Here is a 72089-nt window from a genome sequence, read left to right on the forward strand (position 1 = left end):
TGTCCAAAGCATAGGAGAGTACTTCAGAGTCCCGGTGCCACCGCCCCATTCCAAGGCCCTCATGGACACAAAAAAACATTAGGACCAATCCTCAGGAGAGTCCATTTCATCTCAGCCACCCCGGTTGCTCCCGCAGAGCCATCAGATCTAAACTGTCTTGTTGCTAGGAGACAATTGGAATGTGAGGCGGGCTTCCCATGCATCCATCCTTGAACGGTGCTCTGGAGTCATTCCATATGGGATGTCCTGGAGCTGTCCAACAGGTCTCAATTGTCCCGCAGAAGGAATCCTTGAAGGGGGCATCCCAAAACTCCCAACGTGGGAAAACCTCAATGGCCTCGAGATTCCGCTCCTTTCATGAAGCGGCCGTCAATGCACGGAATGTCCAACCTGAGCCAACGTTTGATCCTCGCCCTGACTTCAGATGCATGAGTATTGGTTCAGATCTGCAGGGTGAACCTGCCGTGCCCTCGCCCTGAAACCCAAGTCTAGCTTGTCTTCTCAGAATTCCGTCCTCACACTCCTGGCCCCGAAGCCCTCAAGTTTGGCAATTCCGGACCCACAATGCAGCACTCTGCCTGCCCCGTAGAAAAAAATTATTGCATCATGAGCTGCACAGGCACCTTCAATGATGATAAACCTCCACAGCACACGACTTCACACAAATTATATAGTCTAACCTGGGCACTAATGCACTGTCGGACACAACCTGAGCCCGGACCTCCTGACCAACACCCGGAAAGAACAGAGCACACTGAGTACATAAGCCCTGCCATGGCCTTAGGTCATCATCTCTTCCCTACCTCAGTTTTCAGGCCTCAGAACCGAGACATTATTTTCAATCACTGCCCAGGGGTGAGTGTGATGCAGAAATCAGAACACCTCCTTACCCATGGTAAGAAACCTTGTGGTTGGCACGTCGTCCAACGTTCAGTGTAGGAGAAACCAGCATTCACCCTGAGGCCCCGCCCAATCTTGAGTGCGACAAGGGCATAAACACGCATTGTGACCCTCAGCATGAGTCCTGTCCTCTAGTAAGTCCTCTCAGTGACTGGACCATCAGATGTCATAATGGGCTTGATATGTCCCTAGGCCCCAATTTTTAACCAGATTTCTGAATGTCCAGTCACCCCCCCCAAGGGCTCTACTCAGGAATCCCTCATTAGGTGAGACACCTGAGGTTAAAAAGAAAACAACATCAATAAAAAAAAAAAAACGGACCTCTTCCATCCCACAGAGTGACCCCAAACGCTTTGGACTGGTCCAAACCACCAGGGAGTAAGACTCGTCCATTTCCAATGAAGTCACCCAGAAATTTCACGACCATGAGTGACACGATATCCAGAGACAAAAACTTGAGCAAGAGCCTCACACTCGTCCTTTTCTCAAATCCCGAAAAGTTCTCCTCATGGTCTGTAGATAAGTCCTGCCATACCTATGACCTGAAACATAAGCCATGTTTGTGTTTTCAGACAACTGTCCAAACAGCCCTGGCCTACACAACCTATAGGCTCAGGCCCCTGGAGCCAAACCTGAGGACTGTACTTGCCCTCTCCAAGGGAATTGTGTGTGCCCATTCCAATGGCCACATCCCTTCTAATACGATAAACCTCCAAAGTCCCTGATCCATCTCATTAGTGGTGGCTTCCCAGGTAAAACAGGGGCAATCTGAGCCCATCTGAGCACCTACCTGTACTCAGACCCATAGACAGATGTCCCCAGAGGTAAAAAGGAAAGAACAGGCCCCTAGGCACTAATCATATCCATTGCTTTGGTTTCCAGGCATCTCTCCTCAGAGGCCTGGATTTCAAAACCAGCATATGGCTGTTTCTTGACTCACCCATCAGAAAACATCTCATCTACACATGGGAAACTTGCACGTTGGAGCTGTGTCAAAGCATCTGTTTAGGAGAACATTTCAGGGCCCCAGTGCCACCGCTTCATTCCAAGGTCTCCATCGACACAAAAGCACATTAGGACCCATCCATAGGAGAGTCCATTTCAACTCAGCCTCCTCGGTTGCTCCCCCAGATCCAGCAGATCTAACCTGTCTTGTGTCTAGGAGACAATTGGAATGCGAGGTGGGCTACCCAGCCATGCATCCTTAGAACCCTGCTCAGAATCATTGGCCTGGAGCCAAACAGCAGGTATCAATTGTCCTGCAGAAGACACTTTGCAGTATGGAGCTTCTCACAAATCCCATCGTGGGAAAACCCCCATGGCCTCGTGATGCCCCCCTTTGTGAAGGGGCCATCAGGGACAGAAACACCAACTTGAGCGATCGTCTGATCCTCGCCCTGACTTCAGATGCACGAGATCTCGATTCAGGTCTGTAGATTGTGCCATCGCTGATACAAAATCCAGAGACAAAAACCTGAGCAAGCGCCTCAGACTCGCACTTTCTTCATATCCTGAAGATTTCTTCTCATGGTTTGTAGATCGGTCCTGCCATACCTACGTCCCCATCCTAAGCTGAGTTTGTGTTTTCAGACTTCTGTCCTCAAAGTCCTGGGCCACACACCCTCCAGGCTGGGGCCCCTGGAGCCACACATTAGGACTGTGCCTACCAATCCATGAGAATTCTGCGAATTCCATTGTCCAAAATCGTACAAATTAGGAGAAACCTCCAAAGTCCCTGAGGCCATCCCAATAGTGTAGGTCGCCCGGAACAAACAAGGGCTGTCTGACACCAGCTGATAATCTACCTCCACTCATACCATAAATGGATGTCCCCAGAGGAGAAGATTGAACCAGACAGGACCCTAGGCCATAATAGGATCCATTGCCTTGGTTTACAGGCATGTCTCCTCAAAAGCCTGATTCCAATACGAGCATAGGGGTTTTGCTGAGGCACTCAGCAGAACTCATCTCGTCTCCACATGGAATCCTGTGCATGGGAGCCATGTCCAAAGCATAGAAGAGTACTTCAGGGTCCCGGTGCCACCGCCCCATTCCAAGGCCCTCATGGACACAAAAACACATTAGGACCCATCCTCAGGAAAGTCCATTTCAACTCAGCCACCCCGGTTGCTCCCGCAGAGCCATCAGATCTAAACTCTCTTGTTGCTAGGAGACAATTGGAATGCGAAGCTGGCTTCCAGGCATCCATCCTCGAACGGTGCTCTGGAGTCATTCCATATGGGATGTCCTGGAGCTGTCCAACAGGTCTCAATTGTCTCGCAGAAGGAATCCTTGAAGGGGGCATCCCACAACTCCCAACGTGGGAAAACCTCAATGGCCTCGAGATTCCACTCCTTTCATGAAACGGCCATCATGCACAGAAACTCCAACCTGAGCCAACGTCTGATCCTCCCCCTGATTCAGATGCATGAGTATTGGTTCAGATCTGCAGGGGTACCTGCCGTGCCCTCGCCCTGAATCCCAAGTCTAGCTTGTCTTTTCAGACTTCCGTCCTCACACTCCTGGCCCCGAAGCCCTCATGTTTGGCAATTCCGGACCCACAATGCAGCACTCTGCCTGCCCTCTAGAAAAAAATTATTGCCTCATGAGCTGCCCAGGCACCTTCAATGAGGATAAACCTCCACAGCACTGGACTTTACCCTAAGTATATATTCTAACCTGGGCCTTAATGCACTGTCGGACACAACCTAAGCCCGGACCTCCCGACCAACACCCGGAAAGCAGACCGCACACTGAGCACATAAGACCCGCCATGGCCTTAGGTCATCATCTCTTCCCTACCTCAGTTTTCAGGCCTCAGAACCGAGACATTATCTCCAATAACTGTCCAGGGGTGAGTGTGATGCAGAAATCAGAACACCTCCTTACACACGGTAAGAAACCTTGTGGTTGGCACGTCGTCCAACGTTCAGTGTAGGAGAAACCAGCATTCACCCTGAGGCTCCGCCCATTCTTGAGTGGGACAAGGGCTTAAACACGCATTGTAAGCCTCAGCATGAGTCCTGTCCTCTAGTAAGTCCTCTCAGTGACTGGACCATTAGATGTCATAATGGGCTTGATATGTCCCTAGGCGCCAATTTTTAACCAGATTTCTGAATGTCCAGTCACCCCGCCCTCCAGGGCTCTATTCAGGAATCCCTCATTAGGTGAGACACCTGAGGTTAAAAAGAAAACAACATCAAAAAAAAAAAAAACGGGCTTCTTCCATCCCACAGAGTGACCCCAAACGCTTTGGACTGGTCCAAACCACCAGGGAGTAAGACTCGTCCATTTCCCATGAAGTCACCCAGAAATTTCACGACCATGAGTGACACGATATCCAGAGACAAAAACTTGAGCAAGAGCCTCACACTCGCCCTTTTCTCAAATCCCGAAAAGTTCTCCTCATGGTCTGTAGTTTAAGTCCTGCCATACCTATGACCTGAAACATAAGCCAAGTTTGTTGTTTCAGACAACTGTCCAAACAGCCCTGGCCTACAGAACCTACAGGCTCAGGCCACTGGAGCCAAACCTGAGGACTGTACTTGCCCTCTCCAAGGGAATTGTGTGTGCCCATTCCAATGGCCACATCCCTTCTAATAGGATAAATCTCCAAAGTCCCTGATCCATCTCAATAGTGGTGGCTTCCCAAGTAAAACAGGGGCAATCTGAGCCCATCTGAGCACCTACCTGTACTCAGACCAATAGACAGATGTCCCCAGAGGTAAAAAGGAAAGAACAGGCCCCTAGGCACTAATCATATCCATTGCTTTGGTTTCCAGGCATCTCTCCTCAGAGGCCTGGATTTCAAAACCAGCATATAGCTCTTTCTTGAGTCACCCATCAGAAAACATCTCATCTACCCTTGGGAAACTTGCACGTTGGAGCTGTGTCAAAGCCTCTGATTAGAAGAACCCTTCAGGGCCCCAGTGACCCTGCTGCATTCCAAGGTCTCCATCGACACAAAAGCACATTAGGACCCATCCAAAGGAGAGTCCATTTCAACTCAGCCTCCTCGGTTGCTCCCCCGATCCAGCAGATAACCTGTCTTGTTCCTAGGAGACAATAGGAATGCGAGGTGGGCTACCCAGCCATGCATCCTTAGAACCCTGCTCAGAATCATTGGCCTGGAGGGAAAAAAAAGGACTCAAATGTCCTCAGAAGACACTTTGCAGTTTGGAGCTTCTCACAACTCCCATCGTGGGAAAACCCCCATGGCCTCGTGATGCCGCCCCTTCGTGAAGGGGCCATCAGGGACAGAAACACAAACTTCAGCGATCGTCTGATCCTCGCCCTGACTTCAGATGCACGAGATCTCGATTCACGTCTGTAGATTGTGCCGTCGCTGATACAAAATCCAGAGACAAAAACCTGAGCAAGCGCCTCAGACTCGCACTTTCTTCATATCCTGAAGAGTTCTTCTCAAGGTTTGTAGCTCAGGCCTGCCATACCTACGTCCCCAAACCTAAGCTGAGTTTGTGTTTTCAGACTTCTGTCCTCAAAGTCCTGGGCCACACACCCTCCAGGCTTGGGCCCCTGGAGCCACACATTAGGACTGTACCTAACAATCCATGGGAATTCTGCCCATTCCATTGTCCAAAATCGTACAAATTAGGAGAAACCTCCAAAGTCCCTGAGGCCATCCCAATAGTGTAGGTCGCCCGGAACAAACAAGGGCTGTCTGACACCAGCTGATAATCGACCTCCACTCATACCATAAATGGATGTCCCCAGAGGAGAAGATTGAACCAGACAGGACCCTAGGCCATAATAGGATCCATTGCCTTGGTTTACAGGCATGTCTCCTCAAAAGCCTGATTCCAATACGAGCATAGGGGTTTTGCTGAGGCACCCAGCAGAACTCATCTCGTCTCCACAAGGAAACCTGTGCATGGGAGCCATGTCCAAAGCATAGGAGAGTACTTCAGAGTCCCGGTGCCACCGCCCCATTCCAAGGCCCTCATGGACACAAAAAAACATTAGGAACAATCCTCAGGAAAGTCCATTTCATCTCAGCCACCCCGGTTGCTCCCGCAGAGCCATCAGATCTAAACTGTCTTGTTGCTAGGAGACAATTGGAATGTGAGGCGGGCTTCCCATGCATCCATCCTTGAACGGTGCTCTGGAGTCATTCCATATGGGATGTCCTGGAGCTGTCCAACAGGTCTCAATTGTCCCGCAGAAGGAATCCTTGAAGGGGGCATCCCAAAACTCCCAACGTGGGAAAACCTCAATGGCCTCGAGATTCCGCTCCTTTAATGAAGCGGCCATCAATGCACGGAATGTCCAACCTGAGCCAACGTCTGATCCTCGCCCTGACTTCAGATGCATGAGTATTGGTTCAGATCTGCAGGGTGAACCTGCCGTGCCCTCGCCCTGAAACCCAAGTCTAGCTTGTCTTCTCAGAATTCCGTCCTCACACTCCTGGCCCAGAAGCCCTCAAGTTTGGCAATTCCGGACCCACAATGCAGCACTCTGCCTGCCCCCTAGAAAAAAATTATTGCATCATGAGCTGCACAGGCACCTTCAATGATGATAAACCTCCACAGCACACGACTTCACACAAATTATATAGTCTAACCTGGGCACTAATGCACTGTCGGACACAACCTGAGCCCGGACCTCCTGACCAACACCCGGAAAGAACAGAGCACACTGAGTACATAAGCCCTGCCATGGCCTTAGGTCATCATCTCTTCCCTACCTCAGTTTTCAGGCCTCAGAACCGAGACATTATTTTCAATCACTGCCCAGAGGTGAGTGTGATGCAGAAATCAGAACACCTCCTTACCCATGGTAAGAAACCTTGTGGTTGGCACGTCGTCCAACGTTCAGTGTAGGAGAAACCAGCATTCACCCTGAGGCCCCGCCCAATCTTGAGTGCGACAAGGGCATAAACACGCATTGTGACCCTCAGCATGAGTCCTGTCCTCTAGTAAGTCCTCTCAGTGACTGGACCATCAGATGTCATAATGGGCTTGATATGTCCCTAGGCCCCAATTTTTAACCAGATTTCTGAATGTCCAGTCACCCCCCCCAAAAGGCTCTACTCAGGAATCCCTCATTAGGTGAGACACCTGAGGTTAAAAAGAAAACAACATCAATAAAAAAAAAAAAAACGGACCTCTTCCATCCCACAGAGTGACCCCAAACGCTTTGGACTGGTCCAAACCACCAGGGAGTAAGACTCGTCCATTTCCAATGAAGTCACCCAGAAATTTCACGACCATGAGTGACACGATATCCAGAGACAAAAACTTGAGCAAGAGCCTCACACTCGTCCTTTTCTCAAATCCCGAAAAGTTCTCCTCATGGTCTGTAGATAAGTCCTGCCATACCTATGACCTGAAACATAAGCCATGTTTGTGTTTTCAGACAACTGTCCAAACAGCCCTGGCCTACACAACCTATAGGCTCAGGCCCCTGGAGCCAAACCTGAGGACTGTACTTGCCCTCTCCAAGGGAATTGTGTGTGCCCATTCCAATGGCCACATCCCTTCTAATACGATAAACCTCCAAAGTCCCTGATCCATCTCATTAGTGGTGGCTTCCCAGGTAAAACAGGGGCAATCTGAGCCCATCTGAGCACCTACCTGTACTCAGACCCATAGACAGATGTCCCCAGAGGTAAAAAGGAAAGAACAGGCCCCTAGGCACTAATCATATCCATTGCTTTGGTTTCCAGGCATCTCTCCTCAGAGGCCTGGATTTCAAAACCAGCATATGGCTGTTTCTTGACTCACCCATCAGAAAACATCTCATCTACACATGGGAAACTTGCACGTTGGAGCTGTGTCAAAGCATCTGTTTAGGAGAACATTTCAGGGCCCCAGTGCCACCGCTTCATTCCAAGGTCTCCATCGACACAAAAGCACATTAGGACCCATCCATAGGAGAGTCCATTTCAACTCAGCCTCCTCGGTTGCTCCCCCAGATCCAGCAGATCTAACCTGTCTTGTGTCTAGGAGACAATTGGAATGCGAGGTGGGCTACCCAGCCATGCATCCTTAGAACCCTGCTCAGAATCATTGGCCTGGAGCCAAACAGCAGGTATCAATTGTCCTGCAGAAGACACTGTGCAGTTTGGAGCTTCTCACAAATCCCATCGTGGGAAAACCCCCATGGCCTCGTGATGCCCCCCCTTTGTGAAGGGGCCATCAGGGACAGAAACACCAACTTGAGCGATCGTCTGATCCTCGCCCTGACTTCAGATGCACGAGATCTCGATTCAGGTCTGTAGATTGTGCCATCGCTGATACAAAATCCAGAGACAAAAACCTGAGCCAGCGCCTCAGACTCGCACTTTCTTCATATCCTGAAGATTTCTTCTCATGGTTTGTAGATCGGTCCTGACATACCTACGTCCCCATCCTAAGCTGAGTTTGTGTTTTCAGACTTCTGTCCTCAAAGTCCTGGGCCACACACCCTACAGGCTGCGGCCCCTGGAGCCACACATTAGGACTGTGCTTACCAATCCATGAGAATTCTGCCCATTCCATTGTCCAAAATCGTACAAATTAGGAGAAACCTCCAAAGTCCCTGAGGCCATCCCAATAGTGTAGGTCGCCCGGAACAAACAAGGGCTGTCTGACACCAGCTGATAATCTACCTCCACTCATACCATAAATGGATGTCCCCAGAGGAGAAGATTGAACCAGACAGGACCCTAGGCCATAATAGGATCCATTGCCTTGGTTTACAGGCATGTCTCCTCAAAAGCCTGATTCCAATACGAGCATAGGGGTTTTGCTGAGGCACTCAGCAGAACTCATCTCGTCTCCACATGGAATCCTGTGCATGGGAGCCATGTCCAAAGCATAGAAGAGTACTTCAGGGTCCCGGTGCCACCGCCCCATTCCAAGGCCCTCATGGACACAAAAACACATTAGGACCCATCCTCAGGAAAGTCCATTTCAACTCAGCCACCCCGGTTGCTCCCGCAGAGCCATCAGATCTAAACTCTCTTGTTGCTAGGAGACAATTGGAATGCGAAGCTGGCTTCCAGGCATCCATCCTCGAACGGTGCTCTGGAGTCATTCCATAAGGGATGTCCTGGAGCTCTCCAACAGGTCTCAATTGTCTCGCAGAAGAAATCCTTGAAGGGGGCATCCCAAAACTCCCAACGTAGGAAAACCTCAATGGCCTCGAAATTCCACTCCTTTCATGAAACGGCCATCATGCACAGAAACTCCAACCTGAGCCAACGTCTGATCCTCCCCCTGATTCAGATGCATGAGTATTGGTTCAGATCTGCAGGGGTACCTGCCGTGCCCTCGCCCTGAATCCCAAGTCTAGCTTGTCTTTTCAGACTTCCGTCCTCACACTCCTGGCCCCGAAGCCCTCATGTTTGGCAATTCCGGACCCACAATGCAGCACTCTGCCTGCCCTCTAGAAAAAAATTATTGCCTCATGAGCTGCCCAGGCACCTTCAATGAGGATAAACCTCCACAGCACTGGACTTTACCCTAAGTATATATTCTAACCTGGGCCTTAATGCACTGTCGGACACAACCTAAGCCCGGACCTCCCGACCAACACCTGGAAAGCAGACCGCACACTGAGCCCATAAGACCCGCCATGGCCTTAGGTCATCATCTCTTCCCTACCTCAGTTTTCAGGCCTCAGAACCGAGACATTATCTCCAATAACTGTCCAGGGGTGAGTGTGATGCAGAAATCAGAACACCTCCTTACACACGGTAAGAATCCTTGTGGTTGGCACGTCGTCCAACGTTCAGTGTAGGAGAAACCAGCATTCACCCTGAGGCCCCGCCCATTCTTGAGTGGGACAAGGGCTTAAACACGCATTGTAAGCCTCAGCATGAGTCCTGTCCTCTAGTAAGTCCTCTCAGTGACTGGACCATTAGATGTCATAATGGGCTTGATATGTCCCTAGGCGCCAATTTTTAACCAGATTTCTGAATGTCCAGTCACCCCCCCCCCAGGGCTCTACTCAGGAATCCGTCATTAGGTGAGACACCTGAGGTTAAAAAGAAAACAACATCAAAAAAAAAAAAAAACGGGCTTCTTCCATCCCACAGAGTGACCCCAAACGCTTTGGACTGGTCCAAACCACCAGGGAGTAAGACTCGTCCATTTCCCATGAAGTCACCCAGAAATTTCACGACCATGAGTGACACGATATCCAGAGACAAAAACTTGAGCAAGAGCCTCACACTCGCCCTTTTCTCAAATCCCGAAAAGTTCTCCTCATGGTCTGTAGTTTAAGTCCTGCCATACCTATGACCTGAAACATAAGCCAAGTTTGTTGTTTCAGACAACTGTCCAAACAGCCCTGGCCTATACAACCTACAGGCTCAGGCCCCTGGAGCCAAACCTGAGGACTGTACTTGCCCTCTCCAAGGGAATTGTGTGTGCCCATTCCAATGGCCACATCCCTTCTAATAGGATAAATCTCCAAAGTCCCTGATCCATCTCAATAGTGGTGGCTTCCCAAGTAAAACAGGGGCAATCTGAGCCCATCTGAGCACCTACCTGTACTCACACCAATAGACAGATGTCCCCAGAGGTAAAAAGGAAAGAACAGGCCCCTAGGCACTAATCATATCCATTGCTTTGGTTTCCAGGCATCTCTCCTCAGAGGCCTGGATTTCAAAACCAGCATATAGCTCTTTCTTGAGTCACCCATCAGAAAACATCTCATTTACCCTTGGGAACTTGCACGTTGGAGCTGTGTCAAAGCCTCTGTTTAGAAGAACCCTTCAGGGCCCCAGTGCCCCCGTTTCATTCCAAGGTCTCCATAGACACAAAAGCACATTAGGACCCATCCAAAGGAGAGTCCATTTCAACTCAGCCTCCTCGGTTGCTCCCCCGATCCAGCAGATAACCTGTCTTGTTCCTAGGAGACAATAGGAATGCGAGGTGGGCTACCCAGCCATGCATCCTTAGAACCCTGCTCAGAATCATTGGCCTGGAGGGAAAAAAAAGGACTCAAATGTCCTCAGAAGACACTTTGCAGTTTGGAGCTTCTCACAACTCCCATCGTGGGAAAACCCCCATGGCCTCGTGATGCCGCCCCTTCGTGAAGGGGCCATCAGGGACAGAAACACAAACTTCAGCGATCGTCTGATCCTCGCCCTGACTTCAGATGCACGAGATCTCGATTCACGTCTGTAGATTGTGCCGTCGCTGATACAAAATCCAGAGACAAAAACCTGAGCAAGCGCCTCAGACTCGCACTTTCTTCATATCCTGAAGAGTTCTTCTCAAGGTTTGTAGCTCAGGCCTGCCATACCTACGTCCCCAAACCTAAGCTGAGTTTGTGTTTTCAGACTTCTGTCCTCAAAGTCCTGGGCCACACACCCTCCAGGCTGGGGCCCCTGGAGCCACACATTAGGACTGTACCTAACAATCCATGGGAATTCTGCCCATTCCATTGTCCAAAATCGTACAAATTAGGAGAAACCTCCAAAGTCCCTGAGGCCATCCCAATAGTGTAGGTCGCCCGGAACAAACAAGGGCTGTCTGACACCAGCTGATAATCTACCTCCACTCATACCATAAATGGATGTCCCCAGAGGAGAAGATTGAACCAGACAGGACCCTAGGCCATAATAGGATCCATTGCCTTGGTTTACAGGCATGTCTCCTCAAAAGCCTGATTCCAATACGAGCATAGGGGTTTTGCTGAGGCACCCAGCAGAACTCATCTCGTCTCCACAAGGAAACCTGTGCATGGGAGCCATGTCCAAAGCATAGGAGAGTACTTCAGAGTCCCGGTGCCACCGCCCCATTCCAAGGCCCTCATGGACACAAAAAAACATTAGGACCAATCCTCAGGAGAGTCCATTTCATCTCATCCACCCCGGTTGCTCCCGCAGAGCCATCAGATCTAAACTGTCTTGTTGCTAGGAGACAATTGGAATGTGAGGCGGGCTTCCCATGCATCCATCCTTGAACGGTGCTCTGGGGTCATTCCATATGGGATGTCCTGGAGCTGTCCAACAGGTCTCAATTGTCCCGCAGAAGGAATCCTTGAAGGGGGCATCCCAAAACTCCCAACGTGGGAAAACCTCAATGGCCTCGAGATTCCGCTCCTTTCATGAAGCGGCCGTCAATGCACGGAATGTCCAACCTGAGCCAACGTCTGATCCTCGCCCTGACTTCAGATGCATGAGTATTGGTTCAGATCTGCAGGGTGAACCTGCCGTGCCCTCGCCCTGAAACCCAAGTCTAGCTTGTCTTCTCAGAATTCCGTCCTCACACTCCTGGCCCCGAAGCCCTCAAGTTTGGCAATTCCGGACCCACAATGCAGCACTCTGCCTGCCCCGTAGAAAAAAATTATTGCATCATGAGCTGCACAGGCACCTTCAATGATGATAAACCTCCACAGCACACGACTTCACACAAATTATATAGTCTAACCTGGGCACTAATGCACTGTCGGACACAACCTGAGCCCGGACCTCCTGACCAACACCCGGAAAGAACAGAGCACACTGAGTACATAAGCCCTGCCATGGCCTTAGGTCATCATCTCTTCCCTACCTCAGTTTTCAGGCCTCAGAACCGAGACATTATTTTCAATCACTGCCCAGGGGTGAGTGTGATGCAGAAATCAGAACACCTCCTTACCCATGGTAAGAAACCTTGTGGTTGGCACGTCGTCCAACGTTCAGTGTAGGAGAAACCAGCATTCACCCTGAGGCCCCGCCCAATCTTGAGTGCGACAAGGGCATAAACACGCATTGTGACCCTCAGCATGAGTCCTGTCCTCTAGTAAGTCCTCTCAGTGACTGGACCATCAGATGTCATAATGGGCTTGATATGTCCCTAGGCCCCAATTTTTAACCAGATTTCTGAATGTCCAGTCACCCCTCCCAAGGGCTCTACTCAGGAATCCCTCATTAGGTGAGACACCTGAGGTTAAAAAGAAAACAACATCAATAAAAAAAAAAAAACGGACCTCTTCCATCCCACAGAGTGACCCCAAACGCTTTGGACTGGTCCAAACCACCAGGGAGTAAGACTCGTCCATTTCCAATGAAGTCACCCAGAAATTTCACGACCATGAGTGACACGATATCCAGAGACAAAAACTTGAGCAAGAGCCTCACACTCGTCCTTTTCTCAAATCCCGAAAAGTTCTCCTCATGGTCTGTAGATAAGTCCTGCCATACCTATGACCTGAAACATAAGCCATGTTTGTGTTTTCAGACAACTGTCCAAACAGCCCTGGCCTACACAACCTATAGGCTCAGGCCCCTGGAGCCAAACCTGAGGACTGTACTTGCCCTCTCCAAGGGAATTGTGTGTGCCCATTCCAATGGCCACATCCCTTCTAATACGATAAACCTCCAAAGTCCCTGATCCATCTCATTAGTGGTGGCTTCCCAGGTAAAACAGGGGCAATCTGAGCCCATCTGAGCACCTACCTGTACTCAGACCCATAGACAGATGTCCCCAGAGGTAAAAAGGAAAGAACAGGCCCCTAGGCACTAATCATATCCATTGCTTTGGTTTCCAGGCATCTCTCCTCAGAGGCCTGGATTTCAAAACCAGCATATGGCTGTTTCTTGACTCACCCATCAGAAAACATCTCATCTACACATGGGAAACTTGCACGTTGGAGCTGTGTCAAAGCATCTGTTTAGGAGAACATTTCAGGGCCCCAGTGCCACCGCTTCATTCCAAGGTCTCCATCGACACAAAAGCACATTAGGACCCATCCATAGGAGAGTCCATTTCAACTCAGCCTCCTCGGTTGCTCCCCCAGATCCAGCAGATCTAACCTGTCTTGTGTCTAGGAGACAATTGGAATGCGAGGTGGGCTACCCAGCCATGCATCCTTAGAACCCTGCTCAGAATCATTGGCCTGGAGCCAAACAGCAGGTATCAATTGTCCTGCAGAAGACACTTTGCAGTTTGGAGCTTCTCACAAATCCCATCGTGGGAAAACCCCCATGGCCTCGTGATGCCCCCCTTTGTGAAGGGGCCATCAGGGACAGAAACACCAACTTGAGCGATCGTCTGATCCTCGCCCTGACTTCAGATGCACGAGATCTCGATTCAGGTCTGTAGATTGTGCCATCGCTGATACAAAATCCAGAGACAAAAACCTGAGCAAGCGCCTCAGACTCGCACTTTCTTCATATCCTGAAGATTTCTTCTCATGGTTTGTAGATCGGTCCTGCCATACCTACGTCCCCATCCTAAGCTGAGTTTGTGTTTTCAGACTTCTGTCCTCAAAGTCCTGGGCCACACACCCTCCAGGCTGGGGCCCCTGGAGTCACACATTAGGACTGTGCCTACCAATCCATGAGAATTCTGCGAATTCCATTGTCCAAAATCGTACAAATTAGGAGAAACCTCCAAAGTCCCTGAGGCCATCCCAATAGTGTAGGTCGCCCGGAACAAACAAGGGCTGTCTGACACCAGCTGATAATCTACCTCCACTCATACCATAAATGGATGTCCCCAGAGGAGAAGATTGAACCAGACAGGACCCTAGGCCATAATAGGATCCATTGCCTTGGTTTACAGGCATGTCTCCTCAAAAGCCTGATTCCAATACGAGCATAGGGGTTTTGCTGAGGCACTCAGCAGAACTCATCTCGTCTCCACATGGAATCCTGTGCATGGGAGCCATGTCCAAAGCATAGAAGAGTACTTCAGGGTCCCGGTGCCACCGCCCCATTCCAAGGCCCTCATGGACACAAAAACACATTAGGACCCATCCTCAGGAAAGTCCATTTCAACTCAGCCACCCCGGTTGCTCCCGCAGAGCCATCAGATCTAAACTTTCTTGTTGCTAGGAGACAATTGGAATGCGAAGCTGGCTTCCAGGCATCCATCCTCGAACGGTGCTCTGGAGTCATTCCATATGGGATGTCCTGGAGCTGTCCAACAGGTCTCAATTGTCTCGCAGAAGGAATCCTTGAAGGGGGCATCCCAAAACTCCCAACGTGGGAAAACCTCAATGGCCTCGAGATTCCACTCCTTTCATGAAATGGCCATCATGCACAGAAACTCCAACCTGAGCCAACGTCTGATCCTCCCCCTGATTCAGATGCATGAGTATTGGTTCAGATCTGCAGGGGTACCTGCCGTGCCCTCGCCCTGAATCCCAAGTCTAGCTTGTCTTTTCAGACTTCCGTCCTCACACTCCTGGCCCCGAAGCCCTCATGTTTGGCAATTCCGGACCCACAATGCAGCACTCTCCCTGCCCTCTAGAAAAAAATTATTGCCTCATGAGCTGCCCAGGCACCTTCAATGAGGATAAACCTCCACAGCACTGGACTTTACCCTAAGTATATATTCTAACCTGGGCCTTAATGCACTGTCGGACACAACCTAAGCCCGGACCTCCCGACCAACACCCGGAAAGCAGACCGCACACTGAGCACATAAGACCCGCCATGGCCTTAGGTCATCATCTCTTCCCTACCTCAGTTTTCAGGCCTCAGAACCGAGACATTATCTCCAATAACTGTCCAGGGGTGAGTGTGATGCAGAAATCAGAACACCTCCTTACACACGGTAAGAAACCTTGTGGTTGGCACGTCGTCCAACGTTCAGTGTAGGAGAAACCAGCATTCACCCTGAGGCCCCGCCCATTCTTGAGTGGGACAAGGGCTTAAACACGCATTGTAAGCCTCAGCATGAGTCCTGTCCTCTAGTAAGTCCTCTCAGTGACTGGACCATTAGATGTCATAATGGGCTTGATATGTCCCTAGGCCACAATTTTTAACCAGATTTCTGATTGTCCAGTCACCCACCACCCCCAGGGCTCTACTCTGGAATCCCTCATTTGGGGGGACACTTGAGGTTAAAAAGAAAACAACATCAAAAAAAAAAAACAACGGACTTCTTCCATCCCACAGAGTGACCCCAAACGCTTTGGACTGGTCCAAACCACCAGGGAGTAAGACTCGTCCATTTCCCATGAAGTCACCCAGAAATTTCACAACCATGAGTGACACGATATCCAGAGACAAAAACTTGAGCAAGAGCCTCACACTCGCCCTTTTCTCAAATCCCAAAAAGTTCTCCTCATGGTCTGTAGATAAGTCCTGCCATACCTATGACCTGAAAAATAAGCCAAGTTTGTATTTTCAGACAACTGTCCAAACAGCCCTGGACTTCACAACCTACAGCTCAGGCCCTTGGAGCCAAACCTGAAAAATATACTTGCCCTCTCCAAGGGAATTGTGTGTGCCCATTCCAATGGCCACATCCCTTCTAATAGGATAAACCTCCAAAGTCCCTGATCCATCTCATTAGTGGTGGCTTCCCAGGTAAAACAGGGGCAATCTGAGCCCATCTGAGCTCCTACCTGTACTCAGACCCACAGACAGATGTCCCCAGAGGTAAAAAGGAAAGAACAGGCACCTAGGCACTAATCATATCAATTGCTGTGGTTTCCAGGCATCTCTCCTCAGAGGCCTGGATTTCAAAACCAGCATATGGCTGTTTCTTGACTCACCCATCAGAAAACATCTCATCTACACATGGGAAACTTGTACGTTGGAGCTGTGTCAAAGCATCTGTTTAGGAGAACCCTTCAGGGCCCCAGTGCCACCGCTTCATTCCAAGGTCTCCATCGACACAAAAGCACATTAGGACCCATCCATAGGAGAGTCCATTTCAACTCAGACTCCTCGGTTGCTCCCCCAGATCCAGCAGATCTAACCTGTCTTGTTTCTAGGAGACAATTGGAATGTGAGGTGGGCTACCCAGCCATGCATCCTTAGAACCCTGCTCAGAATCATTGGCCTGGAGCCAAACAACAGGTCTCAATTGTCCTGCAGAAGACACTTTGAAGATTGGAGCTTCTCACAAATCCCATCGTGGGAAAACACCCATGGCCTCGTGATGCCGCCCCTTTGTGAAGGGGCCATCAAGGACAGAAACACCAACTTGAGCGATCGTCTGATCCTCGCCCTGATTTCAGATGCACGAGATCTCGATTCAGGTCTGTAGATTGTTCCATCGCTGATATATAATCCAGAGACAAAAACCTGAGCAAGCGCCTCAGACTCGCACTTTCTTCATATCCTGAAGAGTTCTTCTCATGGTTTGTAGATCGGGCCTGCCATACCTACGTCCCCATACCTAAGCTGAGTTTGTGTTTTCAGACTTCTGTCCTCAAAGTCCAGGGTCACACACCCTCCAGGCTGCGGCCCCTGGAGCCACACATTAGGACTGTGCCTACCATCCATGGGAATTCTGCCCATTCCATTGTCCAATATCGTACAAATTAGGAGAAACCTCCAAAGTCCCTGAGGCCATCCCAATGGTGTAGGTCGCCCGGAACAAACAAGGACTGTCTGACACCAGCTGATAATCTACCTCCACTCATACCATAAATGGATGTCACCAAGGAGAAGATTGAACCAGACAGGACCCTAGACCATAATAGGATCCATTGCCTTGTTTTAAAGGCATGTCTCCTCAAAAGCCTGATTCCAATACGAGCATAGGGGTTTTGCTGAGGCACCCAGCAGAACTCATCTCGTCTCCACAAGGAAACCTATGCATGGGAGCCATGTCCAAAGCATAGGAGAGTAGTTCAGGGTCCCAGTGCCACCGCCCCATTCCAAGGCCCTCATGGACACAAAAACACATTAGGACCCATCATCAGGAAAGTCCATATCAACTCCACCACTTCGGTTGCTCACGCAGAGGGATCAGATCTAAACTGTCTTGTTGCTAGGAGACAATTGGAATGCGAGGCGGGCTTCCCAGGAATCCATCCTCGAACTGTGCTCTGGAGTCATTCCATATGGGATGTCCTGGAGCTGTCCAACAGGTCTCAATTGTCGCGCAGAAGGAATCCTTGAAGGGGGCATCCCACAACTCCCAACGTGGGAAAAACTCAATGGCCTCGAGATTCCGCTCCCTTCATGAAGCGGCCTTCATGCACGGAAACTCCAACCTGAGCCAACGTCTGATCCTCGCCCTGACTTCAGATGCATGCGTATTGTTTCAGATCTGCAGGGGGTACCTGCCGTGCCCTCGCCCTGAAACCCAAGTCTAGCTTGTCTTCTCAGACTTCCGTCCTCACACTCCTGGCACGGAAGCCCTCAAGTTTGGCAATTCCGGACCGACAATGCAGCACTCTGCCTGCCTTCTTGAAAAAAATTATTGCCTCATGAGCTGCCCAGGCACCTTCAATGAGGATAAACCTCCACAGCACTCGACTTCACCCAAATTATATAGTCTAACCTGGGCACTAATGCACTGTCGGACACTTCCTGAACCCGGACCTCCTGACCAACACCCGGAAAACAGACCGCACACTGAGCACATTAGACCCGCCATGGCCTTAGGTCATCATCTCTTCCCTACCTCAGTTTTCAGGCCTCAGAACCGATGCCTGCCCAGGGGTGAGTGTGATGCAGAAATCAGAACACCTCCTTACCCATTGTAGGAAACCTTTGGCACGTCGTCCAACGTTCAGTGTGTAGGAGGGACCAGCATTCACCCTGAGGCCCCGCTCATTCTTGAGTGCGACTACGGCATAAACACGCATTGTGACCCTCAGCATGAGTCCTGTCCTCTAGTAAGTCCTCTCAGTGACTGGACCATTAGATGTCATAATGGGCTTGATATGTCCCTAAGCCCCAATTTTTAACCAGATTTCTGATTGTCCAGTCACCCCCCCCCAGGGCTCTACTCTGGAATCCCTCATTTGGTGAGACACCTGAGGTTAAAGAGAAAACAACATAAAAAAAAAAACGGACTTATTCCATCCCACAGTGTGACCCCAAACGCTTTGGACTGGTCCAAACCACCAGGGAGTAAGACTCGTCCATTTGCCATGAATTCACCCAGAAATTTCACGACCATGAGTGACACGATATCCAGAGACAAAAACTTGAGCAAGAGCCTCACATTCGCGATTCTCTCAAATCCCGAAAAGTTCTCCTCATGGTCTGTAGATAAGTCCTGCCATACCTATGACCTGAAACATAAGCCAAGTTTGTGTTTTCAGACAACTGTCCAAACAGCCCTGGCCTACACAACCTACAGTCTCAGGCCCCTGGAGCCAAACCTGAGGACTGTACTTGCCCACTCCAAGGGAATTGTGTGTGCCCATTCCAATGGCCACATCCCTTCTAAGAGGATAAACCTCCAAAGTCCCTGATCCATCTCATTAGTGGTGGCTTCCCAGGTAAAACAGGCGGCAATCTGAGCCCATCTGAGTACCTACCGGCACTCAGACCCATAGAGAGATGTCCCCAGAGGTAAAAAGGAAAGAACAGGCCCCTAGGCACTAATCATATCCATTGCTTTGGTTTCCAGGCATCTCTCCTCAGAGGCCTGGATTTCAAAACCAGCATATGGCTGTTTCTTGACTCACCCATCAGAAAACATCTCATCTACATTGGGAAACTTGCACGTTGGAGCTGTATCAAAGCCTCTGTTTAGGAGAACCCTTCAGGGCCCCAGTGCCACCGCTTCATTCCAAGGTCTCCATCGACACAAAAGCACATTAGGACCCATCCATAGGAGAGTCCATTTCAACTCAGCCTCCTCGATTGCTCCCCCAGATCCAGCAGATCTAACGTGTCTTGTTTCTAGGAGACAATTGGAATGCGAGGTGGGCTACCCAGCCATGCATCCTTAGAACCCTTCTCAAATAATTGGCCTAGAGCCAAACAACAGGTCTCAATTGTCCTTCAGAAGACACTTTGCAGTTTGGAGTTTCTCACAAATTTCATCGTGGGAAAACCCTGATGGCCTCGTGATGCCGCCCCTTCGGGAAGGGGCCATCAGGGACAGAAACACCAACTTGAGCGATCGTCTGATCCTCGCCCTGACATTAGATGCACAAGATCTCAATTCAGTTTTGTAGATTGTGCCATCGCTGATACAAAATCCAGAGACAAAACCTGCGCAAGTGCCTCAGACTCGCACTTTCTTCATATCCTGAAGAGTTCTTCTCATGGTTTGTAGATCGGGCCTGCCATACCTACGTCCCCATACCGAAGCTGAGTTTGTGTTTTCCGACTTCTGTCCTCAAAGTCCAGGGCCACAAACCCTCCAGACTGAGGCCCCTGGAGCCACACATTAGGACTGTGCCTACCAATCCATGGGAATTCTGCCCATTCCATTGTCCAAAATCGTACAAATTAGGAGAAACCTCCAAATTCCCTGAGGCCATCCCAATAGTGTAGGTCGCCTTGAACAAACAAGGGCTGTCTGACACCAACTGATAATCTACCTCCACTCATATCATAAATGGATGTCCCCAAGGAGAAGATTGAACCAGACAGGACCCTAGGACATAATAGGATCCATTGCCTTGGTTTACAGGCATGTCTCCTCAAAAGCCTGATTCCAATACGAGCATTGGGGTTTTGCTGAGGCACCCAGCAGAACTCATCTCGTCTCCTCAAGGAAACCTGTGCATGGGAGCCATGTCCAAAGCATAGGAGAGTACTTCAGGGTCCCGGTGCCACCGCCCCATTCCAAGGCCCTCATGGACACAAAAACACATTAGGACCCATCCTCAGGAAAGTCCATTTCAACTCAGCCACCCCGGTTGCTCCCGCAGAGCCATCAGATCTAAACTGTCTTGTTGCTAGGAGACAATTGGAATGCGATGCGGGCTTCCCAGGCATCCATCTCGAACGGTGCTCTGGAGTCATTCCATATGGGATGTCCTGGAGCTGTCCAACACGTCTCAATTGTCGCGCAGAAGGAATCCTTTAAGGGGGCATCCCACAACTCCCAACGTGGGAAAAACTCAATGGCCTCGAGATTCCGCTCCATTCATGAAGCGGCCGTCATGCACGGAAACTCCAACCTGAGCCAACGTCTGATCCTCGCCCTGAATTCAGATGCATGAGTATTGGTTCAGATCTGCAGGGGGTACCTGCCGTGCCCTCGCCCTGAAACCCAAGTCTAGCTTGTCTTCTCAACTTCGGTCCTCACATTCCTGGCCCTGAAGCCTTCAAGTTTGGCAATTCCGGACCCACAATGCAGCAATCTGCCTGCCCTCTAGAAAAAAATTATTGCCTCATGAGCTTCCCAGGCACCTTCAATGAGGATAAACCTCCACAGCACTCTACTTCACCCAAATTATATAGTCTAACCTGAGCACTAATGCACTGTCGGACAAAACCTGAGCCCGGACCTCCTGATCAACACCCGGAAAGCAGACCGCACACTGAGCACATAAGACCCACCATGGCCTTAGGTCATCATCTCTTCGCTATCTCAGTTTTCAGGCCTCAGAACCGAGACATTATCTCCAATCACTGCCCAGGGGTGAGTGTGATGCAGAAATCAGAACACCTCCTTACACATGGTAAGAAACCTTGTGGTTGGCACGTCGTGCAACGTTCAGTGTAGGAGAAACCACCATTCACCTTAAGGCCCCGCCCATTCTTGAATGTGACAAGGGTATAAACACTCATTTTGACCCTCAGCATGGGTCCTTTCTTCTAGTAAGTCCTCTCAGTGACTGGACCATTAGTTGTCATAATGGGTTTGGTATGACACTAGGCCCCAATTTTTAACCAGATTTCTGATTGTCCAGTCACCCCCGCCTAGGGCTTTACTCTGGAATCCCTCATTTGGTGGGACACCTGAGGTTAAAAACAAAACAACATCAAAAAAAAAAAAAACGGACTTCTTCCTTTCCACAGAGTGACCCCAAACGCTTTGGACTGGGCCAAACCACCAGGGAGTAAGACTCGTCCATTTCCCATGAAGTCACCCAGAAATTTCACGACCATGAGTGACATGATATCCAGAGACAAAAACTTGAGCAAGAGCCTCACACTCGCCCTTTTATCAAATCCCAAAAAGTTCTCCTCATGGTCTGTAGATAAGTCCTGCCATACCTATGACCTGAAACATAAGCCAAGTTTGTGTTTTCAGACAACTGTCCAAACAGCCCTGGCCTACTCAACCTACAGGCTCAGGCCCCTGGAGCCAAACCTGAGGACTGTACTTGCCCTCTCCACGGGAATTGTGTGTGCCCATTCCAATGGCCACATCCCTTCTAATAGGATAAACATCCAAAGTCCCTGATCCATCTCATTATTGGTGGCTTCCCAGGTAAAACAGGGGCAATCTGATCCCTTCTGAGCACCTACCTGTACTCAGACCCATAGACAGATGTCCCCAGAGGTAAAAAGGAAAGAACAGGCCCCTAGGCACTAATCATATCCATTGCTTTGGTTTCCAGGCATCTCTCCTCAGAGGCCTGGATTTCAAAACCAGCATATGGCTGTTTCTTGACTCACCCATCAGAAAATATCTCATCTAAACATGGGAAACTTGCACGTTGGAGCTGTGTCAAAGCCTCTGTTTAGGAGAACCCTTCAGGTCCCCAGAGCCACGGCTTCATTCCAAGGTCTCCATAGAAACAAAAGCACATTAGGACCCATCCATAGGGGAGTCCATTTCAACTCACTCTCCTCGGTTGCTCCCCCAGATCCAGCAGATCTAACCTATCTTGTTTCTAGGAGACAATTGGAATGTGAGGTGGGCTACCCAGCCATTCATCCTTAGAACCCTGCTCAGAATCATTGGCCTGGAGCCAAACAACAGGTCTCAATTGTCCTGCAGAAGACACTTTGCAGTTTGGAGCTTCTCACAAATCCCATCGTGGGAAAATCCCCATGACCTCGTGATGCCGCCCCTTCGTGAAGGGCCCATCAGGGACAGAAACACCAACTTGAGCGATCGTCTGATCCTCGCCCTGACTTCAGATGCACCTGATCTCCATTCAGGTCTGTAGATTGTGCCATCGCTGATACAAAATCCAGAGACAAAAACCTGAGCAAACACCGCAGACTCGCACTTTCTTCATATCCTGAAGAGTTCTTCTCATGGTTTGTAGATCGGGCCTGCCATACCTATGTCCCCAAAACTAGGATGAGTTTGTGTTTTCAGACTTCTGTCCTCAAAGTCCTGGGCCACACATCCTCTAGTCTGGGGCCCCTGGAGCCACACATTAGGACTGTGCCTACCAATCCATGGGAATTCTGCCCATTCCATTGTCCAAAATCGAACAAATTAGGAGAAACCTCCAAAGACCCTGAGGCCATCCCAATAGCGTAGGTCGCCCGGAACTAACAAGGGCTGTCTGACACCAGCTGATAATCTACCTCCACTCATACCATAAATGGATGTCCCCAGAGGAGAAGATTGAACCAGACAGGACACTAGGCCATAATAGGATCCATTGCCTTGTTTTACAGGCATGTCTCCTCAAAAGCCTGATTCCAATACGAGCATAAGGGTTTTGCTGAGGCACCCAGCAGAACTCATCTCGTCTCCACAAGGAAACCTATGCATGGAAGCCATGTCCAAAGCATAGGAGAGTACTTCAGGGTCCCGTTGCCACCGCCCCATTCCAGGGCCATCATGGACACAAAAACACATTAGGACCCATCCTCAGGAAAGTCCATTTCAACTCAGCCACCCCGGTTGCTCCGCAGAGCCATCAGATCTAAATTGTCTTGTTGCTAGGAGACAATTGGAATGCGAGGCGGGCTTCCCAGGCATCCCCCTCGAACGGTGCTCTGGAGTCATTCCATATGGGATGTCCTGGATCTGTCCAACAGGCCTCAATTGTCCCGCAGAAGGTATCCTTGAAGGTGGCATCCCACAACTCCCAACGTGGGAAAATCTCAATGGCCCTGAGATTCCGCTCCCTTCATGAAGCGGCCATCATGCACAGAAACTCCAACCTGAGCCAACGTCTGATCCTCGCCCTGACTTCAGATGCATGAGTATTGGTTCAGATCTGCAGGGGGTACCTGCCGTGACCTAGCCCTGAAACCAAGTCTAGCTAGTCTTCTCAGACTGCCGTCCTCACACTCCTGGCCCCGAAGCCCTCAAGTTTGGCAATTCCGGACCCACAATGCAACACTCTGCCTGCCCTCTAGAAAAAAATTATTGCCTCATGAGCTGCCCAGGCACCTTCAATGAGGATAAACCTCCACAGCACTCGACTTCACCCAAATTATATAGTCTAACCTGGGAACTAATGCACTGTCGGACACAACCTGAGCCCGGACTTCCCGAGCAACTCCCAGAAAGCAGACCACAAACTGAGCACATAAGACCCGCCAAGGCCGTAGGTCATCATCTCTTCCCTACCTCAGTTTTCAGGCCTCAGAAACGAGACATTATCTCCAATCACTGCCCAGGGGTGAGTGTGATGCAGAAATCAGAACACCTCCTTACCCATGGTAAGAAACCTTGTGTTTGGCACGTCGTCCAACGTTCAGTGTAGAAGAAACCAGCATTCACCCTGAGGCCCCGCCCATTCTTGAGTGCGACAAGGGCATAAACACGCATTGTGACCCTCAGCATGAGTCCTGTCCTCTAGTAAGTCCTCTCAGTGACTGGACCATTAGATGTCATAATGGGCTTGATATGTCCCTAGGTCCCAATTTTTAACCAGATTTCTGATTGTCCAGTCAACCCCCCCCCCAGGGCTCTACTCTGGAATCCCTCATTTGGTGGGACACCTGAGGTTAAAAAGAAAACAACATCAAAAAAAAAAATAAATAAACGGACTTCTTCTATCCCACAGAGTGACCCCAAACGCTTTGGACTGGGCCAAACCACCAGGGAGTAAGACTCGTCCATTTCCCATGAAGTCACCCAAAAATTTCACGACCATGAGTGACAAGATATCCAGAGACAAAAACTTGAGCAAGAGCCTCACACTCGCCCTTTTCTCAAATCCCGAAATGTTCTCCTCATGGTCTGTATATAAGTCCTACCATACCTATGACCTGAAACATAAGCCAAGTTTGTGTTTTCAGACAACTGTCCAAACAGTCCTGGCCTACACAACCTACAGTCTTAGGCCCCTGGAGCCAAACCTGAGGACTGTACTTGCCCTCTCCAAGGGAATTGTGTGTGCCCATTCCAATGGCCACATTCCTTCTAATAGGATAAACCTCCAAAGTCCCTGATCCATCTCATTAGTGGTAGCTTCCCAGGTAAAACAGGGGCAATCTGAGCCCATCTGAGCACCTACCTGTACTCAGACCCATAGACAGATGTCCCCAGAGGTAAAAAGCAAAGAACAGACCCCTAGTCACTAATCATATCCATTGCTTTGGTTTCCAGGCATCTCTCCTCAGAGGCCTGGATCAAAACCAGCAAAGGCTGTTTCTTGACTCACCCATCAGAAAACATCTCATCTACACATGGGAAACTTGCACGTTGGAGCTGTTTTCAAAGGCTCTGTTTAGGAGAACCCTTCAGGGCCCCAGTGCCACCGCTCTTTCCAAGGTTCCATAGACACAAAAGCACATTAGGACCCATCCACAGGAGAGTCCATTTCAACTCAGCCTCCTCGGTTTCTCCCCTGGATCCAGCAGAACTAACCTGTCTTGATGCTAGGAGACAATTGGAATGCGAGGTGGGCTACCCAGCCATCCATCCTTAGAACCCTGCTCAGAATCATTGGCTTGGAGCCAACAACAGGTCTCAATTGTCCTGCAGAAGACACTTTGCAGTTTGGAGCTTCTCACAATTCCCATTGTGGGAAAACCGCCATGGCCTCGTGATGCCCCCCTTTATGAAGGGGCTATCAGGGTCAGAGACTCCAACCTGAGCGATCGTCTGATCCTCGCCCTGACTTCAGATGCACGAGATCTCTATTCAGTTCTGTAGATTGTGCCTGCCATATCCTCACCCAGAAACTGAAGCCTAGCTAGTGTTCTCAGACTTCTGTCCTCAGACTACTGACCCAGAAGCCCTCCATTTTGTCAATCCAGAACTACAAAGCAGCACTCTGCCTGCCCTCCAGAAGAAAAACATTGCCCTCTGGGGCTACCAAGTAACCCCAAGTGAGGATCAGCCTGCGCCTACCTTGGCTGTACCCCAAATACATAGGCTGACCAGGGCACTAATGCCCTTTCTGACACTGCCTGAGCCTAGACCTCCTGGCCGCACCAAGACAGCTGGCCGCACACTGAGCACATCGAGCCGCCAAGGCCTTAGGACGTCATCTCTTTCCACCTCGGTTTTCAGGCTTCAGAACCTAGACCTTATCTCTATTCACTGCCCAGACCTGAACCTAATGCAGGAATCAGAATTCCTTCCCCAGGGCAAGAAACCTTGTGGTTGGCATGTTGTCCAATGTTAAGTTTAGTTGAAACCAGTGTGGCCCATGAGGCCCCGCTCATGCTTGCTTTCCAAGCCCCCATACACACAATCCTCACCAGTGTTTGAGTTTACCAGTCGCCCAGCCCGTACCTGGGGCTCTGCTCTGGAATCCCTTTCTTGGAGAGACACATGAGTCAGAAAACACGACTCCACCCTTACCAGAAAATGACCCCAAACTCTTGGGAGCTGGGACAAATCCCCAGAGAGGGATAGTCGTCCATAGTCCCTGAGGCCACCTTTCCAATCCACGGCTATCCCGGACACAACATCCAGAGACAAAAGCCTGAAGGAACGCCTCCCATTCGCCCTTGTTTCAGAGGCCCAGGAGCTCCCTCTCGGGCTGTACATCCGGCCTGCCATACGCTAGGCGCCACTCATGAGCTGAGTTTGTGTTTTCAGACTTTTGTGCCCACAGCCTGGACCCACAAAACCTCCAGGCTAGGGCCTCTGGAGACACAGCGAAAGATTGTGCCTGCCCTCTCCAAGGAAATTGTGCCCAATCCATTGACCACAACCCTACAGGTTAGGGAAAAGCTCCAAGGCCCCTGAGGCCATCAATAGTGTAGGCCACCCTGGACTAAGAAGGGCTCTCTGACACCAGCGGAGCATCTATCTCCACTTAGACTCTCAGACAGTGTCCCCAGAGACAGAAGGTTGAAATGGACAGGCCCCAGGCCCTAATCTGAACTTTAGCTTTGGTTTCCATGTGTCCGTCCTCAGAAGACTGTTTTCGTAGACCAGCACACGGAGCTTTTCTGAGGCACCAAACCAAACCTCTCTTGTCTTCTCATGGGAAGCTTACTTACTGGGGATGTATCAAACCCTTCAGGTAGGAGAGTTCCGCAGGGCCACAGAACAACCAGCACATTCCAAGGTCTCCATGGACTCAAACGCACATTATGACGCATCCTCAGGAGAGGCCATTTCAACTCAGCCCCCTGGGTAGCGTGCCCCAGAGGCACCAGATCAAACATATCTTGTGGCTAATGGCCAATGGGAATGCGAGGCATGCTGTACAGGGAACCATCCTTCGAACCCTGCTCTACAGTCCTTCCGTATCCTATGTCCTGGAGCCATGCAACAGGACTCGAATGTCCCGCAGAAGGAAACCTTGTGGTTGGGGTAACCTCCAAACTCAGCGTTGGAAAACTTTCTTGGCCTCATGAGGCCCCCGCTTCATGAAGGTGCCATCATGGCCAAAAACTCCAGCCTCAGCCAACGTCTGATCCTCAGCCTGACTTCAGATGCAGGAGATTTTGATTCAGCCTCTGCAGAGTGGGCCTGCTCTGCCCTTGGCTCCATTCCTCACCCTAGCTTGTGTTTTCAGACTTCTGTCCTCACATTCTGGGCCCACAAACCCACCCTCCTGGAAATTCTGGGGCCACAATGAAGCACTCTGCCTGCCTTCCAGGAGAAAAACATTGTCTATGGTGCTGCCCAGAACCCCAAATGAGGACCAAACAGCTTGGCCATCGGCAACACCCCAATTGCATAGGCTACCTTAAACACTGATGCTCTGTCGCAAATTGCCTGAGCCCAGACCTTCCAACAGACACCGACACAGCTGGCTGCACACCCAGCACATTGGACCAGCCACTGCCTTAGGCCACCATCCATTCCCAACCTGGGTTTTCAGTCATCGGAACCTGGACCTTATCTCCAATTCCTGCACACGGGGGAACCTGATGCACAAGTCAGAACCCCTCCTTCCCCATGGCAAGAAACCTTGCTGCTGGCAGTGAGTCAAACATTCAATGTAGGAGAAAACGGCATGACCCATGAGGCCACGCCCATGGGTGAGGGCCGCCTTGGGCACAAACACACATGGTGACCCTCAGCATGAGTACCTTATTCAAGTAACGCCTCTCAGTGACTGGACCAAGAGCCCGCATATGTGGCTTGCCATGCCCATAAAAACCCAGGACTAACTAGATGGTGTGTATTCCAGTTGAGGGAAGCCACTGCTGTGCTCTAGAGTCCCTCTCCTGGGGGGTCCCCTGTGGCAGAATACAGTACTCTTTCCTTCCCACAGAATGAACCAAAACACTTGGGAGCTTGGACAATCCCCCGAGAGGAAGGCTCTTCCTCGGCCCCTGAAGCAACCCCTACCCTGAACGGCCACTGTGAACGCAACACCCAGAGACAAATCCTGAGCGAATGCATCCCACTTGCCCTCCTTTGATATCCAGAGGATCTCCCCTCACGGACTGGAGATCAGGCCTGCCATTACCTTGGCCCCTAGCTGAGCCAAGTTTGCTTTTTCAGACATCTGTCCCCACAGCCCGGGCAAACACAGCCTCTAGGCTGGGTCCTCTGGAGCCATACCATATGACCGTGCCTGCTCTCTCCTGGAAAACTGTGTCCATTCCTTTGGCCACACAACTCCAGAATATGAGAAACCTCAAGGACATCCCACTACTGGGAGCCTCCCTGGACACACAGGGGCATTCGGACACAAGCTGAGCAGATACCTCCACGAAAGCATGCACACAGATGTCAACAGAGATAGAAGGTTGAGCCGGCCAGGCCCTTAGGCCCTAATCTCAACTCTTGCTTTGGTTTCCAGGTGTCACTCCTCAGAGGCTTTGGTTCGAAGAACAGGATATGGGGCTTTCCTGAGGCACTGAACAGAACTCCTCTCGACTCCACATGGGAAGCTTCCTTGTTGAAGCCGTGTCAAACACCTCAGGTTGGAGAATCCTGCAGAGTCCCTGAGCCACCTCCACATTCCAAGGTCTCCCAGGCCACCAACCCACAGTAGGACTCATCTTCAGGAGAGTCCATTTCAACTCTCCCTTCTGGGTAGCTCACCCAGGAGGCCACAGATTGAGCCGGCCTTGTCCTGACTAAAGAGTGGGAATATGAGGTGGCGTTCCCAGGCATCCATGCTTAGACACCTGCTCTCGAGTCTTTCCATATGGGGCCTCCTGGAACCATCCAATAGGACTCGACATTCGTGCAGAAGGAAACCTTGAGGTTTGGAGTAGTTCACAAATCTCATCGTAGGCAAACCTCCCTGGCCTCATGACGCCCCCACACCCTTCAGGAAGAGGCCATGCTGGACAAAAACTCTAGCCTTAGGCTCGTCTCATAGTTGACATGACCTCAGAGCAGGAGATCTCGATTCAGCCTCTGCAGAGTGGGCCTGCCATGCCTTCGATCCCAAACCTCACGCTAGCTTGTTTTTTCAGACTTCCTTCCTCACACTCCTGGCAAACAAGCCCTCCGGACTAGGAACTCCAGAACCACAACCAGGCCCAGTGTCTACCCAACGGAAGAAAAACGTTTCCTTGTGGGGCTATCCAGAAAACCCAGATGAGGATCAACCTGCTCGGGCCTCAACGGTACCCGAACTGGATAGGCTGCACTGGGCACTCATGCTCTGTCTGACACAGCCTGAAGCCAGACGTCCAGACAGACAAGGAGACAGCTGGCCGCACACCCCGCACTCGGACACGCCATGGTCATATGCCGTCAACTCTTCCTAACCTTGGTTTTCAGATATCTGAACCTAGATATTATATCAATTCTCCATACAGCTGGGTATCGCATGCAAAAAACAGAACTCTTCCTTCCCCATGGCTATAAAGCTTGCTCTTGGCATGGAGTCACACCTTCAGGGTGGGAGAAACCTTCATGGCCCCTGATGCCACGCCCAAACGTGAGTGCTGCTTGGGCACAAATTCAAACAGTGACCCTCAGCATGAGCCCCATGTCAAAGAAAGGCCTGTCAGGGCCTGGACCAAGAGCCCGCATATTGACTTGCCAAGCACCTATGCACCCAATCCTCACCAGTGATTGATTTTACCAGTCGCCCAGCCCATACCTGGGTCTCTGGTCTGGAATCCCTTTCTTGGAGAGACACATGAGCCAGAAAACACGACTCCACCCTTACCAGAAAATGACCCCAAACTCTTGGGAGCTGGGACAAATCCCCAGAGAGAGATACTCGTCCACAGTCCCTGAGGCCACCCCTCCTATCCACGGCTATCCCGGACACAACATCCAGAGACAAAAGCCTGAAGGAACGCCTCCCACTCGCCCTTGTTTCAGAGGCCCAGGAGCTCCCTCTCGGGCTGTACATCCGGCCTGCCATACCCTAGGCGCCACTCATGAGCTGAGTTTGTATTTTCAGACTTCTGTGTCCACAGCCTGGTCCCACACAACCTACAGGCTAGGACTTCTGGTGCCACAGCGAAAGATTGTGCCTGCCCTCTCCAAGGAAAGTGTACCCAATCCATTGACCACAACCCCACAGGTTAGGGAAAAGCCCCAAGGCCCCTGAGGCCATCAATAGTGTAGGCCACCCTGGACTAAGAGGGGCTCTCTGACACGAGCGGTGCAACTATCTCCACTTAGACTCTCAGATATTGTCCCCAGAGACAGAAGTTTGAAATGGACAGGCCCCCAGGCCCTAATATGAACCTTAGCTTTGGTTTCCATGTGTCCATCCTCAGAGGACTGTTTTCGTAGACCAGCACTAGGGGCTTTTCTGAGGCACCAAACAAAACCTCTCTTGTCTCCACATGGGGAGCTTTCTTACTGGGGATGTATCAAACCCTTCAGGTAGGAGAGTTCCGCAGGGCCACTGAACAACCAGCACATTACAAGGTCTTCATGGACCCAAACGCACATTATGACCCATCCTCGGGAGAGGCCATTTCAACTCAGCCCACTGGGTAGCGTGCCCCAGAGGCAGGAGATCAAACATATCTTGTCGCTCATGGTCAATGGGAAACCGAGGCATGCTGTACAGGGATCCATCCTTCGAACCCTGCTCTACAGTCCTTCCGTAGGGTATGTCCTGGAGCCATGCAACAGGACACGATTATCCCGCAGAAGAAACCTTGTGGTTTGGGGCAACCTCCAAACTCAGCGTGGGAAAACTTCCTTGGCCTCATGAGGCCCCCGCTTCATGAAGGTGCCATCATGGACACATACTCCAGCCTCAGCCAACGTCTGATCCTCAGCCTGACTTCAGATGCAGGAGATTTTGATTCAGCCTCTGCAGAGTGGGCCTGCTCTGCCCTTGGCTCCATTCCTCACCCTAGCTTGTGTTTTCAGACTTCTGTCCTCACATTCTGGGCCCACAAACCCACCCTCCTGGAAATTCTGGGGCCACAATGAAGCACTCTGCCTGCCTTCCAGGAGAAAAACATTGTCTATGGTGCTGCCCAGAACCCCAAATGAGGACCAAACAGCTTGGCCATCGGCAACACCCCAATTGCATAGGCTACCTTAAACACTGATGCTCTGTCGCAAATTGCCTGAGCCCAGACCTTCCAACAGACACCGACACAGCTGGCTGCACACCCAGCACATTGGACCAGCCACTGCCTTAGGCCACCATCCATTCCCAACCTGGGTTTTCAGTCATCGGAACCTGGACCTTATCTCCAATTCCTGCACACGGGGGAACCTGATGCACAAGTCAGAACCCCTCCTTCCCCATGGCAAGAAACCTTGCTGCTGGCAGTGAGTCAAACATTCAATGTAGGAGAAAACGGCATGACCCATGAGGCCACGCCCATGGGTGAGGGCCGCCTTGGGCACAAACACACATGGTGACCCTCAGCATGAGTACCTTATTCAAGTAACGCCTCTCAGTGACTGGACCAAGAGCCCGCATATGTGGCTTGCCATGCCCATAAAAACCCAGGACTAACTAGATGGTGTGTATTCCAGTTGAGGGAAGCCACTGCTGTGCTCTAGAGTCCCTCTCCTGGGGGGTCCCCTGTGGCAGAATACAGTACTCTTTCCTTCCCACAGAATGAACCAAAACACTTGGGAGCTTGGACAATCCCCCGAGAGGAAGGCTCTTCCTCGGCCCCTGAAGCAACCCCTACCCTGAACGGCCACTGTGAACGCAACACCCAGAGACAAATCCTGAGCGAATGCATCCCACTTGCCCTCCTTTGATATCCAGAGGATCTCCCCTCACGGACTGGAGATCAGGCCTGCCATTACCTTGGCCCCTAGCTGAGCCAAGTTTGCTTTTTCAGACATCTGTCCCCACAGCCCGGGCAAACACAGCCTCTAGGCTGGGTCCTCTGGAGCCATACCATATGACCGTGCCTGCTCTCTCCTGGAAAACTGTGTCCATTCCTTTGGCCACACAACTCCAGAATATGAGAAACCTCAAGGATATCCCACTACTGGGAGCCTCCCTGGACACACAGGGGCATTCGGACACAAGCTGAGCAGATACCTCCACGAAAGCATGCACACAGATGTCAACAGAGATAGAAGGTTGAGCCGGCCAGGCCCTTAGGCCCTAATCTCAACTCTTGCTTTGGTTTCCAGGTGTCACTCCTCAGAGGCTTTGGTTCGAAGAACAGGATATGGGGCTTTCCTGAGGCACTGAACAGAACTCCTCTCGACTCCACATGGGAAGCTTCCTTGTTGAAGCCGTGTCAAACACCTCAGGTTGGAGAATCCTGCAGAGTCCCTGAGCCACCTCCACATTCCAAGGTCTCCCAGGCCACCAACCCACAGTAGGACTCATCTTCAGGAGAGTCCATTTCAACTCTCCCTTCTGGGTAGCTCACCCAGGAGGCCACAGATTGAGCCGGCCTTGTCCTGACTAAAGAGTGGGAATATGAGGTGGCGTTCCCAGGCATCCATGCTTAGACACCTGCTCTCGAGTCTTTCCATATGGGGCCTCCTGGAACCATCCAATAGGACTCGACATTCGTGCAGAAGGAAACCTTGAGGTTTGGAGTAGTTCACAAATCTCATCGTAGGCAAACCTCCCTGGCCTCATGACGCCCCCACACCCTTCAGGAAGAGGCCATGCTGGACAAAAACTCTAGCCTTAGGCTCGTCTCATAGTTGACATGACCTCAGAGCAGGAGATCTCGATTCAGCCTCTGCAGAGTGGGCCTGCCATGCCTTCGATCCCAAACCTCACGCTAGCTTGTTTTTTCAGACTTCCTTCCTCACACTCCTGGCAAACAAGCCCTCCGGACTAGGAACTCCAGAACCACAACCAGGCCCAGTGTCTACCCAACGGAAGAAAAACGTTTCCTTGTGGGGCTATCCAGAAAACCCAGATGAGGATCAACCTGCTCGGGCCTCAACGGTACCCGAACTGGATAGGCTGCACTGGGCACTCATGCTCTGTCTGACACAGCCTGAAGCCAGACGTCCAGACAGACAAGGAGACAGCTGGCCGCACACCCCGCACTCGGACACGCCATGGTCATATGCCGTCAACTCTTCCTAACCTTGGTTTTCAGATATCTGAACCTAGATATTATATCAATTCTCCATACAGCTGGGTATCGCATGCAAAAAACAGAACTCTTCCTTCCCCATGGCTATAAAGCTTGCTCTTGGCATGGAGTCACACCTTCAGGGTGGGAGAAACCTTCATGGCCCCTGATGCCACGCCCAAACGTGAGTGCTGCTTGGGCACAAATTCAAACAGTGACCCTCAGCATGAGCCCCATGTCAAAGAAAGGCCTGTCAGGGCCTGGACCAAGAGCCCGCATATTGACTTGCCAAGCACCTATGCACCCAATCCTCACCAGTGATTGATTTTACCAGTCGCCCAGCCCATACCTGGGTCTCTGGTCTGGAATCCCTTTCTTGGAGAGACACATGAGCCAGAAAACACGACTCCACCCTTACCAGAAAATGACCCCAAACTCTTGGGAGCTGGGACAAATCCCCAGAGAGAGATACTCGTCCACAGTCCCTGAGGCCACCCCTCCTATCCACGGCTATCCCGGACACAACATCCAGAGACAAAAGCCTGAAGGAACGCCTCCCACTCGCCCTTGTTTCAGAGGCCCAGGAGCTCCCTCTCGGGCTGTACATCCGGCCTGCCATACCCTAGGCGCCACTCATGAGCTGAGTTTGTATTTTCAGACTTCTGTGTCCACAGCCTGGTCCCACACAACCTACAGGCTAGGACTTCTGGTGCCACAGCGAAAGATTGTGCCTGCCCTCTCCAAGGAAAGTGTACCCAATCCATTGACCACAACCCCACAGGTTAGGGAAAAGCCCCAAGGCCCCTGAGGCCATCAATAGTGTAGGCCACCCTGGACTAAGAGGGGCTCTCTGACACGAGCGGTGCAACTATCTCCACTTAGACTCTCAGATATTGTCCCCAGAGACAGAAGTTTGAAATGGACAGGCCCCCAGGCCCTAATATGAACCTTAGCTTTGGTTTCCATGTGTCCATCCTCAGAGGACTGTTTTCGTAGACCAGCACTAGGGGCTTTTCTGAGGCACCAAACAAAACCTCTCTTGTCTCCACATGGGGAGCTTTCTTACTGGGGATGTATCAAACCCTTCAGGTAGGAGAGTTCCGCAGGGCCACTGAACAACCAGCACATTACAAGGTCTTCATGGACCCAAACGCACATTATGACCCATCCTCGGGAGAGGCCATTTCAACTCAGCCCACTGGGTAGCGTGCCCCAGAGGCAGGAGATCAAACATATCTTGTCGCTCATGGTCAATGGGAAACCGAGGCATGCTGTACAGGGATCCATCCTTCGAACCCTGCTCTACAGTCCTTCCGTAGGGTATGTCCTGGAGCCATGCAACAGGACACGATTATCCCGCAGAAGAAACCTTGTGGTTTGGGGCAACCTCCAAACTCAGCGTGGGAAAACTTCCTTGGCCTCATGAGGCCCCCGCTTCATGAAGGTGCCATCATGGACACATACTCCAGCCTCAGCCAACGTCTGATCCTCAGCCTGACTTCAGATGCAGGAGATTTTGATTCAGCCTCTGCAGAGTGGGCCTGCTCTGCCCTTGGCTCCATTCCTCACCCTAGCTTGTGTTTTCAGACTTCTGTCCTCACATTCTGGGCCCACAAACCCACCCTCCTGGAAATTCTGGGGCCACAATGAAGCACTCTGCCTGCCTTCCAGGAGAAAAACATTGTCTATGGTGCTGCCCAGAACCCCAAATGAGGACCAAACAGCTTGGCCATCGGCAACACCCCAATTGCATAGGCTACCTTAAACACTGATGCTCTGTCGCAAATTGCCTGAGCCCAGACCTTCCAACAGACACCGACACAGCTGGCTGCACACCCAGCACATTGGACCAGCCACTGCCTTAGGCCACCATCCATTCCCAACCTGGGTTTTCAGTCATCGGAACCTGGACCTTATCTCCAATTCCTGCACACGGGGGAACCTGATGCACAAGTCAGAACCCCTCCTTCCCCATGGCAAGAAACCTTGCTGCTGGCAGTGAGTCAAACATTCAATGTAGGAGAAAACGGCATGACCCATGAGGCCACGCCCATGGGTGAGGGCCGCCTTGGGCACAAACACACATGGTGACCCTCAGCATGAGTACCTTATTCAAGTAACGCCTCTCAGTGACTGGACCAAGAGCCCGCATATGTGGCTTGCCATGCCCATAAAAACCCAGGACTAACTAGATGGTGTGTATTCCAGTTGAGGGAAGCCACTGCTGTGCTCTAGAGTCCCTCTCCTGGGGGGTCCCCTGTGGCAGAATACAGTACTCTTTCCTTCCCACAGAATGAACCAAAACACTTGGGAGCTTGGACAATCCCCCGAGAGGAAGGCTCTTCCTCGGCCCCTGAAGCAACCCCTACCCTGAACGGCCACTGTGAACGCAACACCCAGAGACAAATCCTGAGCGAATGCATCCCACTTGCCCTCCTTTGATATCCAGAGGATCTCCCCTCACGGACTGGAGATCAGGCCTGCCATTACCTTGGCCCCTAGCTGAGCCAAGTTTGCTTTTTCAGACATCTGTCCCCACAGCCCGGGCAAACACAGCCTCTAGGCTGGGTCCTCTGGAGCCATACCATATGACCGTGCCTGCTCTCTCCTGGAAAACTGTGTCCATTCCTTTGGCCACACAACTCCAGAATATGAGAAACCTCAAGGACATCCCACTACTGGGAGCCTCCCTGGACACACAGGGGCATTCGGACACAAGCTGAGCAGATACCTCCACGAAAGCATGCACACAGATGTCAACAGAGATAGAAGGTTGAGCCGGCCAGGCCCTTAGGCCCTAATCTCAACTCTTGCTTTGGTTTCCAGGTGTCACTCCTCAGAGGCTTTGGTTCGAAGAACAGGATATGGGGCTTTCCTGAGGCACTGAACAGAACTCCTCTCGACTCCACATGGGAAGCTTCCTTGTTGAAGCCGTGTCAAACACCTCAGGTTGGAGAATCCTGCAGAGTCCCTGAGCCACCTCCACATTCCAAGGTCTCCCAGGCCACCAACCCACAGTAGGACTCATCTTCAGGAGAGTCCATTTCAACTCTCCCTTCTGGGTAGCTCACCCAGGAGGCCACAGATTGAGCCGGCCTTGTCCTGACTAAAGAGTGGGAATATGAGGTGGCGTTCCCAGGCATCCATGCTTAGACACCTGCTCTCGAGTCTTTCCATATGGGGCCTCCTGGAACCATCCAATAGGACTCGACATTCGTGCAGAAGGAAACCTTGAGGTTTGGAGTAGTTCACAAATCTCATCGTAGGCAAACCTCCCTGGCCTCATGACGCCCCCACACCCTTCAGGAAGAGGCCATGCTGGACAAAAACTCTAGCCTTAGGCTCGTCTCATAGTTGACATGACCTCAGAGCAGGAGATCTCGATTCAGCCTCTGCAGAGTGGGCCTGCCATGCCTTCGATCCCAAACCTCACGCTAGCTTGTTTTTTCAGACTTCCTTCCTCACACTCCTGGCAAACAAGCCCTCCGGACTAGGAACTCCAGAACCACAACCAGGCCCAGTGTCTACCCAACGGAAGAAAAACGTTTCCTTGTGGGGCTATCCAGAAAACCCAGATGAGGATCAACCTGCTCGGGCCTCAACGGTACCCGAACTGGATAGGCTGCACTGGGCACTCATGCTCTGTCTGACACAGCCTGAAGCCAGACGTCCAGACAGACAAGGAGACAGCTGGCCGCACACCCCGCACTCGGACACGCCATGGTCATATGCCGTCAACTCTTCCTAACCTTGGTTTTCAGATATCTGAACCTAGATATTATATCAATTCTCCATACAGCTGGGTATCGCATGCAAAAAACAGAACTCTTCCTTCCCCATGGCTATAAAGCTTGCTCTTGGCATGGAGTCACACCTTCAGGGTGGGAGAAACCTTCATGGCCCCTGATGCCACGCCCAAACGTGAGTGCTGCTTGGGCACAAATTCAAACAGTGACCCTCAGCATGAGCCCCATGTCAAAGAAAGGCCTGTCAGGGCCTGGACCAAGAGCCCGCATATTGACTTGCCAAGCACCTATGCACCCAATCCTCACCAGTGATTGATTTTACCAGTCGCCCAGCCCATACCTGGGTCTCTGGTCTGGAATCCCTTTCTTGGAGAGACACATGAGCCAGAAAACACGACTCCACCCTTACCAGAAAATGACCCCAAACTCTTGGGAGCTGGGACAAATCCCCAGAGAGAGATACTCGTCCACAGTCCCTGAGGCCACCCCTCCTATCCACGGCTATCCCGGACACAACATCCAGAGACAAAAGCCTGAAGGAACGCCTCCCACTCGCCCTTGTTTCAGAGGCCCAGGAGCTCCCTCTCGGGCTGTACATCCGGCCTGCCATACCCTAGGCGCCACTCATGAGCTGAGTTTGTATTTTCAGACTTCTGTGTCCACAGCCTGGTCCCACACAACCTACAGGCTAGGACTTCTGGTGCCACAGCGAAAGATTGTGCCTGCCCTCTCCAAGGAAAGTGTACCCAATCCATTGACCACAACCCCACAGGTTAGGGAAAAGCCCCAAGGCCCCTGAGGCCATCAATAGTGTAGGCCACCCTGGACTAAGAGGGGCTCTCTGACACGAGCGGTGCAACTATCTCCACTTAGACTCTCAGATATTGTCCCCAGAGACAGAAGTTTGAAATGGACAGGCCCCCAGGCCCTAATATGAACCTTAGCTTTGGTTTCCATGTGTCCGTCCTCAGAGGACTGTTTTCGTAGACCAGCACTAGGGGCTTTTCTGAGGCACCAAACAAAACCTCTCTTGTCTCCACATGGGGAGCTTTCTTACTGGGGATGTATCAAACCCTTCAGGTAGGAGAGTTCCGCAGGGCCACTGAACAACCAGCACATTACAAGGTCTTCATGGACCCAAACGCACATTATGACCCATCCTCGGGAGAGGCCATTTCAACTCAGCCCACTGGGTAGCGTGCCCCAGAGGCAGGAGATCAAACATATCTTGTCGCTCATGGTCAATGGGAAACCGAGGCATGCTGTACAGGGATCCATCCTTCGAACCCTGCTCTACAGTCCTTCCGTAGGGTATGTCCTGGAGCCATGCAACAGGACACGAATATCCCGCAGAAGAAACCTTGTGGTTTGGGGCAACCTCCAAACTCAGCGTGGGAAAACTTCCTTGGCCTCATGAGGCCCCCGCTTCATGAAGGTGCCATCATGGACACATACTCCAGCCTCAGCCAACGTCTGATCCTCAGCCTGACTTCAGATGCAGGAGATTTCGATTCAGCCTCCGCAGAGTGGGCCTGCTCTGCCCTTGGATCCAATCCTCACCCTAGCTGGTGTTTTCAGACTTCCGTCCTCACACTCCTGGCCCACACACCCTCCCTACTGGGAATTCTGGGGCCACAATGAAGCACTCTGCCTGCCTCCCAGGAGAAAAACATTGTCTATGGTGCTGCCCAGAGATCCCAAATGAGGATCAAACTGCTTGGCCCTCGGCAACACCCCAATTGCATAGGCTACCTTAAACACTGATGCTCTGTCGCAAATTGCCTGAGCCCAGACCTTCCAACAGACACCGACACAGCTGGCTGCACACCCAGCACATTGGACCAGCCACTGCCTTAGGCCACCATCCATTCCCAATCTGGGTTTTCAGTCATCGGAACCTGGACCTTATCTCCAATTCCTGCACACGGATGAACCTGATGCACAAGTCAGAACCCCTCCTTCCCCATGGCAAGAAACCTTGCTGCTGGCAGTGAGTCAAACCTTCAGTGTAGGAGAAAACGGCATGACCCATGAGGCCACGCCCATGCGTGAGGGCCGCCTTGGGCACAAACACACATGGTGACCCTCAGCATGAGTACCTTATTCAAGTAACGCCTCTCAGTGACTGGACCAAGAGCCCGCATATGTGGCTTGCCATGCCCATAGGCACCCAGGACTAACTAGATGGTGTGTATTCCAGTTGAGGGAGGCCACTGCTGTGCTCTAGAGTCCCTCTCCTGGGGGGTCCCCTGTGGCAGAAAACAGTACTCTTCCCTTCCTACAGATTGAACCGAAACACTTGGGAGCTTGGACAATCCCCCGAGAGGAAGGCTCTTCCTCGGCCCCTGAAGCAACCCCTACCCTGAACGGCCACTGTGAACGCAGCACCCAGAGACAAAAGCCTGAGCGACTGCCTCCCACTTGCCCTCCTTTGATATCCAGAGGATCTCCCCTCACGGACTGGAGACCAGGCCTGCCATTACGTTGGCCTCTAGCTGAGCCAAGTTTGCTTTTTCAGACATCTGTCCCCACAGCCCGGGCAAACACAGCCACTAGGCTGGGTCCTCTGGAGCCATACCACAGGACCGTGCCTTCTCTCTACTGGGAAACTGTGTCCATTCCTTTGGCCACACACCTCCAGAATATGAGAAATCTCAAGGCCCCCGAGGACATCCCACTACTGGGAGCATCTCTGGACACACAGGGGCATTCGGACACAAGCTGAGCAGCTACCTCCACCAAGGCATGCACACAGATGTCAACAGAGATAGAAGGTTGAGCCGGCCAGGCCCTTAGGCCCTAATCTCAACTCTTGCTTTGGTGTCCAGGTGTCACTCCTCAGAGGCTTTGGTTCGAAGAACAGTATATGGGGCTTTCCTGAGGCACTGAACAAAACTCCTCTCGACTCCACATGGGAAGCTTCCTTGTTGGAGCCGTGTCAAACACCTCAGGTTGGAGAATCCTGCAGAGTCCCTGAGCCACCTCCACATTCCAAGGTCTCCCAGGCCACCAACCCACAGTAGGACTCATCTTCAGGAGAGTCCATTTCAACTCTCCCCTCTGGGTAGCTCACCCAGGAGCCCGCAGATTGAGCCTGACTTGTCCTGACTAAAGAGTGGGAATATGAGGTGGCATTCCCAGGCATCCATGCTTAGACACCTGCTCTCGAGTCTTCCCATATGGGACCTCCTGGAACCATCCAATAGGACTCGACAGTCGTGCAGAAGGAAACCTTGAGGTTTGGAGTAGTTCACAAATCCCATCGTAGGCAAACCTCCCTGGCGTCATGGAGCCCCCACACCCTTAAGGAAGAGGCCATGCTGGACAAAAACTGTAGCCTGAGGCACGTCTCATAGTTGACATGACCTCAGTGCAGGAGATCTCGATACAGCCTCTGCAGAGTGGGCCTGCTCTGCCCTCGGTCCCAAACCTCAGGCTAGCTTGTGTTTTCAGACTTCCTTCCTCACACTTCTGGCAAACAAGCCCTCCGGACTAGGAACTCTAGAACCACATCCCAGCCAGTGTCTGCCCAACGGAAGAACAACGTTTCCCTGTGGGGTTACCCAGAAAACCCAGATGAGGATCAACCTGCTCGGGCCTTGACGTGCCCCAAACTGGATAGGCTGCTCTGGGCACTTAAGTTCCATCTGACACAGCCTGAAGCCACACGTCCAGACAGACAAAGAGACAGCTGGCCGCACACCCAGCACTTCAGTCACGCCATGGTCTTATGCTGTCACCTCTTCCTAACCTTGGTTTTCAGATATCTGAACCTAGACATTATATCAATTCTCCACACAGCTGGGTATCGCAAGCACAAAAGAGAACTCCTCCTTCCCCATGGCTGTAAAGCTTGCTCTTGGCATAGAATCACACCTTCAGGGTGAGAGAAACCTTCATGTCCCATGATTCCACGCCCAACCGTGGGTGCAGCAGCACAAATTCACACTGTGACCCTCAGCATGAGCCCCATGTCAAAGAAAGGCCTGTCAGGGCCTGGACCAAGAGCCCACATATGGGGCTTGCCAGGCCGCTATGCACCCAATCCTCACCAGTGTTTGAGTTTTCCAGTCACCCCGCCCGTACCGCGGGATCTGCTCTCGAATCCCTTTCTTGGAGAGACACATGAGCCAGACAACACGACTCCACCCTTCACACAAAATGACCCCAAACTCTTGGGAGCTGGGACAAATCCCCAGACAGGGATACTCGTCCATAGTCCCTGAGGCCACCCGTCCAATCCACGGCTATCCCGGACACAACATCCAGAGACAAAAGCCTGAAGGAACGCCTCCCACTCGCCCTTGTTTCAGAGGCCCAGGAGCTCCCTCTTGGGCTATACATCCGGCCTGCCATACACTAGGCGCCACTCATAAGCTGAGTTTGTGTTTCCAGACATCTGTGCCCACAGCCTGGACTCACACAACCTCCAGGCTAGCCTCCATTCCAAGGCCCTCATGGACACAAACACACATTAGGCCCCATCCTCAAGAAAGTCCATTTCAACTCAGCCACCCCGGTTTCTCCCGCAGAGCCATCAGATCTCAACTGTCTAGTCCCTTCACTCTTCCCCAGGGCTCTGCTTTGGAATTCCTCTTTGTTTGGGGCACCTGAGGTATCAAACCTGAAAGGAGACCTCCCATCCCACAGATTGACGAAAAACCATTGGGACCGGGCCATATCCACAGAGAGGAAGATTCGTCCATGACCCATGAGGCCTCGCCACATTCCACGGTCATCGTTGATACAAAATCCAGAGAACAAAGCCTGAGCAAGCGCCTCAGACTCGCTCTTTCTTCATATCCTGAAGTTTTATTCTCATGGTTTGTAGATTGGGCCTGCCATACCTACGTCCCCAAACCTAAGCTGAGTTTGTGTTTTCAGACTTCTGTCCTCAAATTCCAGGGCCACACACCCTCCAGGATGGGGCCCCTGGAGCCACACATTAGGACTGTGCTTACCCCATGCATGGAAATTCTGCCCATTCCATTGTTCAATATCTACATATTAGGACAACCCTGGAAAGTCCCCGAGGCCATCCCAAGAGTGTAGGTCTCCCGGGACAAACAAGGGCGGTCTGACACCAGCTGAGAATCTATCTCCACACATGACATAGATGGATGTCCCTAGAGAAGAAGATGGAACCAGACATGACCCTAGGCCATAATCAGATCCAAGCTTTGGTTTACAGGCATGTCTCCTCAAAAGCCTGAATTCCAATACAAGCATAGGGGGTTTCCTGAGGCACCCATCAGAACAAACCTCATCTGCACAAGGAAACTTGAGCATGGGAGCTATGTCAAAAGTTTAGGAGAATACTTCAGGGTCCCGGTGCCACCGCCCCATTCCAAGGTTCCCATGGACACAAACACACTTTAGGAACTTACCTCGGGAAAGTCCATTTCAACTCAGCCTCCCCGGTGTCTCCCGCAGAGCCATCAGATCTCAACTGTCTTGTTGTTAGGAGACAATTGAAATGCGAGGCGATCTTCCCTGGCATCCATCTTAGAACAATGCTCTGGAGTCATTCCATAGGAAATGTCCTGGAGCTGCCCAACAAGTCTCAAATGTCCCGAATAAGGAATCCTTGAAGGGGGCATCCCACTACTCCCAACGTGGGAAAACGTTAAGAGCCTTGAGACTCCGCTTCGTTCAGAAAGGGGCAGTCATGCACAAAAACTCCAACCGGAGACAACGTCTGTTCCTCGCCGTGACTTCATATGCTTGAGATATTGGTTCAGATCTGCAGGGGACACCTGCAGTTCCCTCGGCCTGAAGCCCAAGTTTAGGTTGTGTTCTCAGACTTCTGTCCTCACACTCCTAGCCCAGAAGCCCTCACGTTTGGCAATTCCGGACCCACAATGCAGCACTCTGCCTGCCCTATAGAAAAAATATCTTGCCTAATGAACTGCCCGGGCACCTCAAATAAGGATCAACCTACACGACACTCGACTGTACCCAAATTATATAGTCTAACCTGGGCACTAATGCACTGTCTGACACAACCTGAGCCCGAACCTCCTGACCAACAACTAGGCACCTGACCGCACACTGAGCACATCAGACCCACCATGGCCTTAGGTCATCATCTCTTCCCAAATGCGGTTTTCTGACTTCCGTACCTAGACCTTATCTCCAACCACTGCCCAGGGTTGAAAAGGATGCAGAAATCAGAACTCCTTCCCCATGGCAAGAGACCTTGTGATTGGCATATGGGGCCTTCCATGCCCCTAGGCCCCAAATTTTAACCATAGTTTTGGTTGTCCCCTCACTCTTCCCCAGGGCTCTGCTTTGGAATTCTTCTTTGGTTGGGACCCTGAGGTAACAAACCTGAGAGGAGACCTCCCATCCCACAGATTGAAGAAAAGCAATTGGGACCGTGCCAAATCCCAAGAGAGGAAGTTTCGTCCATGGCCCATGAGACTTCCCCACATTCCACGGCCATCGTTGACACAAAATCCAGAGACCAAAGCCTGAGCAAGCGCCTCAGACTCGCTCTTTCTTCATATCCTGAAGAGTTCTTCTCATGGCTTGTAGATTGGGCCTGCCATACCTACGTCCCCAAACCTAAGCTGATTCTGTGTTTTCCGACTTCTGTCCTCAAAGTCCTGGGCCACACACCCTCAAGGCTGGGGCCCCTGGAGCCACACATTAGGACTGTGCCTACTTCATGCATGGGAATTCTGCCCATTGCATTGTACAAAATTGTACAAATTAGGAGATCCCTCCAAAGTACCCGAGGCCATCCCAATATGTAGGTCTCTTTGGACAACAAGGGCGGTCTGACACCAGCTGAGCATCTACCTCCAATCATACCATAGATGGATGTCCCCAGAGAAGGACATGGAACCAGACAGGACCCTGCCATAATCGGATCCATTGCTTTGGTTTACAGGCATGTCTCCTAAAAATCCTGGATTCCAATACCAGCATAGGGGGTTTCCTGAGGCACCCATCAGAAAACACCTCGTCTCCACGAGGAAACTTGTGCATGGGACCTATGTCAAAATCTTAGGAGAATACTTCAGAGTCCCGGTGCCACTGCCCCATTCCAAGGACCTAATGGACACAACCACACATTAGGCCCCATGCTCAGGAGCTGTCCATTTCAAATCAGCCACCCTGGTTGCTCCCGCAGAGACATCCGATCTCCACTGTCTTGTAGCTAGGAGACAATTGGAATGCGAGGCGGGCTTCCCTGGCATCCATCCTCAAAGAGTGCTCTGGAGTCATTCCATATGGGATGTTTTGGAGCATCCCAACAGGTCTCAATTGTCCCGCAGAAGGAATCCTTGAAGGGGGCATCCCACAACTCCCAACGTGGGAAAACCTCCATGGCCTTGGGATTCCTCTCCGTTCTTGAAGGGGCAGTCATGCACAGAAACTTCAACCTGAGCCAACGTCTGAGCCTCGCCGTGACTTCAGATGCATGAGATATTGGTTCAGATGTGCAGGGGGTACCTGCCTTGCCCTCGGCCTGAAGCCCAGGTCTAGCTTGTGTTCTCAGACTTTTGTCCTCACACTACTGAACCAGAAGCCCTCAAGTTTGGCAATTCCGGGCCCACAATGCAGCACTCTGCCTGCCCTCTAGAAAAAATATCTTGCCTAATGAGCTGCCCAGGCTCCTCAAATGAGGATCAACCTAAACGGCACTCGACTGTACCCAAATTATATAGTGTAACCTGGTCACTAATGCACTGTCTGACACAACCTGAGCCCGAACCTCCTGAACAACAACCAGGCAGCTGACCGCACACTGAGCACATCAGACCCACCATGGCCTTAGGTCATCATCTCTTCCCAACTGCGGTTTTCAGGCTTCTGAACCTAGACCTTTTCTCCAAACACTGCCAATGGTTGAAAATGATGCAGAAATCAGAACTCCTTCCCCATGGCAAGAGACCTTGTGATTGGTATGTTGTCCAAAGTTCAGTGTAGTTTAAACCAGTGTGGCCCATGAGGCCCGGCCCCTTCTCGCGGGCCACATTGGTCACAAACACACATTGTGACCCTCAGCCTGAGCCCAGTCCTCAAGTAAGGCCTCTCAGTGGCTGGATGAAGAGACAGCATATGGGGCCTGCCATGCCCCTAGGCCCCAAATTTTAACCATAGTTTGGGTTGTCCATTCACTCTTCCCCAGGGCTCTGCTTTGGAATTCCTCCTGGTTGGGACACCTGAGGTAACAAACCTGAAAGGAGACCTCCCATCCCACAGATTGACGAAAAACAATTGGGACCGTTCCAAATCCACAGAGAGGAAGATTCGTCCATGGCCCATGAGGCCTCCCCACATTCCACGGCCATCGTTGACACAAATCCAGAGACCAAAGCCTGAGCAATCGCCTCAGACTCGCTCTTTCTTCGTATTCTGAAGATTTCTTATCATGGTTTGTAGATTGGGCCAGCCATACCTAAGTCCCCAAACCTAAGCTGAGTTTGTGTTTTCAGAATTCTGTCCTCAACGTCCTGGGCCACAAACCCTCCAGGCTGGGGCCCGTGGAGCCAAACATTAGGAATGTGCCTACCCCATGCATGGGAATTCTGCCCATTCCATTGTCCAAAATTGTACCAATGAGGAGAACCCTCTAATGTCCCCGAGGCCATCCAAATATGTAGGTCTCAGTGGACAACAAGGGCGGTCTGACACCAGCTGAGTATCTACGTCCACTCATACCATAGATGGATGTCCCTAGAGAAGGATATGGTACAACACAGGACCCTAGGCCATAATCGGATCCATTGCTTTGGTTTACAGTCATGATTCCTCAAAATCCTGGTTTCCAATACCAGCATAGGGGGTTTCCTGAGGCACCCATCAGAAAACATCTCGTCTCCACGAGGAAACTTGTGCATGGGACCTATGTCAAAATCTTAGGAGAATACTTCAGAGTCCCCGTGCCACCGTTCCATTCCTAGATCCTCATGGACACAAACACACATTAGGCTCCATGCTCAGGAAAGTCCATTTCAACTCAGCCACCCCGGTTGTTCCCGCAGAGCCATCCGATCTCCACTGTCTTGTACTAGGAGACAATTGGAATGCGAGGCGGGCTTCCCTGGCATCCATCCTTGAACGGTGCTCTGGATACATTCCATATGGGATGTTTTGGAGCCGCCCAAAAGGTCTCAATTGTCCCGCAGAAGGAATCCTTGAAGGGAACATCCCACAACTCCCAACGTGGGAAAACCTCCATGGCCTTGGGATTCCTCTCCGTTCATGAAGGGGCAGTCATGCACAGAAACTACAACCCGAGCCAACGACTGAATTCGCCGTGACTTCAGATGCATGAGATATTGGTTCAGATGTGCAGGGGGTACCTGCCTTGCCCTCGGCCTGAAGCCCAAGTCTAGCTTGTGTTCTCAGACTTCTGTCCTCACACTACTGGCCCGGAAGCCCTCAAGTTTGGCAATTCCGGACCCACATTGCAGCACTCTGCCTGCTCTCTAGAAAAAATATATGCCTAATGAGCTGCCCAGGCACCTCAAATGAGGATCATCATACACGGCACTCGACTGTACCCAAATTACATAGTCTAACCTGGGCAATAATGCACTGTCTGACACAACCTGAGCCCGAACCTCCTGACCAACAACCAGGCAGCTGACCGCACACTGAGCACATCAGACCCACCATGGCCTTAGGTCATCATCTCTTCCCAACTGCGGTTTTCAGGCTTCCGAACCTAGACCTTATCTCCAACCACTGCCCAGGGTTGAAAATGATGCAGAAATCAGAACTCCTTCCCCATGGCAAGAGACCTTGTGATTGGCATGCTGTCCAAAGTTCAGTGTAGTTGAAACCAGGGTGGCCCATGAGGCCCGGCCCCTTCTCGCGGGCCACATTGGTCACAAACACACATTGTGACCCTCTGCGTGATCCCCGTCCTCAAGTAAGGCCTCTCAGAGGCTGGATAAAGAGACAGTATATGGGGCCTGCCATGCCCCTAGGACCCAAATTTTAACCATAGTTTGGGTTGACCCTTCACTCTTCCCAAGGGCTCTGCTTTGGAATTCCTCTTTGGTTGGGACACCTGAGGTTACAAACCTGAAAGGAGACCTCCCATCCCACAGATTGACGAAAAACAATTGGGACCGGGCCAAATCCACAGAGAGGAAGATTCGTCCATTGCCCATGAGGCCTCCCCTTAATCCACGGCCATCGTTGACCCAAAATCCAGAGACCAAAGCCTGAGCAAGCGCCTAAGACTCGCTCTTTCTTCGTATCCTGAAGAGTTCTTCTCATGGTTTGTAGATTGGGCCTGCCATACCTACGTCCCCCAACCTAAGCTGAGTTTGTGTTTTCAGACTTCTGTCCTCAAAGTCCTGGGCCACATACCTCCAGGCTGGGGCCCCTGGAGCCACACATTAGGACTGTCCCTACCCCATGCATGGGAATTCTGCCCATTCCATTGTCCAAAATTGTACAAATTAGGAGAACCCTCCAAAGTCCCCGAGGCCATCCCAATATGTAGGTCTCTGTGGACAAACAAGGGCGGTCCTACACCAGCTGACCATTACCTCCACCTATAACATAGATAGATGTCCCCAGAGAAGGATATGGTTCCAGACAGGACCCTAGGCCATATTCGGATCCATTGCTTTGGTTTAAAGGCATGTCTCCTCAAAATCCTGGATTCCAATACCAGCATAGGGGGTTTCCTGAGGCACCCATCAGAAAAAATCTCGTCTCCACGAGGAAACTTGTGCATGGGACCTATGTCAAAATCTTAGGAGAATACTTCAGAGTCCCAGTGCCACCGACCCATTCCAAGGTCCTCATGGACACAAACACACATTAGGCCCAATGCTCAGGAAAGTCCATATCAACTCAGCCAACCAGGATGCTCCCGCAGAGCCATCCGATCTCAACTGTCTTATTGCAAGGAGACAATTGGAATGCAAGGCAGGCTTCCCTGGAATCCATCCTCGAACGGTGCTCTGGAGTCATTCCATATGGGATGTTTTGGAGCTGCCCAACAGGTCTCAATTGTCCCGCGAAGGAATCCTTGAAGGGGGCATCCCACAACTCCCAAAGTGGGAAAACCTTCATGGCCTTGAGATTCCTCTCCGTTCTGGAAGGGGCAGTCATGCACAGAAACTCCAACCTGAGCCAACGTCTGATCCTCGCCGTGCCTTCAGATGCATGAGATATTGGTTCAGATGTGCAGGGGGTACCTGCCTTGCCCTCGGCCTGAAGCCCAAGTCTAGCTTGTGGTCTCAGACTTCTGTCCTCACTCTACTGGCCCAGAAGACCTCACGTTTGGCAATTCTGGACCCACAATGCAGCACTCTGCCTGACCTCTAGAAAAAATATCTTGCCTAAGGAACTGCACGGGCACCTCAAATAATGATCAACCTACACGGCATTCGACTGTATCCAAATTATATAGTCTAACCTAGGCACTAATTCCCTGTCTGACACAACCTGAGCCCGAAACTCCTGACTAACAACCAGGCAGCTGACCGCACACTGAGCACATCAGACCCACCATGGCCTTAGGTCATCATCTCTTCCCAACTGCGGTTTTCAGGCTTCCGAACCTAGACCTTATCTCCAACGACTGCCCAGGGTTGAAAATGATGCAGAAATCAGAACTCCTTCACCATGGCAAGAGACCTTGTGATTGGCATGTTGTCCAAAGTTCAGTGTAGATGAAACCAGTGTGGCCCATGAGGCCCCGCCCATGCTCGCAAGCCACATTGGTCACAAACACACATTGTGACCCTCAGCCTGAGCCCAGTCCTCAAGTAAGGCCTCTCAGTGGCTGGTGAAGAGACAGCATATGGGGCCTGCCATGCCCCTAGGCCCCAAATTTTAACGATAGTTTGGCTTGTCCCTTTACTCTTCCCCAGGGCTCTGGTTTGGAATTCCTCCTGGTTGGGACACCTGAGGTAACAAACCTGAAAGGAGACCTCCAATCCCACAGATTGACAAAAAACAATTGGGACCGATCCAAATCCACAGCGAGGAAGATTCGTCCATGGCCCATGAGGCCTCCCCACATTCCACGGCCATTGTTGACACAAATCCAGAGACCAAAGCCTGAGCAATCGCCTCAGACTAGCTCTTTCTTCGTATTCTGAAGATTTCTTCTCATGGTTTGTAGATTGGACCTGCCATACCTACGTCCCCAAACCTAAGCTGAGTTTGTGTTTTCAGACTTCTGTCCTCAAAGTCCTGGGCCACACAACCTCCAGGCTGGGGCCACTGGAGCCACACATTAGGACTGTGCCTACCCCATGCATGGGAATTCTGCCCATTCCATTGTCCAAAATTGTACCAATTAGGAGAACCCTCCAAAGTCCCCGAGGCCATCTCAAAATGTAGGTCTCAGTGGACAAACAAGGGCGGTCTGACACCAGCTGAGAATCTACGTCCACTCATACCATAGATGGATGTCCCCAGAGAAGGATATGGTACCAGACAGGACCCTAGGTCATAATCGGATCCATTGCTTTGGTTTACAGTCATGACTCCTCAAAATCCTGGATTCCAGTACTAGCATAGGGTGTTTCCTGAGGCACCCATCAGAAAACATCTCGTCTCCACGAGGAAACTTGTGCATTGGACCTATGTCAAAATCTTAGGAGAATACTTCAGAGTCCCAGTGCCACCGCTCCATTCCTAGGTCCTCATGGACACAAACACACATTAGGCCCCATGCTCAGGAGCTGTCCATTTCAAATCAGCCACCCCGGTTGCTCTCGCAGAGCCATCCGATCTCCACTGTCTTGTTGCTAGGGGACAATTTGAATGCGAGGCGGGCTTCCCTAACATCCATCCTCGAACGGTGCTCTGGAGTCATTCCATATGGGATGTCCTGGACCTGCCCGACAGGTCGCAATTGTCTTGCAGAAGGAATCCTTGAAGGGGACATCTCACAACTCCCAACGTGGGAAAACCTCCATGGCCTTGAGATTCCTCTCCGTTCATGAAGGGGCAGTCATGCACAGAAACTTCAACCTGAGCCAACGTCTGAGCCTCGCCGTGACTTCAGATGCATGAATATTGGCTCAGATGTGCATGGGGTACCTGCTTTGCCCTCGGCCTGTTTCCCAAGTCTAGCTTGTGTTCTCAGACTTCTGTCCTCACACTACTGGCCCAGAAGCCCTCACGTTTGGCAATTCCGGACCCACAATGCAGCACTCTGCCTGCTCTCTAGAAAAAATATCTTGCCTAATGAGCTGCCCAGGCACCTCAAATGAGGATCATCATACACGGCACTCGACTGTACCGAAATTACATAGTCTAACCTGGGCAATAATGCACTGTCTGACACAACCTGAGCCCGAACCTTCTGACCAACAACCAGGCAGCTGACCGCACACTGAGCACATCAGACCCACCATGGCCTTAAGTCATCATCTCTTCCCAACTGCGGGTTTCAGGCTTCCGAACCTAGACCTTATCTCCAACCACTGCCCAGGGTTGAAAATGATGCAGAAATCAGAACTCCTTCCCCATGGCAAGAGACCTTGTGATTGGCATATTGTCCAAAGTTCAGTGTAGATGAAACCAGTGTGGCCCATGAGGCACCGCTCATGCTCCCGAGCCACATTGGTCACAAACATACATTGTGACCCTCAGCCTGAACCCAGTCCTCAAGTAAGGCCTCTCAGTGGTTGGTGAAGAGACAGCATATGGGGCCTGCCATGACCCTAGGCCCCAATTTTTAACCATAGTTCGGGGTGTCCCTTCACTCTTCCCCAGGGCTCTGCTTTGGAATTCCTCTTTGGATGGGACACCAGAGGTTACAAACCTGAAAGGAGACCTCCCATCCCACAGATTGAAGAAAAACAATTGGGATCGATCCAAATCCACAGAGGAAGATTCGTCCGTGTCCCATGAGGTCTCCCCAAATTCCACGGCCATCGTTGACACAAAATCCAGAGACCAAAGCCTGAGCAAGCGCCTCAGACTCGCTCTTTCTTCATATCATGAAGAGTTCTTCTCATGGTTTGTAGATTGGGCCTGCCATACCTACGTCCCCTAACCTAAGCTGAGTCTGTGTTTTCAGACTTCTGTCCTCAAAGTCCTGGGCCACACACCCTCTAGGCTTGGGCCCCTGGCGCCACACATTAAGATTGTACCTACCCCATGCATAGTAATTCTGCCCATTCCATTTTCCAAAATTGTACAAATTAGGAGAACCCTCCAAAGTAACCGAGGCGATCCCAATATGTAGGTCTCAGTGGACAAACAAGGGCGGTCTGACACCAGCTGAGCATCTACCTCCACTCATACCATAGATGGATGCCCCAGTGAAGGATATGGTACCAGAAAGGACCCTAGGCCATAATCGGTTCCATTGCTTTAATTTACAGGCATGTCTCCTCAAAATCCTGGATTCCAATACCAGCATAGGGGGTTTCATGAGGCACCCATCAGAAAAAATGTCGTCTCCACGAGGAAACTTGTGCATGGGACCTATGTCAAAATCTTAGGAGAATACTTCAGAGTCCCGGTGCCACCGCCCCATTCCAAGGTCCTCATGGACACAAACACACATTAGGCCCCATGCTCAGGAAAGTCCATTTCAACTCAGCAATCCCGGTTGCTCACGCAGAGCCATCGGATCTCAACTGTCTTGTTGCTAGGAGACAATTGGAATGCGAGGCGGACTTCCCTTGCATCCATCCTCGAACGGTGCTCTGGAGTCATTCTATATGGGATGTTTTGGAGCTGCCCAACAGGTCTCAATTGTCCCGCAGAAGGAATCCTTGAAGGGGGCATTCCACAACTCCCAACGTGGGAAAACCTCCATGGCCTTGAGATTCCTCTCTGTTCATGAAGGGGCAGTCATGCACAGAAACTACAACCCGAGCCAACGACTCAATATCGCCGTGACTTCAGATGCATGAGATATTGGTTCAGATGTGCAGGGGGTACCTGCCTTGCCCTCGGCCTGAAGCCCAAGTCTAGCTTGTGTTCTCAGACTTCTGTCCTCACACTACTGGCCCAGAAGCCCTCAAGTTTGGCAATTCCGGACCCACAATGCAGCACTCTGTCTGCCCTCTAGAAAAAATATCATGCCTAATGAGCTGCCCAGGCACCTCAAATGAGGATCAAACTACACGGCACTCGACTGTACCCAAATTGTAGAGTCTAACCTCGGCACAAATGCACTGTCTGACACAACCTAAGCCCGAACCTCCTGACCAACATCCAGGCAGCTGACCGCACACTGAGCACATCAGAACCACCATGGCCTTAGGTCATCATCTCTTCCCAACTGCAGTTTCAGGCTTCCGAACCTAGACCTTATCTCCAACCACTGCCCAGGGTTGAAAATGATGCAGAAATCAGAACTCCTTCCCCATGGCAAGAGACCTTGTGATTGGCATGTTGTCCAAAGTTCAGTGTAGTTGAAACCACTGTGGCCCATGAGGCACCGCTCATGCTCCCGAGCCACATTGGTCACAAACATACATTGTGACCCTCAGCCTGAACCCAGTCCTCAAGTAAGGCCTCTCAGTGGCTGGATGAAGAGACGGCATATGGGGCCTGCCATGCCCCTAGGCTCCAAAATTTAACCATAGTTTGGGTTGTCCCTTCACTCTTCCCCAGGGCTCTGCTTTGGAATTCCTCTTTGGTTGGGACACCTGAGGTAACAAACCTGAAAGGAGACCTCCCATCCCACAGATTGACGAAAAACAATTGGGACTGGGCCAAATCCACAGAGAGGAATATTCGTCCATTGCCCATGAGGCCTCCCCCCATTCCACGGCCATCGTTGACACAAAATCCAGAGACCAAAGCCTGAGCAAGCGCCTCAGACTCTCTCTATCTTCAAATCCTGAAGAGTTCTTCTCATGGTTTGTAGATTGGGCCTGCCATACCTACGTCCCCAAACCTAAGCTGAGTTTGTGTTTTCAGACTTCTGTCCTCAAAGTCCTGGCCACACACCCTCCAAGCTGGGGCCCCTGGAGCCACACATTAGGACTGTGCCTACCTCATGCATGGGAATTCTGCCCATTCCATTGTCCAAAATTGTACAAATTAGGAGAACCCTCCAAAATCCCCGAGGCCATCCCAATATCTAGGTCTCTTTGGACAAACAAGGGCGGTCTGACACCAGCTTAGCATCTACCTCGACTCATACTATAGATGGATGTCCCCAGTGAAGGATATGGTACCAGAAAGGACCCTAGGTCATAATCAGATCCATTGCTTTGGTTTACAGGCATGTCTCCTCAAAATCCTGGATTCCAATACCAGCATAGGGGGTTTCCTGAGGCACCCATCAGAAAAAATCTCGACTCCACGAGGAAACTTGTGCATGGGACCTATGTCAAAAATTTAGGAGAATACTTCAGAGTCCCGGTGCCACCGCCCCATTCCAAGGTCCTCATGGACACAAACACACATTAGGCCCCATGCTCAGGAAAGTCCATTTCAACTCAGCCACCCCGGTTGCTCCCGCAGAGCCATCCGATCTCAACTGTCTTGTTGCTAGGAGACAATTGGAATGCGAGGCGGACTTTCCTGGCATCCATCCTCGAACGGTGCTCTGGAGTCATTCTATATGGGATGTTTTGGAGCTGCCCAACATGTCTCAATTGTCCCGCAGAAGGAATCCTTGAAGGGGGCATCCCACAACTCCCAACGTGGGAAAACCTCCATGGCCTTGAGATACCTCTCTGTTCATGAAGGGGCAGTCATGCACAGAAACTACAACCCGAGCCAACGACTGAATTCGCCGTGACTTCAGATGCATGAGATATTAGTTCAGATGTGCAGGGGGTACCTGCCTTGCCCTCGGCCTGAAGCCCAAGTCTAGCTTGTGTTCTCAGACTTCTGTCCTCACACTACTGGCCCAGAAGCCCTCACGTTTGGCAATTCCGGACCCACAATGCAGCACTCTGCCTGCTCTCTAGAAAAAATATCGTGCCTAATGAGCTGCCCAGGCACCTCAAATGAGGATCAAACTACATGGTACTGGACTGTACCCAAATTGTAGAGTTTAACCTGGGCACAAATGCACTGTCTGACACAACCTGAGCCCGAACCCCCTGACCAACATCCAGGCAGCTGACCGCACACTGAGCACATCAGAACCACCATGGCCTTAGGTCATCATGTCTTCCCAACTGCGGTTTCAGGCTTCCGAACCTAGACCTTATCTCCAACCACTGCCCAGGGTTGAAAATGATGCAGAAATCAGAACTCCTTCCCCATGGCAAGAGACCTTGTGATTGGCATGTTGAGCAAAGTTCAGCGTAGTTGAAACCAGTGTGGCCAATGAGGCCCTGCCCATGCTCGCGAGCCACATTGGTCACAAACACACATTGTGACCCTCAGCCTGAACCCAGTCCTCAAGTAAGGCCTCTCAGTGGCTGGATGAAGAGACAGCATATGGGGCCTGCCATGCCCCTAGGCCCCAAATTTTAACCATATTTTGGGTTGTCCCTTCACTCTTCCCCAGGGCTCTGCTTTGGAATTACTCTTTGGTTGGGACACCTGAGGTTACAAACCTGAAAGGAGACCTCCCATCCCACAGATTGACAAAAAACAACTGGGACCAGGCCAAATCCCAAGAGATGAAGATTCGTCCATGGCCCATTAGGCCTCCCCTCATTCCACGACCATCGTTGACACAAAATCCAGAGACCAAAGCCTGAGCAAGCGCCTCAGACTCGCTCTTTCTTCATATCCTGAAGAGTTCTTCTCATGGTTTGTAGATTGGGCCTGGCATTCCTGCGTCCCCAAACCTAAGCTGAGTTGGTGTTTTCAGACTTCTGTCCTCAAAGTCTTGGGCCACACACCCTTTAAGTTAGGGCCACTGGAGCCACAAATTAGGACTGTGCCTACCCCATGCATGGGAATTCTGCCCATTCCATTGTCCAAAATTGTACAAATTAGGAGAACCCTCCAAAGTCCCCGAAGCCATCCCAATATGTAGATCTCTGTGGACAAACAACTGCGGTCTGACACCAGCTGAGCATCTACCTGCACTCATACCATAGATGGATGTCCCAAGAGAAGGAGATGGAACCAACAGGACCCTAGGCCATAATCGGATCCATTGCTTTGGTTTACAGGCATGTCTCCTCAAAATCCTGGATTCCAATACCAGCAAAGGGGGTTTCCTGAGGCACTTATCAGAAAAATCTCATCTCCACGAGGAAACTTGTGCATGGGTCCTATGTCAAAATATTAGGAGAATATTTCAGAGTCCCGGTGGCACCGCCCCATCCCAAGGTCCTCTTGGACACAAACACATATTAGGCCCCATGCTCAGGAAAGTTGATTTCAACTCAGCCACCCCAGTTGCTCCCGCAGACCCATCCGATCTCAACTGTCTTGTTGCTAGGAGACAATTGGAGTGCGAGGTGGGCTTCCCTGGCATCCATCCTCCAACGGTGCTCTGGAGTCATTCCATATGGGATGTTTTGGAGCTGCCCAACAGGTCTCAATTGTCCCGCAGAAGGAATCCGTGAAGGGGGCATCCCACAACTCCCAACCTGGGAAAACCTCCATGGCCTTGAGATTCCTTTCCGTTCAAGAAGGGACAGTCATGCACAGAAACTGCTACCTGAGCCAACGTCTGATCCTTGCCATGACCTCAGATCATGAGATATTGGTTCAGATGTGCAGGGGGTACCTGCTTTACCCTCGACCTGAAGCCCAAGTCTAGCTTGTGTTCTCAGACTTCTGTCCTCACACTACTGGCCCAGAAGCCCTCAAGTTTGGCAATTCTGGACCCACAATGCAGCACTCTGCCTGCCCTCTAGAAAAAATATCTTGCCTAATGAGCTGCCCAGGCACCTCAAATGAGGATCAACCTACACGGCACTCGACTGTACCCAAATTATATAGTCTAACCTTGGCACAGATGCACTGTCTGACACAACCTGAGCCCGAACCTCCTGACCAACAACCAGGTAGCTGACCGCACACTGAGCACATCATACCCACCATGGCCTTAGGTCATCATCTCTTCCCAACTGCGGTTTTCAGGATTCTGAACCTAGACCTTATCTCCAACCACTGCCCAGGGTTGAAAATGATGCAGAAATCAGAAATCCTTACCCATGGCAAGAGACCTTGTGATTGGCATGTTGTCCAAAGTTCAGTGTAGTTGAAACCAGTGTGGCCCATGAGGCCCCGCCCATGCTCGCAAGCCACATTGGTCACAAACACACATTGTGACCCTCAGCCTAAGCCCAGTCCTCAAGTAAGGCGTCTCAGTGACTGGATGAAGAGACAGCATATGGGGCCTGCCTTGCCCCTAGGCCCCAAATTTTAACCATAGTTTGGGTTGTCCCTTCACTCTTCCCCAGGGCTCTGCTTTGGAATTCCTCTTTGGTTGGGACACCTGAGGTAACAAACCTGAAGGGAGACCTCCCATCCCACAGATTGACGAAAAACAATTGGGACCGGGCCAAATCCACAGAGAGGAAGATTCGTCCATGGCCCATGTGGCCTCCCCACATTCCACGGCCATCGTAGACACAAAATCAAGAGACCAAAGCCTGAGCAAGAGCCTCAGACTCGCTCTTTCTAAATATCCTGAAGAGTTCTTCTCATGGTTGTAGATTGGGCCTCCCATACCTATGTCCCCAAACCTAAGCTGAGTTGGTGTTTTCAGACTTCTGTCCTCAAAGTCTTGGGCCACACACCCTTTAAGCTAGGGCCACTGGAGCCACACATTAGGACTGTGCCTACCCCATGCATGGGAATTCTGCCAATTCCATTGTCCAAAATTGTACAAATTAGGAGAACCCTCCATAGTCCCCGAGGCCAACCCAATATGTACGTCTCTTTTACAAACAAAGGCAGTCTGACACCAGCTGAGCATCTACCTCCACTCTTACCATAGATGGATGACCCAGAGATGGAGATGGAACCAGACAGGACCCTAGGCCATAATAGGATCCATTGCTTTTGTTTACAGGATGTCTCCTCAAAACCTGGATTCCAATACCAGCATAGTGTGTTTCCTGAGGCACCATCAGAAAAAATCTCGTCTCCACGAGGAAACTTGTGCATGGGACCTATGTCAAAATATTAGGAGAATACCTCAGAGTCCCGGTGCCACCACCCCATTCCAAGGTTCTCATAGACACACACATATTAGGCCCCATGCTCAGGAAATTCCATTTCAACTCAGCCACCCCGGTTGCTCTCGCAGAGCCATCCGTTCTCAACTGTCTTGTTGCTAGGAGACAATAGGAATGCGAGGCGTGCTTCCCTGGCATCCATCCTCGAACGGTGTTGTGGAGTCATTCCATATGGGATGTTTTGGAGCTGCCCAACAGGTCTCAATTGTCCCACATACGGAATCCTCGAAGGGGGCATCCCACAACTCCCAACGTGGGAAAACCTCCATGACCTTGAGATTCCTCTCCGTTCATGAACGGGCAGTCATGCACAGAAACTCCAACCTGAGCCAACGTCTGATCCTCGCCGTGACTTCAGATGAATGAGATATTGTTTCAGATGTGCAGGGGGTACCTGCCTTGCCCTCGGCCTGAAGCCCAAGTGTAGCTTGTGGTCTCAGACTTCTGTCCTCACACTCCTGGCCACGATGCCCTCAAGTTTGGCAATTCCGGACCCACTATGCAGCACTCTGCCTGCCCTCTAGAAAAAAAAATTGTTGCATCAGGAGCTGCCCAGGCAGCTTAAATGAGGATAAACCTACACAGCACTCGACGTTACCCAATTAGATAGTCTAACCTGGGCACTAATGCACTGTCGAACACAACCTGAGCCCGGACCTCCTGACCAATACCCAGAAAGCTGACCGCACACTGAGCACATAAAAACCGCCATGGCCTTAGGTCATCATCTCTTCCCTACCTCCGTTTTCAGGCTTCAGAACCGAGACCTTATCTCCAATCACTGCACAGCGGTGTGTCTGATGCAGAAATCAGAACTCTTCCTGACCCATGGCAAGAACCCTTGTGGTTGGGACGTTGTCCAACGTTCAGTGTAGGAGAAACCAGCATTCACCCTGAGGCCCCGCCCATTCTTGAGTGCGACGAGGGCATACATACGCATTGTGACCCTCAGCATGAGTCCTGTCCTCTAGTAAGTCCTCTCAGTGGCTGGACCATTAGATGTCATAATGGGCCTGACATGTCCCTAGGCCCCAATTTTTAACCAGATTTCTGATTGTCCAGTCGCCCCTCCCCAGGCCTTTACTCTGGAATCCCTCATTTGGTGGGACACCTGAGGTTAAAAAAGAAAACAACAACAACAACAACAACAACAACAACAAAACGGAATTCTTGCAGCCCACAGAATGACCCCAAACTCGTTGGACGGGGCCAAACCACCAGAGAGTACGACTCGTCGATTTCCCATGAAGTCACCCAGAAATTCCACGACCATGAGTGACACGATATCCAGAGACAAAAACTTGAGCAGGAGCCTCACACTCGCCCTTTTTTCAAATCCCGAAGAGTTCTCCTCATGATCTGTAGGTCCGTCCTGCAATACCTAAGACCGAAACATAAGCCGAGTTTGTGTTTTCAGACAACTGTCCAAACAGCCCTGGCCTACACAACCTACAGGCTCAGGCCTCTGGAGCCAAACCTGAGGACTGTACTTGCCCTCTCCAAGGGAATTGTGTGTGCCCATTCCAATGGCCACAACCCTTCGAATAGGATAAACCTCCAAAGTCCCTGATCCATCTCAATAGTGGTGGCTTCCCAGGAAAAACAGGGGCAATCTGAGCCCAACTGAGCACCTACCTGCACTCAGACCCATAGACAGATGTCCCCAGAGGTAAAAAGGAAAGAACAGGCCCCTAGGCACTAATCAGATCCATTGATTTGGTTTCCAGGAATCTCTCCTCAGACGCCTGGATATCAAAACAGCATATAGCTGTTTCTTGACTCACCCAACAGAAAACATCTCATCTACACATGGGAAACTTGCACGTTGGAGCTATGTCAAAGCCTCTGTTTAAAATAACCCTTTAGGGCCCCAGTGCCACCGCTTCATTCCAAGGTCTCCATAGACACAAAAGCACATTAGGACACGTCCCCAGGGGTATCCATTTCAACTCAGCGTGCTCGGTTGCTCCCCACAGATCCAGCAGATCTAACCTTTTTGTGTCTAGGAGACAATTGGAATGCGAGGTGGGCTACCCAGCCATGCATCCTTAGAACCCTGCTCAGAATCATTGACCTGGAGCCAAACAACAGGTCTCAATTGTCCTGCAGAAGACTCTCTGCAGTTTGGAGCTTCTCACAACTCCCATCGTGGGAAAACCCCCATGGCCTCGTGGTGCACCCCATTCATGAAGGGGCCATCAGGGTCAGAAACTCCAATCTGAGCGATCGTCTGATCCTCGCCCTGACTTCAGATGCACGAGATCTCGATTCAGGTCTGTACATTCTGCCTGCCATGGCCTCACCCAGTAATCTAAGCCTAGCTTGTGTTCTCAGACTTTGGTCGTCAGACTACTGCCCCACAAGCCCTCCAGTTTGGCAATCCAGAACTACAATGCAGCACCCTGCCCGCCCTCCAGAATAAAAACATTGCCCTCTGGGGCTACCCAGTAACCCCAAATGAGGATCAACCTGAACCGACCTTGGCTGTACCCCAAATACATTGGCTGACCAGGGCACTAATGCCCTTTCTGACACAGGCTGAGCCTGGACCCCTCTGGCCCCTCCCAGACAGCTGGCCGCACACTGAGCACATCGAGCCGCCGTGGCCTTAGGTCGTCATCCCTTCCCAACCTCGGTTTTCAGGTTTCAGAACCTAGACCTTATCTCCAATCACTGCCCAGGGTTGATGGTGATGCAGAAATCAGAACTCCTTCCCCATGGCAAGAAACCTTGTGGTTGGCATGTTTTCCAACGTTCAGTTGTGTTGAAACCAGTGTGGCCCATGATGCCCTGCCCATGCTCGCCGGCCACTTTGGTCACAAATGCACATTGTGACCCTCAGGCTGAGCCCAGTCCTCAAGTAAGGCCAGTCAGTGGCTGGATGAAGAGATAACATATTGGGCTTGCCATGCCCCTAGGCCCCAATTTTTAACCATAGTTCGGGTTGTCCCTTCAGTCTTCCCCACGGCTTTGCTTTGGAATTCCAATTTAGGTGGGACACCTGAGGTAACAAAACTGAAATGAGTACACCCATCCCACAGATTGACGACAAGCAATTGGGAATTGGGCCAAATCCTCAGAGAGGAAGATTTGTCCATGGCCCATGAGGCCTCCCCGACATTGCACGGCCATCGCTGATACAAAATCCAGAGACAAAAGCCTGAGCAAGCGCCTCAGAATCGCACTTTCTTCATATCCTGAAGAGTTCTTCTCATGGTTTGTAGATCGGGCCTGCCATACCTACGTCCCCAAACCTAAGCTGAGTTTGTGTTTTCAGACTTCTGTCCTCAAAGTCTTGGGCCACACTCCCTCCAGGCTGGGTTTCTGGAGCCACACATTAGGACTGTGCCTACCAATCCATGGGAATTCTTCCCATTCCATGGTCCAAAATCATACAAATTAGGAGAAACCTCCAAAGTCCCTGAGGCCATCCCAATAGTGTAGGTCACCCGGAACAAACAAGGGATGTCTGACAACAGCTGATAATCGACCTCCACTCATACCATTGATGGATGTCCCCAGAAGAGAAGATTGAAACAGACAGGACCCTAGGCCATAATAGGATCCAGTGCTTTGGGTTACAAGCATGTGTCCTCAAAAGCCAGATTCCAATACGAGCATAGGTGTTTTCCTGAGGCACCCATCAGAACTCATCTCGTCTCCACAAGGAAACCTGTGCATGGGAGCCATGTCCACAGCTTAGCAGAGTACTTCAGTGTCCCGGTGCCACCGCCCCATTCCAAGGCCCTCATGGATACAAAAACACATTAGGACCCATCCTCAGGAAAGTCCATTTCAACTCAGCCACCCCTGTTGCTCCGGCAGAGCCATCAGATCTAAACTGTCTTGCTATTAGGTGACAATTGGAATGCGAGGCGGGCTTCCCAGGCATCCATCCACAAACGGTGCTCTGGAGTCATTCCATATCGGATGTCCTGGAGCTGTCCAACAGGTCTCAATTGTCCCGCAGAAGGAATCCTTGAAGGGGGCATCCCACAACTCCCAACGTGGGAAAACCTCAATGGCCTCGAGATTCCGCTCCCATCATGAAGCGGCCGTCATGCACAGAAACTCCAACCAGAGCCAATGGCTGACCTCGCCCTGACTTCAGATGCATGAGATATTGGTTCAGATCGGCAGGGGGTACCTGCCGTGCCCTGTCCCTGAAACCCAAGTCTAGCTTGTCTTCTCAGACTTCCGTCCTCACACTCCTAGCCCCGAAGCCCTCAAGTGTGGCAATTCCGGACCTACAATGCAGCACGCTGCCTGCCCTCTAGAAAAAAAATGACTGCCTCATGAGCTGCCCAGGCACCTTAAATGAGGAAAAACCTACACAGCACTCGACGTTACCCAATTATATAGTCTAACCTGGGCACTAATGCACTGTCGAACACAACCTGAGCCCGGACCTCCTGACCAACACCCAGAAAGCTGACCGCACATTGAGCACATAAAACCCGCCATGGCCTTAGGTCTTCATCTCTTTCCTACCTCAGTTTTCAGGCTTCAGAACCGAGACCTTATCAGCAATCACTGCCCAGCGGTGAGTGTGATGCAGAAATCAGAACTCCTCCTTACCCATGGCATGAACCCTTGTGGTTGGCACGTTGTCCAAAGTTCAGTGTAGGAGAAATCAGCATTCACCCTGAGGCCCCGCCCATTCTTGAGTGCGACAAGTGCATACACATGCATTGTGGCCCTCAGCATGACTCCTGTCCTCTAGTAAGTCCTCTCAGTGGCTGGACCATTAGATGTCATAATGGGCTTGACATGTCCCTAGGCCCCAATGTTTAACCAGATTTCTGATTGTCCAGTCGCCCCTCCCCAGGGCTCTACTCTGGAATCCCTCATTTGGTGGGACACTTGAGGTTAAAAACAACAATAATAACAACAACAACAACAAAAACGGACTTCCTCCAGCCCACAGAATGACCCCAAACTCTTTGGACGGGCCAAACCACCAGAGAGTAAGACTCCTCCATTTCCCATGAAGTCACCCGGCAATTTCACGACCATGAGTGACACGATATCCAGAGACAAAAACTTGAGCAGGAGCCTCACACTCGCCCTTCTTTCAAATCCCGAAGAGTTCTCCTCATGGTCTGTATGTCAGTCCTGCCATACCTATGACCCAAAACATAAGCCGAGTTTGTGTTTTCAGACAACTGTCCAAACAGCCCTGGCCTACACAACCTACAGGCTCAGGCCCCTGGAGCCAAACCTGAGGACTGTACTTGCCCTCTCCAAGGGAATTGTGTGTGCCCATTCCAATGGCCACAACACTTCTAATAGGATAAACCTCCAAAGTCCCTGATCCATCTCAATAGTGGTGGCTTCCCAGGAAAAACAGGGGCAATCTGAGCCCAACTGAGCACCTACCTGCACTCAGACCCATAGACAGATGTCCCCAGAGGTAAAAAGGAAAGAACAGGCCCCTAGGCACTAATCAGATCCATTGCTTTGGTTTCCAGGCATCTCTCCTCAGAGGACTGGATTTCAAAAGCAGCTCTAGCTGTTTCTTGACTCACCGATCAGAAAACATCTCATCTACACATGGGAAACTTGCACGTTGGAGCTGTGTCAAAGCCTCTGTTTAGGAGAACCCTTTAGGGCGCCAGTGCCACCGCTTCATTCCAAGGTCTCCATAGACACAAAAGCACATTAGGACCCATCCCCAGGGGTGTCCATTTCAACTCAGCGTCCTCGGTTGCTCCACACAGATCCAGGAGATCTAACCTGTCTTGTTGCTAGGAGACAATTGGAATGCGAGGTGGGATACCCAGCCATCCATCCTTAGAACCCTGCTCAGAATCATTGGCCTGGAGCTAAACAACAGGTCTCAATTGTCCTGCAGAAGACTCTCTGCAGTTTGGAGCTTCTCACAACTCCCATCGTGGGAAAACCCCCATGGCCTCGCGATGCCCCCCCATTCATGAAGGGGCCATCAGGGACAGAAACTCCAACCTGAGCGATCGTCTGATCCTCGCCCTGAATTCAGATTCACGAGATCTCGATTCAGGTCTGTAGATTGTGCCTGCCATGGCCTCACCCAGAAACCTAAGCCTAGCTTGTGTTCTCAGACTTTTGTCGTCAGACTACTGGCCCACAAGCCCTCCAGTTTGGCAATCCAGAACTACAACGCAGCACTCTGACTGCCCTCCAGAAGAAAAACATTGTCCTCTGGGGCTACCCAGTAACCCCAAATGAGGATCAACCTGCACCGAACATGGCTGTAACCCAAATACATAGGCTGACCAGGACACTGATGCCCTTTCTGACACAGCCTGAGCCTGGACCTCTTGGCAACTCCCAGACAACTGGCCGCACACTGAGCACATCGAGGCGCCGTGGCCTTAGGTCGTCATATATTCCCAACCTCGGTTTTCAGGTTTCAGAACCTAGACCTTATCTCCAACCACTGAGCAGGGTTGAAGGTGATGTAGAAATCAGAACTCCTTCGCCATGGCAAGAAACCTTGGGGTTGGCATGTTGTCCAACGTTCAGTGTAGTTGAAACCAATGTGGCCCATGAGGCCCCGCCCATGCTCGCAGGCCACATCGGTCACAAACACACATTGTGACCCTCAGGCTGAGTCCAGTCTTCAAGTAAGGCCACTCAGTGGCTGGATGAAGAGATAGCATATTGGGCTTGCCATGCCCCTAGGCCCCAATTTTTAACCATAGTTCGGGTTGTCCCTTCAGTCTTCCCCACAGCTTTGCTTTGGAATTCCTCTTTTGGTGGGATACCTGAGGTAACAAACCTGAAAGGAGACATCTCATCCCACAGATTGACGAAAAGCAATTGGGAATCGGGCCAAATCCTCAGAAAGGAGGATTCGTCCATGGCCCATGAGGCCTCCCCGACATTCCACGGCTATCGCTGATACAAAATCCAGAGACAAAAGCCTGAGCAAGCGCCTCAGACTCGCACTTTCTTCATATCCTGAAGAGTTCTTCTCATGGTTTGTAGAGCCGGCCTGCCATACCTACGTCACCAAACCTAAGCTGAGTCTGTGTTTTCAAATTCTGTCCTCAAAGTCTTGGGCCACACACCCTCCAGGCTGGGCCCCTGGAGCCACACATTAGGACTGTGCCTACCAATCCATGGGAATTCTGCCCATTCCATGGTCCAAAATCGTACAAATTAGGAGAAACCTCCAAAATCCCTGAGGCCATCCCAATAGTGTAGGTCACCCGGAACAAACAAGGGCTGTCTGACACCAGCTGATAATCGACCTCCACTCATACCATAGATGGATGTCCCTAGAGAAGAAGATTGAACCAGACAGGACCCTAGTCCATAATAGGATCCATTGCTTTGGGTTACAGGCATGTGTCCTCAAAAGCCTGATTCCAATACGAGCATAGGTGTTTTCCTGAGGCACCCATCAGAACTCATCTCGTCTCCACAAGGAAACCTGTGCATGGGAGCCATGTCCAAAGCTTAGGAGAGTACTTCAGGGTCCCGGTTCCACCGCCCCATTAAAGGACCTCATGGACACAAAAACACATTAGGACCCATTCAGGAAAGTCCATTTCAACTCAGCCACCCCGGTTGCTCCGGCAGAGCCATCAGATCTAAACTGTCTTGTTGCTAGGAGACAATTGGAATGCGAGGCGGGCTTCCCAGGCATCAATCCGCGAACGTTGCTCTGGAGTCATTCCATATCGGATGTCCTGGAGCTTTCCAACAGGTCAATTGTCCCGTAGAAGGAATCCTTGAAGGGGGCATCCCACAACTCCCAACGTGGGAAAACCTCAATGGCCCCAAGATTCCGCTCCCATCATGAAGCTGCCGTCATGCACAGAAACTCCAACCTAAGCCAACGGCTGATCCTCGCCCTGACTTCAGATGCATGAGATATTGGTTCAGATCTGCAGGGGGTACCTGCCGTGCCCTCGCCCTGAAACCCAAGTCTAGCTTGTCTTCTCAGACTTTCGTCCTCACACTCCTGGACCCAAATCCCTCAAGTTTGGCAATTCCGGACCGACAATGCAGCACTCTGCCTGCCCTCTAGAAAAAAAATTATTGCCTCATGAGCTGCCCAGTCACCTTCAATGAGGATAAACCTACACAGCACTCGACGTTACCCAAATTACATAGTCTATCCTGGGCACTAATCCACTGTCGAACACAACCTGAGCCCGGACCTCCTGACCAACACCCAGAAAGCTGACCGCACACTGAGCACATAAAACCCGCCATGGCCTTAGGTCATCATCTCGTCCCTACCTCCGTTTTCAGGCTTCAGAACTGAGACCTTATCACCAATCACTGCCCAGGGGTGAGTGTGATGCAGAAATCAGAACACCTCCTTACCCATGGCAAGAACCCATGTGGTTGGCACGTTGTCCAATGTTCAGTGTAGGAGAAACCAGCATTCACACTGAGGCCCCGCCCATTCTTGAGTGCGACGAGGGCATACATACGCATTGTGACCCTCAGCATGAGTCCTGTCCTCTAGTAAGTCCTCTCAGTGGCTGGACCATTAGATGTCATAATGGGCTTGACATGTCCCTAGGCCCCAATTTTTAACCAGATTTCTGATTTTCCAGTCGCCCCACCCCAGGGCTCTACTCTGGAATCCCTCATATGTTGGGACACCTGAGGTTAAAAAAGAAAACAACAACAAAAACAACAACAACAAAAAAAAAACGGACTTCTTCCAGCCCACAGATTGACCCCAAACTCTTTGGACGGGGCCAAACCACCAGAGAGTAAGACTCGTCCATTTCCCATGAAGTCACCCAGAAATTCCACGACCATGAGTGACACTATATCCAGAGACAAAAACTTGAGCAGGAGCCTCACACTCGCCCTTCTTTCAAATCCCGAAGAGTTCTCCTCATGGTCTGTAGGTCAGTCCTGCCATACCTATGACCCGAAACATAAGCCGAGTTTGTGTTTTCAGACAACTGTCCAAACAGCCCTGGCCTATACAACCTACAGGCTCAGGCCCCTGGAGCCAAACCTGAGGACTGTACTTGCCCTCTCCAAGGGAATTGTGTGTGCCCATTCCAATGGCCACAACCCTTCTAATAGGATAAACCTCCAAAGTCCCTGATCCATCTCAATAGTGGTGGCTTCCCAGGAAAAACAGGGGCAATCTGAGCCCAACTGAGCACCTACCTGCACTCAGACCCATAGACAGATGTCTCCAGAGGTAAAAAAGGAAAGAACAGGCCCCTAGGCACTAATCAGATCCATTGCTTTGGTTTCCAGGCATCTCTCCTCAGAGGCCTAGATATCAAAACAGCATATAGCTGTTTCTTGACTCACCCATCAGAAAACATCTCATCTACACATGGGAAACTTGCACGTTGGAGCTGTGTCAAAGCCTCTGTTTAGGAGAACCCTTTAGGGCCCCAGTGCCACCGCTTCATTCCAAGGTCTCCATAGACACAAAAGCACATTAGGACCCATCCCCAGAGGTGGCCATTTCAACTCAGCGTCCTCGGTTGCTCCCCACAGATACAGCAGATCTAACCTGTCTTATTGCTAGGAGACAATTGGAATGCGAGGTGGGCTACCCATCCATCCATCCTTAGAACCCTGCTCAGAATCATTGGCCTGGAGCCAAACAACAGGTCTCAATTGTCCTGCAGAAGACTCTATGCAGTTTGCAGCTTCTCACAACTTCCATCGTGGGAAAAGCCCCATGGCCTCGTGATGCTCCCCCATTCATGAAGGGGCCATCAGGGACAGAAACTCCAACCTGAGCGATCGTCTGATCCTCGCCCTGACTTCAGATGCACGAGATCTCGATTCAGGTATGTAGATTGAGCCTGCCATGGCCTCACCCAGAAACCTAAGCCTAGCTTGTGTTCTCAGACTTTGGTCGTCAGACTACTGGCCCACAAGTCCTTCAGTTTGGCAATCCGGAACTACAATGCAGCACTCTGCCTGCCCTCCAGAAGAAAAACATTTTCCTCTGGGGCTACCCAGTAACCCCAAATGAGGATCAACCTGCACCGACCTTGGCTGTACCCCAAATACATAGGCTAACCAGGGCACTAATGCCCTTTCTGACACAGCCTGAGCCTGGACCCCCTGGCCCCTCCCAGACAGCTGGCCGCACACTGAGCACATCGAGCCGCCGTGGCCTTAGGTCGTCATCCCTTCCGAACCTCGATTTTCAGGTTTCAGAACCTAGACCTTATCTCCTATCACTGCCCAGTGTTGAAGGTGATGCAGAAATCAGAACTCCTTCCCCATGGCAAGAAACCTTGTGGTTGGCATGTTGTCCAACGTTCAGTGTAGTTGAAACCAATGTGGCCCATGAGGCCCCGCACATGCTCGCGGGCCACATTGGTCACAAACCCACATTGTGACACTCAGGCTGAGCCCAGTCCTCAAGTAAGGCCACTCAGTGGCTGGATGAAGAGATAACATATTGGGCTTTCCATGCCCCTAGGCCCCAATTTTTAACCATAGTTCGGGTTGTCCCTTCAGTCTTCCACACGGCTTTGTTTTGGAATTCCTCTTTTGGTGGGACACCTGAGGTAACAAACCTGAAAGGAGACCCCCCATCCCACAGATTGACGAAAAGCAATTGGGAATCGGGCCAAATCCTCAGAGAGGAAGATTCGTCCATGGCCCATGAGGCCTCCCCGACATTCCAAGGCCATCGCTGATACAAAATCCAGAGACAAAAGCCTGAGCAAGCGCCTCAGACTCCCATTTTCTTCATATCCTGAAGAGTTCTTCTCATGGTTTGTAGATCGGGCCTGTCATACCTACGACCCCAAACCTAAGCTGAGTTTGTGTTTTCAGACTTCTGTCCTCAAAGTCTTGGGCCACACTCCCTCCAGGCTGAGACCCTGGAGACACACATTAGGACTGTGCCTACCAATCCATGGGAATTCTGCCCATTCCATGGTCCAAAATCGTACAAATTAGGAGAAACCTCCAAAGTCCCTGAGGCCATCCCAATAGTGTAGGTCTCCCAGAACAAACAAGGACTGTCTGACACCAGCTGATAATCGACCTCCACTCATACCATAGATGGATGTCCCCAGAGAAGAAATTGAACCAGACAGGACCCTAGGCTATAATAGGATCCATTGCTTTGGGTTACAGGCATGTGTCCTCAAAAGCCTGATTCCATTACGAGCATAGGGGTTTTCCTGAGGCACCCATCAGAACTCATCTCGTCTCCCAAGGAACCTGTGCATGGGAGCCATGTCCAAAGCTTAGGAGAGTACTTCAGGGTCCCGGTGCCACCGCCCCATTCCAAGGCACTCATGGACACAAAAACACATTAGGACCCATTCAGGAAAGTCCATTTCAACTCAGCCACCCCGGTTGCTCCGGCAGAGCCATCAGATCTAAACTGTCTTGTTGCTAGGAGAGAATTGGAATGCGAGGCGGGCTTCCCAGGCATCCATCCACGAACGGTGCTCTGGAGTCATCCATATGGGATGTCCTGGAGCTGTCCAACAGGTCTCAATTGTCCCGCAGAAGGAATCCTTGAAGGGGGCATCCCACAACTCCCAACGTGGGAAAACCTCAATGGCCCCGAGATTCTGCTCCCTTCATGAAGCGGCCATCATGCACAGAAACTCCAACCTGAGCCAACGTCTGATCCTCGCCCTGACTTCAGATGCATGAGATATTGGTACAGATCTGCAGGGGGTACCTGCCGTGCCCTCACCCTGAAACCCAAGTCTAGCTTGTCTTCTCAGACTTCCGTCCTCACACTCCTGGCCCCGATGCCCTCAAGTTTGGCAATTCCCAACCCACAATGCAGCACTCTGCCTGCCCTCTAGAAAAAAAATTGTTGCCTCATGAGCTGCCCAGACAGCTTACATGAGGATAAACCTACACAGCACTCGACGTTACCCAAATTATATAGTCTAACCTGGGCACTAATTCACTGTCGAACACAACCTGAGCCCGGACCTCCTGACCAATACCCAGAATGCTGACCGCACACTGAGCACATAAAACCCGCCATGGCCTTATGTCATCATCTCTTCCCTACCTCCGTTTTCAGGCTTCAGAACCGAGAGCTTATCTCCAATCACTGCCCAGGGGTGAGTCTGATGCAGAAATCAGAACTCCTCCTTACCCATGGCAAGAACCCTTGTGGTTCGCACGTTGTCCAACGTTCAGTGTAGGAGAAACCAGCATTCAACCTGAGGCCCCGCCCATTCTTGCGTGCGACGAGGGCATACATACGCATTGTGACCCTCAGCATGAGTCCTGTCCTCTAGTAAGTCCTCTCAGTGGCTGGACCATTAGATGTCATAATGGGCTTGACATGTCCCTAGGCCCCAATTTTTAACCAGATTTCTGATTGTCCAGTCGCCCCTCCCCAGGCCTTTACTCTGGAATCCCTCATTTGGTGGGACACCTGAGGTTAAAAAAGAAAACAACAACAACAACAACAACAACAACAACAAAAACGGACTTCTTGCAGCCCACAGAATGACCCCAAACTCTTTGGACGGGGCCAAACCACCAGAGAGTAAGACTCGTCGATTTCCCATGAAGTCACCCAGAAATTCCACGTCCATGAGTGACACGATATCCAGAGACAAAAACTTGAGCAGGAGCCTCACACTCGCCCTTTTTTCAAATCCCGAAGAGTTCTCCTCATGATCTGTAGGTCAGTCCTGCAATACCTATGACCGAAACATAAGCCGAGTTTGTGTTTTCAGACAACTGTCCAAACAGCCCTGGGCTACACAACCTACAGGCTCAGGCCCCTGGAGCCAAACCTGAGGACTGTACTTGCCCTCTCCAAGGGAATTGTGTGTGCCCATTCCAATGGCCACAACCCTTCGAATAGGATAAACCTCCAAAGTCCCTGATCCATCTCAATAGTGGTGGCTTCCCAGGAAAAACAGGGGCAATCTGAGCCCAACTGAGCACCTACCTGCACTCAGACCCATAGACAGATGTCTCCAGAGGTAAAAAGGAAAGAACAGCCCCCTAGGCACTAATCAGATCCATTGTTTGGTTTCCAAGCATCTCTCCTCAGAGGCCTGGATATCAAAACAGCATATAGCTGTTTCTTGACTCACCCATCAGAAAACATCTCATCTACACATGGGAAACTTGCACGTTGGAGCTGTGTCAAAGCCTCTGTTTAGGAGAACCCTTTAGGGCCCCAGTGCCACCGCTTCATTCCAAGGTCTCCATAGACACAAAAGCACATTAGTACCCATCCACAGGGGTGTCGATTACAACTCAGCGTCCTCGGTTGCTCCCCACAGATCCAGGAGATCTAACCTGTCTTGTTGCTAGGAGACAATTGGAATGCGAAGTGGGCTACCCAGCCATCCATCCTTAGAACCCTGCTCAGAATCTTTGGTCTGGAGCCAAACAACAGGTCTCAATTGTCCTGCAGAAGACTCTCTGCAGTTTGGAGCTTCTCACAACTCCCAACGTTGGAAAATCCCCATGGCCTCGTGATGCCCTCCCATTCATGAAGGGGCCATCAGGTACAGAAACTCCAACCTGAGCGATCGTCTGATCCTCGCCCTGACTTCAGATGCACGAGATCTCGATTCAGGTCTGTAGATTGTGCCTGCCATGGCCTCACCCAGAAACCTAAGCCTAGCTTGTGTTCTCAGACTTTTGTCGTCAGACTACTGGCCCACAAGCCCTCCAGTTTGGCAATCCAGAACTACAATGCAGCACTCTGCCTGCCCTCCAGAAGAAAAACATTTTCCTCTGGGGCTACCCAGTAACCCCAAATGAGGATCAACCTGCACCGACCTTGGCTGTACCCCAAATACATAGGCTAACCAGGGCACTAATGCCCTTTCTGACACAGCCTGAGCCTGGACCCCCTGGCCCCTCCCAGACAGCTGGCCGCACACTGAGCACATCGAGCCGCCGTGGCCTTAGGTCGTCATCCCTTCCGAACCTCGATTTTCAGGTTTCAGAACCTAGACCTTATCTCCTATCACTGCCCAGTGTTGAAGGTGATGCAGAAATCAGAACTCCTTCCCATGGCAAGAAACCTTGTGGTTGGCATGTTGTCCAACGTTCAGTGTAGTTGAAACCAATGTGGCCCATGAGGCCCCGCACATGCTCGCGGGCCACATTGGTCACAAACCCACATTGTGACACTCAGGCTGAGCCCAGTCCTCAAGTAAGGCCACTCAGTGGCTGGATGAAGAGATAACATATTGGGCTTTCCATGCCCCTAGGCCCCAATTTTTAACCATAGTTCGGGTTGTCCCTTCAGTCTTCCACACGGCTTTGTTTTGGAATTCCTCTTTTGGTGGGACACCTGAGGTAACAAACCTGAAAGGAGACCCCCCATCCCACAGATTGACGAAAAGCAATTGGGAATCGGGCCAAATCCTCAGAGAGGAAGATTCGTCCATGGCCCATGAGGCCTCCCCGACATTCCACGGCCATCGCTGATACAAAATCCAGAGACAAAAGCCTGAGCAAGCGCCTCAGACTCCCATTTTCTTCATATCCTGAAGAGTTCTTCTCATGGTTTGTAGATCGGGCCTGTCATACCTACGACCCCAAACCTAAGCTGAGTTTGTGTTTTCAGACTTCTGTCCTCAAAGTCTTGGGCCACACTCCCTCCAGGCTGAGACCCTGGAGACACACATTAGGACTGTGCCTACCAATCCATGGGAATTCTGCCCATTCCATGGTCCAAAATCGTACAAATTAGGAGAAACCTCCAAAGTCCCTGAGGCCATCCCAATAGTGTAGGTCTCCCAGAACAAACAAGGACTGTCTGACACCAGCTGATAATCGACCTCCACTCATACCATAGATGGATGTCCCCAGAGAAGAAATTGAACCAGACAGGACCCTAGGCTATAATAGGATCCATTGCTTTGGGTTACAGGCATGTGTCCTCAAAAGCCTGATTCCATTACGAGCATAGGGGTTTTCCTGAGGCACCCATCAGAACTCATCTCGTCTCCCAAGGAACCTGTGCATGGGAGCCATGTCCAAAGCTTAGGAGAGTACTTCAGGGTCCCGGTGCCACCGCCCCATTCCAAGGCACTCATGGACACAAAAACACATTAGGACCCATTCAGGAAAGTCCATTTCAACTCAGCCACCCCGGTT

Source organism: Mustela nivalis, assembly GCF_964662115.1.
Source record: "Mustela nivalis genome assembly, contig: HAP1_SCAFFOLD_39, whole genome shotgun sequence".
NCBI lineage: Eukaryota > Metazoa > Chordata > Mammalia > Carnivora > Mustelidae > Mustela > Mustela nivalis.